General features: G+C 45.6%; 1 protein-coding gene and 2 long non-coding RNA genes across 3 annotated transcripts; 2 read left to right on the forward strand and 1 right to left on the reverse strand.

The window, feature by feature from the left end:
• Window positions 1-8264: 8264 nt before the first annotated feature.
• Window positions 8265-28165, forward strand: LOC123442428 (sodium/hydrogen exchanger 8). The gene is made up of 22 exons (XM_045118471.1): window positions 8265-8665; window positions 8746-8837; window positions 9624-9701; window positions 9803-9960; window positions 10553-10654; window positions 10740-10857; window positions 11629-11681; window positions 11763-11828; window positions 12536-12580; window positions 12735-12790; window positions 21066-21250; window positions 21382-21432; window positions 21507-21614; window positions 22613-22844; window positions 23794-24096; window positions 24600-24697; window positions 24931-25062; window positions 25176-25394; window positions 25504-25710; window positions 26848-27106; window positions 27215-27516; window positions 27616-28165. Exons 1-22 carry the CDS (start codon window positions 8455-8457, stop codon window positions 27970-27972), a joined length of 3432 nt encoding a protein of 1143 aa, XP_044974406.1. The 5' UTR covers window positions 8265-8454; the 3' UTR covers window positions 27973-28165.
• An 8235-nt stretch (window positions 28166-36400) lies between these two features.
• On the forward strand, window positions 36401-37101 carry LOC123439178. The gene is made up of 2 exons (XR_006630042.1): window positions 36401-36543; window positions 36638-37101. It is a non-coding gene; the product is annotated as an uncharacterized LOC123439178 (long non-coding RNA).
• Window positions 37102-39622: 2521 nt separating this feature from the next.
• LOC123439179 lies at window positions 39623-41027 on the reverse strand. The gene is made up of 2 exons (XR_006630043.1): window positions 40444-41027; window positions 39623-39844 (listed from the first exon to the last, which is right to left on the reverse strand). It is a non-coding gene; the product is annotated as an uncharacterized LOC123439179 (long non-coding RNA).
• Window positions 41028-60933: the final 19906 nt, after the last annotated feature.

Raw genomic sequence — 60933 nt, forward strand, 5'->3', positions numbered from 1 at the left:
CATGTATAAAATCAACTTACATGTTATAAGATAACCTCATATAGATCAAAATTAAACCATGCACTCCCCTCATATCGGTGCATATGCCCATAAAATTAAATGATAACTAGGATCATAGCCTATGTTACTTGCACTAAACATAACTTAGTGCATCATCAATTTCATATAGCCTCCTCATATGTGGTTTGACAAAATATATCTGTTATCATAAAGTGAACACATGTTCCCTAAATTCCATGCATTCATACCGGAATCAAATGCATCCCATATATTGCACACATGCTCACAAGCCAGGCTAGTTAACCATTAAATATATCTTCATATTGAAATCTGCGATGGTTAAAGAGCTAGGCATGCACGTGCTATATGAACGAGCGTAGTCAAATTATGAGTGCTATGCAACACATACATTAGCGTGGACAAACTTGAAGGCTTCCTGAGTACGCCGACATCGACGACAACGAGGAGGATTTTGTTTCTACATTTTGTAGTTTTCTTTTATCTCTATATTTTGTAGTACCCATACGTTGCAATGTTATGTAATAGATATATGTTGGAATTCTTAATCAGGGGTTTTCTCTCTAGAGATGTAATTAACAGAATTTTTATATAAATATAAGAGTTCTGGAAATATGTACCTGCAATGTTTGATCTTCATTTTATTTTATGCATTATATGCGCTATATTTATTTACTCTGTATCAATGACGTGGACGCGTGTTCTACACGCTCGCCATTTTCCCGTCATCAAGCAGTGCTTAGGTGAACCGTGCTGGATTAGTTCAGCACCACCACCACCACGCCGCCGTGATGAAGAACTCATCCACCTCTCTGCCCCTCTTGATGGATCAAGAAGGTGGGGATCGTCATCGAGCTGTATGTGTGCTGAACGCGGAGGTGTCGTTTGTTCGGCACTAGATCGGGATGGATCGTGATGGGATCGCGGGACGGATCGTGATGAGATCGCGGGATGGGCTGCGATTCGGATCGCGAAGATGTTTCACTACATCAACCGCGTTGTATATGCTTCCGCTTAGCGATCTACAAGGGTATGTAGATTCACTCTCCCCGTTCGTAGATGATCATCACCATGGATAGGTATTGTTTTCCATGCAACGTTCTCCAACAATAGTATCAGAGCTAGGTTCATGCGTAGATGACATCTTGAGTAGAACACAAAAGAGTTTGTGGGCGTTGATGTTCATTTGCCGTCCTCCTTAGTCTTTTCTTGATTCGGCGGTATTGTTGGATTGAAGCGGCCCGGACCAACTTTACTTGTACGCTTACGAGAGACCGGTTTCATCGACTCACATGCAACTTGTTGCATAAAGATGACTGGCGGGTGTCTGTTTCTTTAACTTTAGTTGAATCGGATTTGACCGAGGCGGTCCTTGGAGAAGGTTAAATAGCAACTTGCATATCGTCGTTGTGGTTTTGCGTAAGTAAGATGCGATCATACTAGATACCCATAACAGCCATGTAAAACATGCAACAACAAATTAGAGGACGTCTAACTTGTTTTTGCAGGGTATGCATGTGATGTGATATGGCCAAAGACATGATATGATATATTGGATGTATGAGATGATCATGTTGTATTGGTTAAATATTGACTTGCACGTCGATGCTACGGCAACCGACAGGAGACATAGGGTTGTCTTTAATTATTTTTACACTTGGATATGCTTTGCTTTATCGCTAGTAGTAGCTTTAGTGGTTACATCATAGTTAGCGCGACAACCTCGATGGCAGCGCAATGATGGAGATCATGGTGTGGCGCCGGTGACGATGGAGATCATGTCGGTGCTTTGATGATGGAGATCAAGAGGCACAAGTTCATGGCCATATCATGTCACTTATGATTTTCATGTGATGTTGATCCTTTTATGCACCTTGTTTTGTTTAGGACGACGGTAGCATTATAAGGTGACCCTCACTAAAATTTCAAGATAAAATTATGTTCTCCCCGACTGTGCACCGTTGCGACAGTTCGTTGTTTCGAGACACCACGTGATGATCGGCTGTGATAGACTCAACGTTCACATACAACGGGTGCAAAACAGTTGCACACGCGGAACACTCGGGTTAAACTTGACGAGCCTAGCATGTACAGACATGGCCTCGGAACACAAGAGACCGAAAGGTCAAGCATGAATCATATAGTTGATATGATCAACATGGAGATGTTCACCATTGAAGCTAAACTCAACTCACGTGATGATCGGACTTCAGTTAGTGAATTTGGATCATGCAACACTCATGACGAGGGATGTCAATTTGAGTGGGAGTTCTTAAGTAATATGATTAATTGAACTCATTATCATGAACATAGTCAAAAGGTCTTTGCAAATTATGTTGTAGCTTGCGTTGTAGCTCTACTGTTTTAGATATGTTTCTAGAGAAGATTGCTATAATATGATATGAAGTTGCTATAAAATGATCATAAAACATCCAAGGATGATAATATAACAGCATGGAACAATAAAAAATTATAGATACGTTGGAGACGTATCAGGTCTTCATCTTCATTCATCACAAACTCATCGACTTCATCAAGAACCACCTCAAAGTTGCATTGTTGAATGCTTGAGCTCCCTTTGTACAATGAGTTGATGTGCGCCTATGCATATTTGGCAATGGTGAATGGACGCAAGTGGGAGAGATTTTTGGGTGGAATGGTAGATTGAAGAATGAACAAAGGGAAATCATTTAGTTGGTTGTCCACTTTCTCTCTTGGAGTCATGTTGTCGCGGTCATGAGGATGAAAGCCTTGATCGATCACCCACCATAGTTGAGTAGAGCTGTGATTCAAATGAGACTTGATACGAAAAACCCAATTAAGAAAGTTAGTCAAATCAAGCTTGGGTGAGGGGCCATTAGGGTTAGTATGAGGTGAGGGAATCGGTCCACCATAGGACTGGGGAGGGGCAACCACGACATTGGTGCCCGATCCATTAACTCCATGAGAGGATTTGGGTAGCTCGGTATTAGCCATTTCCTTGACGAAATTGGCATCCATCTCCACATGGATTGGAGTAACCAAATCCTTGGGATCAGTGGGGAGTTTAAGATTCTCAAGGAATTTATTTACCATGTCCTTGACCTCGTCCACCATGGATGATTTAAGAGAGGAGATGGCCTCATTCAAATCATCACGAGTGACCACTGTCCCGGACGTGACCATAAAGTTCTGTTGGAATTATGCCCTAGAGGCAATAATAAATATGGTTATTATTATAATTCCTGTATCAAGATAATAGTTTATTATCCATGCTATAATTGTATTGAATGAAGACTCATTTACATGTGTGGATACATAGACAAAACACCGTCCCTAGCATGCCTCTAGTTGGCTAGCCAGTTGATCAATGATAGTCAGTGTCTTCTGATTATGAACAAGGTGTTGTTGCTTGATAACTGGATCACGTCATTGGGAGAATCACGTGATGGACTAGACCCAAACTAATAGACGTAGCATGTTGATCGTGTCATTTTGTTGCTACTGTTTTCTGCGTGTCAAGTATTTATTCCTATGACCATGAGATCATATAACTCACTGACACCGGAGGAATGCTTTGTGTGTATCAAACGTCGCAACGTAACTGGGTGACTATAAAGATGCTCTACAGGTATCTCCGAAGGTGTTAGTTGAGTTAGTATGGATCAAAACTGGGATTTGTCACTCCGTGTGACGGAGAGGTATCTCGGGGCCCACTCGGTAATACAACATCACACACAAGCCTTGCAAGCAATGTAACTTAGTGTAAGTTGCGGGATCTTGTATTACGAAACGAGTAAAGAGACTTGCCGATAAACGAGATTGAAATAGGTATGCGGATACTGACGATCGAATCTCGGGCAAGTAACATACCGAAGGACAAAGGGAATGACATACGGGATTATACGAATCCTTGGCACTGAGGTTCAAACGATAAGATCTTCATAGAATATGTAGGATCCAATATGGGCATCCAGGTCCCGCTATTGGATATTGACCGAGGAGTCTCTCGGGTCATGTCTACATAGTTCTCGAACCCGCAGGGTCTGCACACTTAAGGTTCGACGTTGTTTTATGCGTATTTGAGTTATATGGTTGGTTACCGAATGTTGTTTGGAGTCCCGGATGAGATCACGGACGTCACGAGGGTTTCCGGAATGGTCCGGAAACGAAGATTGATATATAGGATGACCTCATTTGATTACCGGAAGGTTTTTGGAGTTACCGGGAATGACGAATGGGTTCCGGGAGTTCACCGTTGCGGGGGGGGGGGGGGGGCAACCCACCCCGGGGAAGCCCATAGGCCTTGGGGGAGACACACCAGCCCTTAGTGGGCTGGTGGGACAGCCCACAAGTGGTCTATGCGCCAAGAGAAGAAAAATCAAGAGGAAAAGAAAAAGAAAAGGAGGAGGTGGGAAGGGAGGAGGACTCCCTCCCACCAAACCTAGTCCAGCTCGGTTTGGGGGGGGGAGAGTCCTCCCCCTTGGCTCGGCCGACCCCCTTGAGGGTCCTTGGACCCCAAGGCAAGGCCCCCTCCCTCCCACCTATATATACGGAGGTTTTAGGGCTGATTTGAGACGACTTTTCCACGGCAGCCCGACCACATACCTCCACGGTTTTTCCTCTAGATCGCGTTTCTGCGGAGCTCGGGCGGAGCCCTGCTGAGACAAGGTCATCACCAACCTCCGGAGCACCGTCACGCTGCCGGAGAACTCTTCTACCTCTCCGTCTCTCTTGCTAGATCAAGAAGGCCGAGATCATCGTCGAGCTGTACGTGTGCTGAACGCGGAGGTGCCGTCCGTTCGGTACTAGATAGTGGGACTGATCGCGGGATTGTTCGCGGGGCGGATCGAGGGACGTGAGGACGTTCCACTACATCAACCGCGTTCTCTAACGCTTCTGCTGTACGGTCTACAAGGGTACGTAGATCACTCATCCCCTCTCGTAGATGGACATCACCATGATAGGTCTTCGTGCGCGTAGGAAAATTTTTGTTTCCCTTGCGACGTTCCCCAACAAGTTCTCCCCTTCGTCATCTACTACGTCAACCATACTCTTTGGACGGTTAAGCCTTTAAAAGATATGTAGCTCCGATAACAATTGAAAGGATCAATATGGTTGACTAGAGGGAGGGGCGAATAGGCAACTACCATTTTTTTGCTTTTCTTAACAAATTAGGTTTAGTAACAAATAGGTTGTCGAGATATGCAACTAGCTGAACAACCTATATGATGCTAGCAACAACAACAACACAATCAAGCAAATAATACAACACAAGTAAAATTTGCACAAAGTAAATGTAATAAATAACCATAAATGGAACCGGTGGAGACGAGCAGTGTTACGGAAGTTCCTTCCCTTTGAGGGGAAGTACGTCTCTCTTGGAGAGGTGTGGAGACACAATGCTCCCCAAGAAGCCACCGAGGCCACCGTATTCTCCTCACGCCCTCACATAATGGGAGATGTTGTGATTCCACTTGTTGTGTCCTTGAAGGCGGGGATCGAACCTTTACAAACAAGGTTAAGCCAATCTCCACAACTTAATTAGAGGCTCCCAACACCACTAGGAAGCTTCACCACAACTAATTGTGGCTTCGAGGTGACCTCTTCCGTCTAGGGTGCTCAAAAACCCAAGAGTAATAAAATCCACACAAGAAAGTATAGGGGAATCAAGTTTCCTTTGGTGTATAGATCTCCTCCTTCAATACCGAGCAAATCAACAAGTTTGAGTGGCTAGGAAGAGAGATCAAACAAGAAAGCTTGAAGGGCATTAATGGTGGAGAGAGAGGCAAGATGTAAAGGGGTAGGTGGAAGAACCACACCCATTTTTACACTGCAGCGGTACAACCGCTGTGTGCATGATACGTCTCCAACGTATCTACTTTTCCAAACACTTTTGCTCTAGTTTTGACTCTAATTTGCATGATTTGAATGGAACTAACCCACACCGATGCTATTTTCAGCAGAACTACCTTGGTGTTATTTTTGCGGAGAAATAAAAGTTCTCGGAATTGGACAAACTTTTTGTGAATTATTTCAGGAATAAATAAGGATTTTTGGAGCGAAGAACTAGCAGATGGGTGTTTGCCTGTGGCCCACAAGGCAACAGGGCGCCCCCCCCGACCGCGTCGTGATGCCTTGTGGAGCTCACGTGGCTCTCTTGACCCTAATTATAGTCCTAAAAAATTCTATTCTCGGAGAAAAAATAGAAGAGAAGATTTCATCGTGTTTTATGCAATGGAGCTGCCGCCACCTCCTGTTCTTCCTCGTATAGGGGGATTCATCATCATCGTCATGATCAACCCTTCTCCATCAACAATTCCATGATGCTCACCATCGGGTGTGAGTAATTCATTAGTAGGTCTACTGGATGGTGATGAGGTTTGGATGAGATTGATCATGTAACCGATTTAAGTTTGATAGGGCTTGATCCCTAGTATCCACTATGTTCTGAGATTGATGTTGCTATGACTTTGCTATGCTTAATGCTTGTCACTAGGACCCGAGTGCCATGATTTCAGATATGAACTTATTATGTTTTCATGAATATAAGAGTGATTTGGATCCTATCTTGCAAGTTGTAGTTACCTATTACGTGTCTTTATCTGCATAGCCCAAGGTGATAATAATTGAGATTCTTTCCAGTGATTGTCGTAGTTTGAGGAGTTCATGTACTTACTATGTGTTAATGCTTTATTTCGGTTCTCTATTAAACAAAGGCCTTAATAGCCCTAAGTTTCCAATAGGCCCCGTTGCCATGGGAGGGTAGGATAATAGATGTCATGCAAGTTCTTACCGCAAGCGCGTATGACTATATACGGAATACATGCCTACATTATATTGATGAATTGGAGCTAGCTTTGTGTCGCTCTAGTGTGTAAGTGTTACATGATTGATGTCATTCATATATTTCCATCGTTGATCCATGTGCCCGCGCTTTACAAATATTGAATCTTGCTAAGTTACTACTATTGTTGCTACTGTCACACGTGCTACTCAATTGCTACTGCCAGAGTTGTTACTAAAATTGCTGCTGTCAATCTTACTGCTACCACTATCATTTGCCGTGCTACTAAATCTTCTCCTGCAGAGAGATATCCCAGGTGTGGTTGAATTGACAACTCAACTGTCAATGCCTCTAAATATTCTTTGGCTCCCCTTGTATTGAATCAATAAATTAGGGTGAAATATATTCGTGAAGACTGTCGGGATCCCCTATACTTGTGGGTTATCACTGCACTGGTACACACGTGTATCCTACAGAAAACCCTAGCTAGCGGTACAATCGATGGTGTGAGCGGTAGTACTAGTTGGAACTAAAAAACGGAACAACCGATCCACCACAGCTCAACCACCGCTTTGAAATAGAGAGGAGTCACCCTTGAGCGAAGGTTGAGGTGGTGGTTGCTCCGGTGCAACCGCTAGGACCAAGCACATCAAGGGTGGATCTAGGTCCCAGGCCGAGGGCGTTAGGCCCAAAGCCTTTGTATACTTTAACGAAAATATTGTAGCAACTGCTACAATATACAAAGGGGGCCCGGGGCGGCCTGTTGGGCTGGATCCGCCCCTGGAGCACCGGAGGTGGCTAAATCTCGAGCGGTACAACCGCTCTGGACACCACTAGTACCGGTCAAAACAACCTGACCGAAACAGCCGACCCTCAACCGCCCAAGAACCACTTCACAACAAATCCTAGTCCGGTGGTAGAGCGATACTGGATCGGTACAACCGCCTGAAGCTACTCGCGATGATTGGCCAGATTCCGAACGGTACAACCACCCGGAGGCAACGGTACAATCGCTCGTGAGAATGTGGTAGCAGCAACCATAGGGTGTCACCCCTGGGGCGGTAGTTGCATCGGACGTACCGGCGCAGCGGTACAACCGCTTGGGAGTAAAAACTACTGAAACACAAAGATTGAGGACCTCTCTCTCTCTCAGAGAGTGAAAGGTAATGCGGTGGGTCAAACAAAATGTAACTAAAAAACTTAGCAAATAATTACTAGATCATAAGGCGAGTTGTCATCGTCACCAAAACACCGAGTCAGGACGAATGGCCTAACAGGGGCGGCACCTTGTCTGTCTCCTTTTCCCCTTTCCGTTTGATTTGAAAGCATATCTCGTTCCGCTTTGGACGAATGGCGGCATACCGGTGCCGGGCGACGACGACGACACGACATGGACTGGCTTGGCTACCTCCAACTCCAAAGAGCAAACAAACTTGACCACGTCCTTATGCCACGCCAGAGGCCAAAGATCCAAATCGCAAACTAAACTAGACGCCGTCGTCAGATTGATTCGCGTCCGATCTCATCTCATCTGATATACTCCTCCTCTGTACTGTACTCGCTACCAAAACGCGCCAGCTGTTCAGCTAAGCCAGCAGCCCACCTCGCCTCATCTGAGCGGTGGCCGTCAGTCGTCCTCCTCGCCTGCGTCCTCGGCGGCGGCGGCGGCGATGGAGACGGAGGAGCCCGGCTCCGGAAGCCCGGACGACGCGGTGCTCTTCTTCGGGGTGGCCCTAGTGCTGGGGATCGGCTCGCGCCACCTCCTCCGCGGCACCCGCGTCCCCTACACCGTCGCCCTGCTCGTCCTCGGCGTCGCCCTCGGCGGCCTCGAGTACGGGACCAAGCTTGGCCTCGGCAAGCTCGGAGCCGGCATCCGCATCTGTAAGCCCCACCCCCACCCTGCTTTCGGAGCCAGCCAGCCGCCAGCCGATTAACGCCCCCACTGCTTTCCGGTGCTGCAGGGGCCGGCATAAATCCCGATCTCCTCCTGGCCGTCTTCCTCCCCGCACTCCTCTTCGAGAGCTCCTTCTCCATGGAAGTGCACCAGATCAAGGTATCTGTCTCCACAGGCCACAGCAGAGCATGAGATTTTAGCTGCATCACTGAATAAGGCTCCCTTGCATCACTGCAGAATATCACTGTACCACTAATCCCCCCCTTTGCCCCAAGATCAGTTTACCACTACCTCTTATTAGGCTCTTACAGGGTCACCGGTTATCCTTACCCTGGTCTGAAATTTATAGCTCTCTGCTCCATCCCTTGCGAATCTGCCATGTTACTGCAATTATTTATCCGCCATTGCCGTCCTGGTTTCTCCGCTCATTTTCACTCTTCAGTTGTTATGGATAAATTTGCCATCCATCCAGTTAGTGCCTTAAGGTTTTCTTTTCTTTACTTGAGAGAGAGAGAGAGAGAGAGTTAGTGCCATAAGCTGATGCTTTAACACGACCCCAGATGCAGATAATCCGTGAACAATCATTATCCATCGATGGAAATTGCGGGCGGCATCCCCACTTGTCCGCTAAAATAGCTATGTCCACATCACATTTGGCCTTTCTAATTTTTTTCTTGCACAATGTAAAATATATGTACTACAACATAAGGAAGCCAATATGTAAAAGTATTTCCACGGTTGCAGGGCACTTTCGGTACTACTCCCTCTATCAAAATATAAGATGTTTTTGACACTATGATAGTGCCAAAAAACGTCTTATATTTTGATACGGAGGTAGTACCATATACCGGTATCTTTCCTGCCAGCTTCCTGCTCTGAATTGTTATATAGCACCACACTTGCACACATGTTTGTTCGGTGTATGCTAAAGTGTTTATTTCGCAGAAATGCATGGCGCAGATGGTGTTACTTGCTGTTCCAGGTGTGGTGATCTCAACATTTTTGTTAGGCACTGCGATAAAGGTATGCACTTGGACTTGGGGCATTCATCTTAATTTTCTCCATTTTCCAAAAATAAATAAATCATTTTAATGTACTGATACTAGCTAGTTAATTTGGCACAGCTTACTTTTCCGTACGACTGGAACTGGAAAACATCATTCTTGTTTGGTGGGCTGCTTAGCGCAACCGATCCTGTTGCTGTCGTTGCTCTTCTAAAAGACCTAGGTGCGAGCAAAAAGCTCAGTACAATAATTGAAGGAGAATCCTTAATGAACGACGGGTATGCTACTTTGACTCACATATTGTTCATCTTTTGACTCTTAGAGTGCATGCTCTTTCCCTTCTTCTGTATTTTATTGGGAGCAGTTCCATTCATGAGAACCAAAATAGCATGAGTGACTTAATAATAGATTATTACAAGTTTTCATGTTAACCTGTCTACAAATTACTGGGAAAAGTTCTTTAGAATGTATGCCTCACACAAAAGTTTGAAGTATTCATTGTATACTACTACAGTTGTATCTGAAACTTGACAAGTGTGTTTTCAATTCATTCTTCATTTTTTTTTTGAAATCGCACCATGTAGGAAGAAGAGACCAGAAGGGGTTGGGGTTGGGCATGGGGTGGGGTGGGGTTTGTGGGGACGAAATCACTCTGAATATTCTTAACAAGAAGCAATGCGAAACTCATGTTTATTTGATCCAGGAAGTAGCCGGCAATGATAATTCTGCCACAGAACTTTGAACCCTAGCCGAAGCACGCACTACTGGGTTATTGTATAGTGGTTGCGCTATGTACGATTATAAGATTATTTTGGACTGTATAAGATTATTTTGGACTGTATTCATACTTAATGACCTTGCATTCTACAGGACTGCTATTGTTGTCTATCAGTTATTCTATCGAATGGTGCTCGGAACAACTTTCAATGCAGGGTCCATAATAAAGTTCTTGTCAGAAGTTTCACTTGGAGCGTATGTGAATAGTTTATACTTTATAAGCCCAAACCAGATGATCAAGATCATGCTACTAGTGCTAATAAGTATCTTCTTTGACCAGTGTTGCTCTGGGCCTTGCGTTTGGAATTGCATCTGTACTATGGCTGGGCTTTATTTTCAATGATACAATCATAGAGATTTCACTTACCCTTGCTGTCAGCTATATTGCTTTCTACACTGTAAGATAATCAGATAACGAACATACCGAAGCTCCTATATTTCTATTTTTTTTTTCCTATAAGGACGTGTTTGCTCAGTGTTTTGAAATGGTCTGTAGTTCCAGTAATAGAATGATTGTCAAGCAACCCTTTTTGCAACACTGGGATGCTGTTTTACTGGTAAAATGAAATCCTTCTAGTCTTCTAGATAAGCACATAGCAAAGTCCTTGTGGGATTTTCAAGTTGCGGAACTGGACAGAGCTTCATAAATTTCCTCAAATATAATTATGGGGTTTAAAAAAAATTCCGGTTTTGAGGGTTCATGTTGGAATCAAAATTATATTACTATTTGTACTTCTGATTCGAATGCAACTAACTTTGAGGATTTTTGGTGAGCTAACTGAATGTATGTCATGAGAAAGAACATTGCCTATTTTAGGAGCAGGATTCTAGATTTTTGATATACCAAGAAATGGCTTGATTGCCATTCTGACCTAGATCAATCAGTTTATTCTCTTTCCAGTTTCTGAACGTGTTTATTTTGTACCATTAAACTGAAGTTAATCCATATGAATTGTCAATTTTGTTTAGGATAATAAATATCAATATTCATTTATTGGAACTTGTCATTGCTTGTGCATGATTTCCCCCCCTCTCTCATGTCTACTGCAAGTCTGCAAAACAAATTTGAATCACAAGTCTGAATATAGACTTACCATTTAAGACATGACACTGTTCAGTCCTCTAGTTTATTGGGGGCTGCTTTCTATTACTAACATTGTTTGTATCAGGCGCAAGATGCATTGGAGGTCTCTGGTGTTTTGGCCGTCATGACCTTGGGGATGTTAGTAAAGCTTGTCTTCACATTCTGATTTGCATATCCTTTGCTATTTTCCCTCCAATATTAACTTTGTCATGTCGGCAGGTTCTATGCTGCTTTTGCAAAAACTGCTTTTAAGGGTGACAGCCAGCAAAGTTTACATCATTTCTGGTATGTTCAAGCAATATGTGTCACCTTCTATTGTCAGCAAAGATCAAATTCTCAGCATATGATCGACCGTTGTAATCTTAGTCAAATTTATTATTTTTTTATCTGTTCCCCATGCATCCCATGAGTTCCATGAAGCTGCTAATGCTGGATTTCTGTGAGCATTGCCTGGAATTCAGTAGATTTACATTTAAACCTTTGCGCTCTTGTAAATGCAGTAAATGTAAGTCAACAAGTTTGTAGTAGTCAGTTATTCATCTACCTGTTAAAATCCAGATTTGAATAAATTTGAATGACATGCAATTTCATCATCAATGCCCTGAAATGACATTCACAGCTTATATCGGAGTCTCTAAACACCAAAATAAATTGCATTACAAAAATGATGCCTTAAAGCATCAACCAATTTATCATTTGGTGCAAGATGCTCGTATCACATCATACAATGTACGTTGTGATCCTTCAGTTCACAGTAAATTAGGCATTACTATGAATTCTCATTTAAGCCATCATATAATGGGCTTATTTATTCTTTTGGAGTGTCTTTGTAATCGTATCTTGTCTGAGGGCCTAAGTGCAAACCTCTTGTAAAAAGATATGCGCTCTTCATGTTGGAGACACACATGATTTCTCCTATTCACGCTAGATTCTCTTACGTTTTTTGTGATGTGTGCACTTCATGTCTGATTACTGTTTCTACTTGTATTCAGGGAAATGGTTGCTTACATTGCAAACACACTTATTTTCATACTGAGGTATAGGCAACTTTGAACTTTCCTCGCAAAAAATAATTTCTGGTACTTCTGTTTTTGCCTGGCTAGACTATACCATGCTTGCTTTTGTTTGGTAAGATTAATGCTTCAGATATGGGTACTGTCACAATGTTTCATACATCTGAACTCCCTTCAGTGGGGTTGTTATTGCAGATGGTGTACTACAAGATAATATTCATTTTGAGAGGCATGGTATGAATCTTGATGTATCTCTATCTACTCTTCATTTTTTTTAAACGGCTATGTAAGCATTTCTACTAGTCTTTTGCAACCTTTGTGTTTGTTTTCTGTTGCCATGTGTGAAGTTGTCTCCATTGATCGTGATATCGCAAAACCTCAAAAAATAACATAGTTCAAAAAGGCGCTAGGAGTTAATTGTGTGTTTTGCCACCACCTTGCGCTTTTCTGACCAAAGCGCACGGTTATGCGCGAATTAAGCGCAATTATGCGCTAGGCGTTTTGCTATTGCCTAGAGCCTAGACACACTTAAGTGGTCGCTTTAGTGCACCTTTTTTAACTATGAAAAATAATAATACAAAACCACATATATTTGGAATGTATCATGTGCACTTTATTGAACTTCCGGACGACAATATAAAGTTGGTGGAGTGTATTGACTCCAGGAAACCTCCATTTATTTGATTTAACGATGCACAAAGCCATAAAGCAGACCTTTCTTACTTGAATAAAACTAGACCTTTGACCTTAGAACACTAACAGGTCAGAGTTTAAATTTTATTTTTAAAAGTTTTTTTTTCGAGAAAACGCAGAGATGTGCGTTTCTTTGTATTGAAAAGAGGGAAAGTCAGTCTCAGAGGAGACGATTACAGCAGGTTACAAGCAGTTTCAGTGAACATCCCAGGATGGGGGCAAGACTACCCTAAGCCCCTTGTCCCCGGCTCTAGCCCAACACCTCATCTCATCTTTGATCCCATCCGAGAGCTCGGAGAACGACGGAGTGGCATGATAAAAAACGCACGCATTCCTATGTTTCCAGATCATCCATGGAACTAGCAGCGTGGTGGACCTCAGCGCCTTGCGGAGTGATGGTGGGGTTGCATCTCTCGCCCTAATCCACCAATCCTGAATGGAGATATCCTGCTCCAGTGTGTGGGCTGGTAAGCGCAGCCAGGAGAGAGCCTCGTGCCAGGCTTGCCGCGCGAAGGGGCAGGCCAGCAGCAGGTGGTGGATGGTCTCTGGCTCTTGGTCGCAAAGCAGGCAGCGGGCGTGATGTGGGAGGCCTCGGCGAGCAAGTCTGTCCGCTGTCCAGCATCGGTCCAGGTTCGCAAGCCAGTGGAAGAACTTAACCTTCGGCGGAGCCCATCCCTTCCAGATTAACTGCCAGGAATGGCAAGTGATGGATCCGTGGAAGGTTGCCTGATAGCAGGATCGCGCCGAGTATTCTCCATTGGCAGTCCATTTCCAGACAAGCTTGTCTGGCTCAGCGGACAAGGTGGTGTGCGTGACGCGCTGCCATGTCGCTAGGTATTGGCCAACCTCTTGCAGCCCCATGACGCCGCGGATGTCACGGGCCCAGGCATTGCCGGCAAGGCCTTCCGCCACCGTCCGCACCCTTCTCCTGTTCTTGGGGATGCATAAGTACAGCAGGGGTGCTATCTCGCGAATCGACTGCCCATGCAGCCAGCGATCTTCCCAGAACAGCGCCGTGTGGCCATCACCTAGCACCATGAAGGTGGAGGCGTGGAAGAGGCCAATCTCCTCAGGGGAGAACTGCAGGTCCAGGCCTTGCCAGGCTCTGTCGGCGTCCGTCCTGGATAACCAGAGCCATCGCAGGCGGAGCGCGAGCCCTGTGCGCTCAAGATCTCGGATGCCCAGCCCTCCAAGCGCGAGTGGCCGGCTGACCGTGCGCCAATTAACGTGGCAGTGCCCTCCTTGTGTAGCCGCGCGGCCAGCCCAAAGGAAGCCCCGCTGAATCTTCTCTAGTTGCTTCAGGGTTTTCTTTGGGGGCGCAAGGGCAAGCATCTGGTGGATTGGAATTGCGCTGAGGACCGATTTGACCAATGCCAACCTCCCAGCTTTGTTCATGAGCCAAGCTTTCCATGTCGGGAGGCGGCCAGCCACAGAATCGACGAGCGACTGCATCTGAGTCGCAGTGGGTCGCCTGGTGGAAAGCGGTATGCCCAGGTAGGTGATGGGCAGGTTTGCCGCCTGGCAGCCCAACTCCTCCAGCAAGGCAGCGCTATCCTCGTCGCCATGCAGGATCGTGGCCGAGCTCTTGCCATAGTTGACCTGCAAGCCCGTCGCGGCCTCAAAAATGCCTAGAATGCCCTTCACCGCGAGCACCTCTTCCATCTCAGCATGGCAAAACAGCATCACGTCATCGGCGTATAAAGAGACGGCCGGAACTGTACGGCGGGGGTGCAGCCGCCGGAGTATGCCGGTCTGGAGCGCCCGATGCATGAGGCGTCCCAGCGCGTCGACAGCGAGGACAAATAGCTGTGGCGATGTGGAGTCCCCTTGGCGCAGCCCGCGGCGGTGCCAAATCGAGGGGCCAGGCACGCCATTGAGCATGACCCGCGTGCTGGACGAGGAAAGGAGGATGGCTATCCACTCCCTAAACCTGTCCCCGAACCCATATTGGCGCAGCATCTCGAAGAGGAACGGCCATGATATGGAGTCAAAAGCCCGCGTGAGATCGAGCTTGAGCATGATGCACGGGGCGCCCAAGTGGTGAAGCATCCGAAGGGACTGCCGAACGAGCATGAAGTTGTCGTGGAGGGAGCGTCCGGCAATGAATGCGTTCTGGTTGCGGCTGACTAGGCTATCCAGCTTGGGGGCGATGCGCAGCGACAGAACCTTCGCGAATAACTTGGCCATAATGTGGATCAGGCAAATAGGCCGGTAGTCACCCAGCTTATGTGCATCTGCGCGCTTTGGCAGCAGGGTCAGGAGGGCTTGGTTGAGTTTACCAAACCCTCTCCCACGAAGCAGGAATAACTGCTCGAAGACATCCAGGATGTCCTGCCTGATAGTGCTCCAACAGGCCCGCAAGAACTCTGCGGTGAACCCGTCTGGCCCTGGTGCCTTGTGCGCCGGCATACGCCGCACCACAGCCCAAATCTCATCAGGGGTGAAGGGCGCATCCAGGCTGCCAAGGTCACTGGCCGTGACGAGCTGCTCGAGATCCAGAGTGTGCTCACGGTCCACGGCGGTGCCCAGCAACCCGTCGAAGTGCGCGAATGCCGCTTGGGCCATCTCCTCATGGTCGCATAGCACATGCCCGTCAACTAGGAGGCTATGCACGCGGTTCTTCTGGATCCTGAACGTACACTACCTGTGAAAGAAGCTCGTGTTGGCGTCGCCCTCGGCCAGGAAGGAGATGCGGGCGCGCTGCCGCGCGATGGTGCGCTCAAGGGAGGCCAGCCCAAGGTACGCCACCTTGAGCTGCTTGCGCAGCCAATCCTCAGCCGGGGAGAGCAGACGGCTCTCCATAGCGTGGTCGAAGCGGGCGATCAGCTCGCGGGATATAGCCAATTTGTCCCGGACGTTGCCCGTGGACCTAGCGCTCCAGCTCGTAAGGGCGCGGGCAGTAGCCTGCAGACGCCGGACCAACCTCTGGAAGGGGTCGGGGTCATGCACGGAGCTCCAGCCCGCGGCGACTGTGTCGTGGAATCCGTCAAGGCGGAGCCAGAAGGCCTCGAAGCGGAAGCGTCTGTGGGCCGTGGGCATGGGGGAGCAATCCAGCAGCAGGGGGCAATGATCGGACACGACGGATGCAAGGCATCGGAGGTGGCACTCCCCGTGGTAATCCTCCCAGTCCGCGGTGCAGAGAACTTGATCGAGGTGCACAAGCGTCGGCGGAGATTGCTCGTTAGACCAGGTGAAGCGGCGCCCATTTAGGTATACTTTCTTCAGGGCAAGGTCGTTGATGGCACGACGGAACCTTCCCATCATACGGCGATTCAGATTACCGGAGCTCTTGTCCGCGTCACGGTATATGAGGTTGAAGTCGCCGCATAGCATCCAAGGACCGGGGCAAGCAGCCCGGATGTCCCGCAGCTCTTGCAGGAACAGGAGCTTATCGGGGTCACATTGGGGGCCATACACCGTGGTCAGCCACCACGGGGCACCACTAGGCGCACACACCTTAACCGTGATCGCATTCTGGGTGAAAAGGGGGTCGGATATAGTGACAACCCTACTCTTCCAAGCGATGAGAATACCGCCGCGAGTGCCGTCGGCGGGGAGATATGTAGAACCATCAAACTCGGACCCAAGGGTGTCTAACACAATCGACGAGCAGACCAACTCCATTTTAGTTTCCTGGAGGCATACAATGGATGCACGGGTGGTACATATAACGAGCGAATAGCACAGCGCCTAGCGCGCGAGTTCAAGCCCCTGACATTCCAAACCGCAATCTGGGGACCTGGATACATCAGCGAGAGGTCGACTACAAGCACCACCAGCCTAGCGCGCGCAGGCCGTGGCATCGCCAGCCTGCAGCGACATGCCTGCAGGGACCGTTCGGTCAACCAGAGCGGCGATGGCATGCAGCACCGGGAGCTTGATCGGCGTGGCAAACATGTCGTCATATGCCTTCATTTCGACGGGGGAAATCGGCTGATTCGCGCCGACAATCCCGAGGGTGCGGAGAATCTGAATCACAGCCCTTCTGTCCGTGGAGAGGAGCGCGGAGGCCGGAGCGACAGAGGCAGCGGATCGCTCCCTCCTGGGGCTAAAGTTGAGAGGGGGCCGCTGGCGCTTCCCAGGAGATGGTAGCATCGCATCAAGTTGCTTGGTGGCAGCAGACAAGAAGGCACCCAACGTCCATGACTGGCCGGTGGCTACGCAGGGTCGACGTCTCTGCAGGGTGATCGGCGGTGAGGCGAAGCGTCCTGGCATGGGAGGCTGCGCCCGGGCGTTGGCAGGGCACGGCCCGTAGTCCGGCTGGCATGCAGGCCTCGGCAGAATGGAAATATGGCCGTGGTCGCGGGGCGAATCCATGCCTGGCCCCTGCTGTGGTCGTGCGTCCATGGACAGCACAGACCCAGCAGCAAGCAAACCATCAGGTGTGGGCGCTTCGCCGGGTGCGTGCACGTCTTCGGGCGTGGCCCTAGCGACCAGGGGATCCTCGGCCGCGAGCCCGGTAGCTGCGGCGTCAGCCACCACCCCAGTGGGCTCGGGCGAATCGGCATCTGAGGGTGCTGATGCGATGACGGTGTCCACAACCGCGGGTCCTACCGGATCAGAGCTGGCTAGTGGGGACGGGGTGGCCTCAGCTAAACTGGAGGGGGGTGGGGGGGGGGGGGGTGACGGAGCGCGTCCCGCCCTCTCCTCAAAAGCGCGCGGGAGGAGCCGCGGAGGTTGGTCAAGGACCGTCTTCGGCGGTGCAGGAGCGGCAAAGGGGGGGTGCGGCTCCTTTTGTCCCGATCGGGGCGCAGGCGGTGCAGCGGCCGACCTCACGCGCTGCTCGGCAGGACCCAGGCGCAGCAGGCAGCGATCCCGACAGGGCCTAGGATCAGCCACTGCAGGCGTGGGTCCGTCCGGATCCGCCTCGGACGTGCGCGACGTCGACGCCCCATCTTTATCCTGGCCCCGGGTAGCGAACTGGAGGCCGCCAACTGTCCCAAAGCGAACGACCGCACCGTCCTCGTCGCATGCATCTGCCACTTTGCGCGATGGGCCCGCCGGCAAAGCCGCTTTGGTCGTCACAACGTGCGTCTGCTGCTTCTCATTTCTGACGCCGTGACGAGGGCGAGCTGGGCCCTGCTGACCAGGCCATGTCAGCATGCCAGCCCGCTTGGGGCACAACCCTTGCCGCAGCACGGCCAGGGAGCCATCGCGCCGGCGCCGTCTGAACGGCCGGAGCGGCCATGAGTGCGCGCAGGCAACGCGAGTGCGTCTACAGCCATGCCATCAGCCCGGCCATTCTGTGCCTCGATCGTGCGACGGCGTTTGCGACCGCGCCGGCGAGCGCGCCCAGGACCAGGGCCAGGACCGTGACCATGCCCCTTGCCGGGGCCATGTCGGCCGTCCGCGCCACCGTCCTCGCCGTCTCCGTCACTGCCCGCGGCGTCCTTGACGACGGCCGGAGCAGCCCTGATCATCTCCGCCTTGGTGAGAGCAATGGACACGGGAAAGGTGAGAGTCCTGATGGCTGGGGCCTCCGATGGGACACGGCCGGGCAGCTGCTCGATGATCTCCAGGGTGGCGGCGCGCCGGATGTCGGCCGGGTCGTGCGCGCGCCCAGTGACGCGGAAGACGGCCATGTCCTCGCGGGAGCGTGTACGCGGGTGTAGACGCTCAATCCAGCAGCTGCCGCCCAACACATGCTCCGCGGTGGAGAGCAGCCAGGCGTGGGCGGGGATGCCGCGGAGCTCCAGCCCGACGCGGTACTCAAGCTCGCCGGCGCCGGCGTGGGCGAGCTTGCACCAGGGCCGGAGGGACAGCACGAAGCGCGACGAGCTGATGAAGTGCTCGCCGCGGAACCGTCTCATGATCGCCAGGGAGGAAAACAGGATCAGAAAGTCCTCCGGGTGATGCTGATGAACCGAGAAGTCTCCCTCTTCCAGCTCCAGGGAAGACAGGATGAGCTCGGTCAACTCGGCCATGGACACAGATGGCCGGGTGCCCGTGACGGTGGCCACCATCGCGCGGCCGAGCACCTGCTCCGCATCGTCCATCTCTTTGGTTTGGGCTAGGAACACGCGGGCGGGGACGTCTTCGAGCGGGCGAGTCCGCGGCAGGGGAACCACAACAGGGAAGGCCGGGGCGGGCAGACGCGTCGTCGGAGGAGAGGCCCTGGCAGGGGCGCCGCGTAGTGGCCTGGGCTGCTGGTCCACGGCGGCGTGCGGGGAGCGCTTAGGCGCGGCCGCGGCCACCGGCCGCCGACCATCGCAGTCGCGGGAGGCATGGCCGGAAGCGAGGCAGCGCCGGCATCGGATGTCGTTCGGACAGTCCCTGACGCAGTGGCGGTGATCCAGGCACCGGAAGCAGAGGCCCGCGAGCTCCTCGGGGGAGGGACTGCGGCGGCGCGCAGGCGAGGGCGTGGCCGGCGCGACACGGCGCGGGCGACGGGGCCGCTCTCTGCGGTGAGCCTGCTGGAAGCCGTCTGCGTCGAGCACTGGGCCGCCCGAAACGCGGTGGACCTCCGAGCGGGGGCCGAGACGCGCCTTGGCGGGGGGACGAGCTGCTGGCGCGAGGCGGCCTGGAGCGAGGGCGGCCGGTGGCGCGACAGCGGCCGGCGGGGTGCGGGCGACGTCGCTGTACGAGCGCGCCGAGGACTCGCTCTCCGAACTCGACCAGCGGTCCCCGTAGGAAACACGCTCGCCGGAGAGGGTCTCGCGGCGGTCGACAGGGTCAGCCCCCACCGGGGCCATGTCGCGGGGGAGGAGGGCTGCAGGGAAGGTCCGGCCGGCAGGGATGGCGTTGGCGGAGCGGCGCGGCAGCTAGGCTAGCGGGGCGCGGAGGCGGAGCGGAGAGCCATCTCACCTTTTTCTATGTACTAGTATAGTTCAGACCCTCCAAATGATGTGTTATTATTTTTAAAAGTAAAAGTAGTCACGTAAGTCCATCAGGTTATGCTTGTACCATTTGGATTTTGTGGATTTCTGGATTTGGAATATTTGTGTGTATTGCCCATCTGGGTGATGTGATGATAGTATTTAATACTAGATTTACTAGTACCTAATATTGGAACTTAATAATTTGATCTTATTACTTTTTGGAACCTGTTCATCCACTTCTATGAAGTTTGGATTTTGTTGTAGAAACTTGTTCAAGTAACAAAGAGCAACAATTATTTATTTTTAATGAGCCTACATACATCAGTTCACATGCGCTCATATCTGACTGTGTTTACATGATTGCATCCAACATGAGTTACTTCACATCATTGCAGTTTACCTCTGATCATTGCAATTGTTTTTGTTAATTTACTATTTTTTTACTTGATGGGTTACAGAGCATTTGTTTTTCCTATTTTTCATCGTGTGGCACTATTCTTCATGGTCCCGAGTAGTCAACAGTCACTGGACTAAATCTGCTTACAACCCAGTACATTAAGCTGCGGGTAGATTTTTACTGCCACAGGGTTCATCGCAGACGTGCTACCTTAATCCTATCCTTTGGAAAATTGTGTAAATTATCATGGAAATTCCAAAGCTATTTGGTGAGATAAATAATAGTACAATTCAATGTCATGTGCAGAAGCAAATAAGATCTTCTGCGAATAGTAGCAACTTCTATTTTCATCGGAGAATTTATTTTCTTTTGTTCTCAGTGTACAGATAAAATTTAGATTTAACATTGGCATGTTTATTTTGTATCAATAGTGACATTTTTTGGAATTGAATATTTCCATTCTTTTTTTTTGGGAGGGTGAGAACACAGTTGCACCTAAGGATTGGGCGCACCTGATATATTCTTCTGTTCTATATTATGAGCTTGGTTCTAATCCATGTTTGCCTCGTGTGTATAATTCTCTTACCTCTTGCTATTTTAGGCACATCATGGGGGTTCCTTCTTCTGCTCTATGCTTTTGTGCAAATATCACGTGCTGTAGTTGTCGGTGTTTTGTATCCATTTTTGCGTCACTTTGGGTATGGTATGGACATCAAAGAAGCCACAGTTCTTGTTTGGTCAGGACTGCGAGGAGCTGTTGCTCTATCACTCTCTCTGTCCGTTAAAGTAAGTTATTTTCTTGCACCAATGTATTCGATCCTCACTCATCTGTTGTTACCATTATGTGCATATTTGTAGACATCTTTTTAAAAAGTAATCGCCATTTTTTGAGATATTAACTGAAATACTTCTTCTAGCGTGCTAGTGATTCAGTTCAACATTATCTGAAACCAGAAGTCGGAACAATGGTACGCTCTTTCCCTTTCCTGAAAACTACATTTTTTTTTATTTGAGCTTTGCTGATCTTATAAATCTTTTGCAGTTTGTGTTCTTCACAGGTGGCATCGTGTTTCTGACATTGATTTTGAATGGTTCTACCACACAATTTTTGTTGCACCTACTTGGTCTGGGAAAATTGTCAGCAACGAAGGTTAGCTTTACAAATTATTATCTATGGTTTCTTCTGATCTTGGGATTAATGATTTTGCTTAACTGTATGTGTGCGTGCTTTACTAACCCTTTGTGTTCTAACTCATAAGATTAATGAGTGAACTGGCCCAAATAAGGTGTTAAGTTATGCAAACATTTTTTTCAATCTATGAGTTCAAGGATAGTGATGAATCAGTTTGTCGTACACGAAATAATGGGGCCGGGAGTATTAGCACACCCGACACATTATTAAGAAGCAACATGATACACAGGTTTATTCACCCCACGAAATAAATTACAATATTTGATCTGCCCCACAGGGGTCAAACCCATGTCGTCACACACTCTTCTCAGGATGTTGGTTATTGACCTGAAAATTACTCTAAATGTCTAGGATGGATCATCCTCTACCTTTTAGGGAAATTCATTTTAAATGTATAGAATAAGAATGGATTACTAAAAGGGATTCTAGATTAGTTCAGTACAGGTAGTTATTTTATTGATCTAAGATAAGATGAAAAAGAGTCCAATTTTTTTTTATTTCCATTCCGTGCTTCATTTAGTGTTCAGACCAAAAATGCATTCATCCCGCACTAAGTCATAAAATTCTCTAAAGAGAAAGCTTCAAAAACAAAGAAAAAAGCGAATCAATTTAGTAGAAAAGTACTCTATCAGATTCGAACCAATGACTTACGTCTTAGCACGAGATGAAATTTGTGAACTTTACATGTTAAATTATGACAAATAAAAATAGTCTCTCTTTTGGTCAAACCCTCTTGACCCCTTGCAGCTTCAAAAGTTGTTAATAGAGCCTTTCATTATTATTATTATTATTAAGCCTCTTCTTTTATCTACTCAAGGGTGCATATGTTTGCTGTGATTGTTACCTGCAATCAGAAACAACAGTAATTTGGTTTCACATGTGATTGATAAATGTGAAGTAGCATAGTTATGTTCTCTTCATGCTCCAGTTTCTTATCTGATTTCCTGCAACTGTAGCTTCGTGTATTGAAGTATACACAATATGAAATGCTGAACAAGGCATTGGAGGCTTTTGGTGATCTCAGGGATGATGAGGAACTTGGGCCTGTTGACTGGGTTAATGTGAAGAAATATATCACGTGTTTGAATAACTTGGAAGATGAACAAGCACATCCCCATGATGTTCCTGACAAGGATGATCACGTGCATACCTTGAATTTGAAGGATACTCGAGTGCGGCTTTTGAATGGTATGAAATATACATGATAATGTGTTGATTAAATTTGATATTTGGTTGAACGATCCATCCGCCTTTGTCTTTGTTAAGGAGTATTAGTATTAGGTCTAGGAGTCCTATTAGGCTATGTTTCCTTTCCTTGTACCCCAAATCTGGGAAGTGGTTTGTTTTTTCATGTCAAAATAAAATAAAATCTGGGAAGTGGGAGGAGAGGAAAAGGTGGTCTGTGTCAGTATCGATTGCCTTGTTTTGGGCAATTTCTGCCTATCATCATCAATCAATGGGCAACATCAAAATCGCATCCAACCAGATGAGCTTTGGATCTGCGGTGAACCACTAGCGTGGTTAGATGTGCAACTTGGGAGTTCCAAGGACCTAGATGGGGAAGTTTAAAGACCTATAGACTGTAGTGTATCTTAGTCTATTAAATATCATGTTATTCGCCAATTCTTGCTGTCAATATATTCTTTCAAATACCTTGCTAGTAGCAAGCACACCAAAATTTACTACACCTGTTGTCGTACACATTTTTTTACTATGCATGATTATAGCTGAACTGTACGCCATCTTTTATTTCTGTCGGTCATACTTTTGGTACATATTTATCTGATCTCTACATGAATTGGATTTTGCACTTTATTGGGGCCATCGCATCACTCTTTTTTGTGAGGAACATCTTTCATTTGTTATGTTAGGAATTTCTTGTCCTATGAGTTCTGTGTATCTTATTAATGTTTTGCATCCTTTTATTTTCTTTGTCGTCTTTGCTCTCGCGTTATTACTTAATATTTCATTTATGGTTCTACCTTCTCTTGAAATAGGTATGATAATATGCAGTCTCATACTACTACCTCCGTTTCACTGTATCCGTCTATGGCCTACCAAAGAAGCACCAAGTCTGAAACAGAGAGAGTAAACATGATTAGTTAAAAAAAGATTATTGACTACATATTTTTATCAGGTGTGCAAGCTGCTTACTGGGGAATGCTTGAAGAGGGACGAATAACTCAATCTACAGCAAATATTTTAATGAGATCAGTTGATGAAGCTATGGATCTTGTCTCTTCCCAATCATTATGTGATTGGAAGGGTTTGCGGTCCAATGTTCATTTCCCAAATTACTATAGGTTCCTTCAGATGAGCAGGTTGCCACGAAGGCTAGTCACATACTTCACAGTAGAAAGATTGGAGCTAGGATGTTACATCTGTGCAGCATTTCTCCGTGCTCACAGAATTGCGAGGAGACAACTACATGATTTTCTTGGTAATATCCTTGGCAGTCTTTAAATGTTGTCATGTCCTAGTTTTATACGATTTGCTTGGCGTATAAAGTGGAGAAAAATGTAGAGAAGAAATGTCTGTCTCAATAGTTGGTGCCTACATGAGAAATGCTATGTGTGAGAGTGTTCAAACATATTCTTGGTGTAGGTGTCCATTGTTGTAGTTCATAAGTGGAAACATCAAGTGGTACATACCTTAAGCTTGGCTTGCTTTCATGTAGAACGAGCCAGTTACTGTATTTAGTGCTCAAACGGGCGATGTCTTGATCGTGTGATATATCCGTCATTGCAAACTTACTTGGTATAGCAAGATCTGAAGGTCCAAATGATTTGAGCTTGTTAAGGCTGAACCTTAATTTATTTTGCAATTACCATGAAAGCCTTTGGGAAGTCACCTTTTCACACTGTTTAGTAGATACTAGGGATTAGAGATCCTAATCCTCTTCACTGGTTTTCATTGTTTTTATAAATTTTGCTTGTTCTTCAGGTGATAGTGAGATTGCAAGAATTGTCATCGATGAAAGTACTGCTGCTGGGGAGGAAGCTAAAAAGTTTCTGGAAGACGTTCGTGTTACATTCCCTCAGGTTGTGGATACAATGTGCTTATATCATTTAACTCATTTTTTTATGGATTCTTAGCCTTATGGGATCTTGCTAAATTCGTTTGGTCAGCAGTTTATCTGCAAAACTTGAGGATGAAAGCACATTGTCTGAACTAAAATGGGACTAGTTCAGTTTCATGCACATTTGGATTATTTTATTCTTTTTTTTGCGGGGGATTGTTATCTAGATTCTGAAGCTGCTTCAACACTGTTTAGGTGCTTCGTGCATTGAAGACTCGACAAGTAACATATGCGGTATTGACACACTTGAGTGAGTATATTCAAGACCTTGGGAAGACTGGGTTGCTCGAGGAAAAGGAAATAGTCCATCTCGATGATGCTTTGCAGGTAGTTGGAAAATATGATTCCATTTCTTGTTGCGAAGTGAAAGTAACTTCATCTCTCTGGCTTCAGTTCAAAATCAGAATATAATAACTCTGGTATGTTGATTCACTTGGCAGAGAGACTTGAAGAAGCTTAAGAGGAATCCGCCACTGGTGAAAATGCCAAGAGTTCACGAACTTCTAAATACCCATCCTTTAGTTGGTGCACTGCCTGCTGCTCTTCGTGATCCATTGTTAAGTAATACAAAGGAAACAATAAAAGGGCATGGAACAGTTCTTTATGCAGAAGGCTCAAGGCCGACTGGTGTATGGCTTGTTTCGAGTGGAATAGTAAAGGTATGTTTCTGCTTCGAGGCCACTTTATTGCATTTTGGTTGAAGTATATACTTTCCCACTCTATCTGGTTCAATAATGAATATATACCTCCCCTGGCCTTTTTTGACAGTGGACAAGTCAGAGACTATGCACGAGGCATTCATTGGATCCAATTTTGTCACATGGAAGCACTTTGGGTCTATATGAGGCATTAATTGGAAAGCCTTATATTTGTGACATTATTACAGAATCAGTGGTGCATTGTTTCTTCATTGAGGCTGAAAAAATAGAGCAATTGCGCCAGTCTGATCCTTCTGTTGAGGATTTTATGTGGCAGGTATCCTCTCCTAATACTTCCTACCAATGTGCTCATTAACATTTTTGACTCCCTACACATTTCCTGCAATGTATAATCCTTTTCTGTTCTGTTGTTTCCTTGATTCTGTGAGTGGGAGTGAAGTCTAGTTCTTATTTCTGTGCTTCTCAATAGGGTTAAAAATCCTGCTGGTTACTGATCGAGAATCCTGTCAACCTGTAATGGAAGGGTGGGTGGGTGGCAACATTTATTCTACCAAGCTTTGCTTGGAGTTGTTTCTGATTTCAACACTAACGTCAAGTATGAAAGATTCATAGAAAATGATAAAAGGCAAATGTGCCCTATTCTATCTTTGGGACCCAGTCTGATGACTCATATTGTCACTGTGTGTAGTGCACTACTCTGAGATCACATCCATACATGAATAGTTAAACAGAGTCTCACATTATACTAACCATTACCAATTGATAATGATGGCCAAAGTCTTTCAAACGGGGCCTTGCAGGATCATTACATTGAGTTTCTGTGGAACATAGATGACTGAGCCTTCAGTGGTATGCCATAGGACATAGTGCACATTATTACAAGTCCAGTAACTCGGCACAAAAAAAAGAGCACGTCATGACATGTTGCCAAACACAAGACATCCCAAAGCCGAGTCCTTGTAACCCATATGCCAAGTGCTATCAAGAGATTGTCTCCACATGCAACAACTATGCAACAATGAGGTGCAGAGGAGCATAGTCTTCAACTAGACACCTCCATCGAGGGACTTGCATCGTCGTCATCTGATTCAACCAAGGAGGTCAAGGATTTTCACCTGGGCTGCAGAATATCGTCGTCGCCGGGACTAGATAGCCAGACCTAGGTTTTCACATTGGATAGCTGGTACAGGAACTGTCGACTGAGCCCCCAACACCACCTTCACTGGATCCAGTCAAACACTGGATAAGCACACCGTGTTTTGATCTGCAACCACCCCTGCTAATTACAGTCACCATGACCTGTCAGATCCACCTCATCTTTGTATCAAACTATCAATACCCGTGCACAATATTGACTTGTAACATTCAAGCAGCAGCCTGAACGTTACAAACTTACAATAACCATCAAGTCTGTATCTGATAGCCCTTAATCATTCATACTCTGAAATTACAGGAAAGTGCTCTCGTTATTGCAAGGATTTTGCTCCCTCAGATATTTGAGAAAATGGCAATGCGTGAGATGAGAGTTCTCATTTCAGAAAGATCTACTACAAACATCTACATTAAGGGGGAAGAAATTGAACTCGGGCATAATTACATAGGCATCTTATTGGAGGGATTTCTGAAGACAGAGAACCGAACTTTGATCACACCTCCAGCTGTGCTGCTGCCGTCAAACACTGATCTGAACTTATTTGGTCTGCAGTCTTCAGGTTCTCTATATTTTCATCAATCAATCAGTGGCTATTTTTTTGAAGCAAAAACAGTGATTTATTTTACTTTAAAAGCAATTGAATGCTGAAGTCCTCTCTTGTTTACAGCCATGAATCAGATAGACTACTGCTATGCCGCACCCAGTTATCAGGTGGAAGCTAGAGCAAGGGCCATCTTATTTGAAATAGGGAGGCCAGATATAGAAGCCGATGTGCAAAGAAGTGCGTCGGTGCTGTCTCCAGCCCTTGGGCCGCCACGAACACAGAGCAAAGAGCATGTGGGTTTGCTCAGGTGGCCTGAGAGTTTCCGGAGATCCAGAGGGCCTGGAAGTACAAGCTTAGCTGAAATCAGAAGCCAACCTGGTAGCTTCTCTGCTAGAGCCTTGCAAGTCAGCATGTATGGCAGCATGGTACGTATGAGTCTTCTCTTTCCTTTTGTCGATATATCATGGTTAGGTCACGGTTTCTGATCAACTCATCAACTGAAAAACTGGTTGCATCATTCGTAGATGGATGGCATGCGCCCTGCTCGGCGACAACCAAGGTTTGATCATGTGGAAGGAAACCAGAAGCACAGCAAGTCGTATCCAAAGGTGCCTTCAAGGGCAGCCGACACGCGGCCTCTGCTCTCGGTGAGGTCGGAGGGCTCCAATGCAATGAACAGAAAGTCTGCTCCTGCTCCAGCTCCAGCTCCAGTTCATGCACTTGCTCCTTTTCCACCCCTAGCAGCAGGCCGGCAACGCAGGGAGATAGCGGAAGATGACAACTCGAGCGACGAGTCTGTGGAGGAAGAAGTTATCATCAGAGTGGACTCTCCCAGCATGCTCTCTTTCAATCAACCTTCCGGCCCACCGCAAGGCAACTGAGGGATGCAGCATGCACCGACATCTTCTTTTTTGTTGCATAATAATTGTTGTGATCAGTGGCAGCATGTTGTTTGTATATTAGTATATGTGTATAATGCACGATATGTGTAAAGTGGCAGCAAAAGATTGTGGCAAAAGGTTAGAAAATGTTTGTGAAATGTTCAGAAGTTTTCAATTTGTTTAGCAAATTAAATAATTGTTCATATTTTTTTTTATTACAAAATTCTAGATTTTTTTTCTTCATGAATATGAAAAATGTGCATCAATTTTAAACAACTTCAAGAATTTCAACATAAGTTCACAAAGTTTTGAAAATGTTCACAAATTGTAAAGTGTTCACAGACTTAAGAGAAATCATTTTTGAATTAATTAAAGAATAAAAATACTCATGGATTTTAAATTGCTCCTACATTCATAAAATGGTCATGGATTTCAAAAATGGTAAAGAATTTTGAAAAGTAAAAAATATTCACAGTAAGGGAAAAGAGTATAAAAGAAAAACAAGGGAAAAGCTGACTAATAAAAGGGAGAAAAAGGAAACCAAATGAAACCGAAATCCAATAGAAAAACTTGTACTTCCTATGTACCTAAATATTCTCCCCAAGTTGAGGCGTCCCATGTACATCTCGAGGGTGCACATTTGCTCGCTAACGCCGAACTAGACGCAAAATAGGATGCACCGCTCCATATGTACAAGGTAACACTTCACTTCTTTAAGTTGTGTCCTGTGCACCCCGCTGGGCTATGATAGGTCCACTCCCGACGGCAGTTGTCGATGCAAAATTTTTGCAAAACATGTATTTTTCTCCGTTCGTGATTTAGTTAGATGACTATGCACACACACACCTCATAGCCCCGAAATGTACGTCTATAGTTTCCATCTAGTTAAGTTACTTGTTGTGATGTCAATATATACTTGGTGTACAAAGAAATCTAGCACACTGTCCCACCCAAAGCACGGAAATGAATGCCATTAGATATCTTAATTTACCACAATATATAAAACCATATGTGTTTTATATCTAGCACGTAATGAAAGATCAGTAAGGGGAATTAAGGTTTAGATTGTGAGCCAACTGTTTCCACTACGACATAAAATGGTATAGCTGGTACATTTGGTTTACACTGTTGGTCCGGATTCGGCTCGCCTGTGGTGATCTTCAACACTGAAAATCAAGACAACAATCAGGGGTGGACTTAGGACACAAATGTCCTAGTGTCCCATGTCCATCACACAAATACAAACATCAAGCAATAATATATATATTAGTAAGAGTTTCAACAATTCAATACACATAGAACAAAATATACCAATGAAAACACTCACAAAATGAAATCAAATGAAGGTTTCACTTGAATAATGGTATTTTTTTTTGTTTGCAAACGACACTTGAAATATTAGTTGACCACTGAAAAATTTGAATGTTGAAGGAATATCTGAGTCTCAAACAGATGAATGAATGATTAATGTAGATAATTAGAAGTTGCATAAAGGAGAGAAATATTTCTGAAAACGGATATATACAAGAAAACGTGATTGCATGGTTATAGAATTACATTTTCTTGGGAGGATGCTTGTCTGCTTGTGTGTCCAGATATCCAAAAATGTTACAATCTCGACCCCACTCAATGGATAATTATTAGAAATGTGGTGGAACTCGAAGCCTGGTAATAGTTTAGGTCATAGGTGCTCGTGTGTTTTCCCAGCTAGTTCACGCCATTGCAGTAGGAGGACTGCTATATACTCCATTCGTTCCAAAATAAGTGTCGTAAATTTAATACTAAATTTGTAGAAATTTAATACTACAGCAGCGATACTTAGTTTGGGACGGAGGGAGTACTATGTTGGAAATAATCTAAACTTCACAAAATCATAGAGGTGCCCTGGGCTTGTAGTTTCTCTGGAACATCTGGTGGTGTCTCTGGAACAACAGGAATGATTTCGTTTTTGAACCAAGAATGCCGAAACACCCCGCAGATACCATATCTTGTGTGCTCTTATTTCTGCTGCAATGGATGATTCTTTGGCCAGGTATAATCACATGTCGTCTTTGAGGAAGTTATTCGCGAAGGAGACCATCTTCGACATCTGGGCTGCGTAACCTGGGAGTTAATAGTCTTTTTCCTGGTTACCTATAGTTTTAAACTTTCAGTTCACTTGTTTTTGTGATGTTTACCGGTTGCCGGATTGTGTCTCTGGGATTGTCAAGTGTGAAATCAATGCCAGAATTTGTGTTGCAGGAATTGAGACAAAGGAGACCACATGCATCCATGCTGCTTTGATCGGTACAATAAGCACAGGTGCTCAACAAGGTAACCAGTTTAACATCCACAGGGGGATACTAGCGTAATGACTCGACGCCGTTCAAGAATACTACAAGCATGTTATATTATCTGCAGGATACTGCATCAAATCTAGGATTTTTGTCCAAAAGGACCCCCTGTCGAGTGGGATTGTCAAAAAAGACCACCTGCGAGTGCAAATGGCTAAAAAGACCCCCACCCCGGGCGGCGGCAGGCGCGCCAGGCGGCACGTGGCACCTGCCGCCACCGCAGGAGGCGGCCGGGTGGCCTGCCGCCACAGCCCCTGGCGGCGGGGGCCTGCCGCCACCGCCCCTGGCGGCCAGCGCGGGATCCCGTTCCCGCCCACTCCTGTCCGTAACGGACAAGGCCGGGTGGGCCCTGCCGCCTCGGGAGCAGGCGGCCAGGTGCCCTTTTTTCCGCGCACCGGCACTGTTGATGATTGATTGCGCTGATTCCGAGGCTCCTTTCCCGCTCGAATTTTTCCCGCGCGGCCGGGCAGAACCGTGGGAATTTTTCCCGCTATCCACCGACGAAACAGTGCGAAATTTACTCCTTTATAAGCGAACCGCGTCGCTGCCTCCTCTCTCACTCTCTTCTCCTGTCGTTGCCTCCCGTGTCACTCTTCTTTCCCACTCTCTTCTCTTTCTCACTCTCTTCTCTTTCTCACTCCGTATGAATGTTTATGTGGCGATTTAGGACGGATTAAAGTGAGATTTTGAAGACGTTGTAGTTGAAGAAAAGATAGATCAAGGTAAGAGCTTTCCATATCTGTTGGTTGTGTTTGCATGCATGATGTATTTATTTTGTTTGATTAGTTACTAAGTATGTGTTTTCTTTTGTCTTAGAGAGCGTATTATCACTTTTGTGGAACTATTTTGAAGACGTTGTAGTTGAAGAAAAGATAGATCAAGGTAAGAGCTTTCCATTTCTGTTGGTCGTGTTTGCATGCATGATGTTTTTATTTTGTTTGATTAGTTTCTAAGTATGTGTTTTATTTTGTCTTAGGGAGCGTATTATCACTTTTGTGGAACTATTTTGTCATGCGATATGAACTACTAAGTTGAAGATCAAGGTATGAGACTTTGTTCATATTTGTGTTCATGTGATAATAGGTCGACTATGTTCATATATTACCGATGATTTGTTCGTGTTTGCATGCAACTGGTATTTAGAAAGGAGCCGAAGAAATGCATATGTAACTAGCATTTTTGTAAAAAAACATGTAATAATATGTTAGCTCCATTAGTATTATTACATGCAAGACGCGTGTGTAATATATTTGTTTATTTGATAATTTGCCAACCCCGTAGAAATATGATTCGTGATATATATATATATATATGCAGTATGTATTTTGCCGCATATATATATATATATGCAGTATGTAATTTGCCAACCAGAGGTATGAATGACATATTGTAATTCATCTTCTATTTATTTTATAGATGTAGTGTGACGATAAATGATACAATATAAATTATTATGCGTAGATGTAATGGATGTTGTTAAATTGTTATATGTAAAAAAGATAAGTAATGGATGTTGTTATTACAATGTAAATCTAAAAATATGATTTTTAATGGACTAACGATGTAAATATGGCTGCTCGTTAGGTACTATGGAAAATTTGTTAGTGTTTTATGGGCACATCTTACGTGAGAGTCCTTCTGGTATGGATGTGTCTAGGTGCGGGATGACTACGGTTGTAGTGAAAGACATGGTTAATGTAGAGTATGCGGCAGTTAGAAGGTGCATCCGATCGGTGTTTGGTTCAGCGATGAATGGAAAAAAAATGACCGTGGAGGCTTTCGTGGTTGAGGGAGGAAATCGTTGGGTTTTGCGACGGGTTACCGGTGAAAGAGCATGGGCGTCGTACATGGGTTTTGCAAGCAATCCCAATAACTCCATGTATGGACAACCCATGGTTTATGTGGAGTTCATTTCTGCCAGTGATGTCGCCGAGTGCAGTAGCGGTGCCGGTGAGGCCGAGTTGGCCGCAACTGTAGCCCCCGACGCCGGCCCATCGGAACCAAGCGGTGGCGAACATATGGCCATAACTGTAGCCCCCGACGCCGGCCCAACGGAACCAACAGGTGGCCATCAAGTGTATGACACGGGATATTGGTCTGCGGTCGTTGACATGAGCGAACATGTCGAGGGATTGCTGGAGGCGCTAGATGATGACGATGATGGTCATTCTTCTGCGTCTTCGGAATCAGATGATGATGAAGTTGTTCCTCCTGAGAATGCGGTCGCTGCAGCAATCAACCCAGAGTTTTTACAGGTTATGAGCATCACCAATGAATTTCACTCTGTTGCTGGCCTAGACGCGGGGAGTCTGGCCGTTGGACAGATTTTCCCAGAGAAGAAATCTGCTAAACAAGCAATACATAGCTATGCAATTGCTATACACAGGCAACATAGAGTGAAGCAGTCTGATAAAAAGGAGTTGAAGCTCATATGCATCCATCGCGAAGCGGGTTGCCACGGAAGAGTTATTGCTCGCCAGAAGCCTGGGGTATGTCAGCCATGGCATGTCACAAAAATAGAGCAACATGGTTGTGAGCAAACCGGCACTCTTTCAGAGCACCGCAACGTGACTGCAGAATATGTGTCACAGGTGATGCAAACCATTGTGCAGCAAAGTCTTAATATTAGTATTAGGGCTTTGCGTGCAACTGCATCTGATCTGATTGGTTTCCCTGTCAGCTATAGCAAGGCTCGTCATGCAAAGGAAAAGATATTTCAGAGGTTGTATGAAACCTATGAGGAGGCGTACTCTTTTGCCCCTAGAATGCTGCATCAGATTTCAGTTGCTAATAGGGGGACTCAAGTTTTCCGGAAAGAACGTCCAAATCCATTGAACCCGGACGAGCAAATCCTGGATCGCTTATTCTGGGCATTCGCCCAGACTATACAAGCATTCAAGCATTGTCGTCCGGTTGTATCAATTGATGGTACATTTCTCACAGGAAAGTACAAGGGCACACTCTTAGTGGCGATGGCAGCTGATGCAAACAATCAACTTCTTCCTATTGCCTATGCACTAGTGGAGAGCGAAAACAAACATAGTTGGCTATGGTTCCTGTGTTGCCTAAAGATGGGTGTCATCAAAGACCGGGAAGGGGTTTGCATCATCTCTGATCGCAACACCGGACTATTAAGCGCGCTTGAGATAATTAAGGCTTCACAAGATCCAGATTGGGGGTGGCCCGATCTGGAGACAAGGTGGTGCATGAGGCATTTGGCAGCTAATTTTTATTCGAAATTCAAAAACAAAGATTGGTTCAAGCTATTCAAGAGGATGTGCATGCAGAAAACTACAGCAAAAATGAGTGCTATCTGGGCAGGTATCAATGATCAGATCGAGCGCGCATCCCTCCAGGCGAGAGAAGACCGGAGGGGTCGTCGAAGAGCAATAAATTTGAGCCAGTGGATTAATGAGAATTGTCCCAATTTGTACAAGTGGGCGCAGTCTCATGACACTGGCGCTAGATACGGTATAATGACAAGCAACATGTCCGAGGTGTACAATGGTGTTCTTAAAGGGGTGAGGGCACTACCTATCACAGCACTAATTGATGAAACTTGGAACCGGACTGTGTCATACTTTGCAGATAGAGTCACCGTTGCCAAGGCGCTAGTTGATTTGAACAAGACCTGGTCTGAGAAGATGCAAAGACATCTTGATGACAAAGCAAAGAAGTCGCAAAGACATGGGTGCAGGCAGGTAGATGCACTTAGGAATAAATGGGAAGTTAGTGTGCGAGCAAAGTTTGTGAATGGTCACCACAGGGGAGCAAAAAAACAAGCTGTGACGCTTGGCGCAACCTCGTGTGAGTGCACTTGCAACAAGCCCAAGCTTCTGGGATATCCTTGTAGTCACGTATTGCGGGCAGCTGCAGATCAACAAATTAGTGTCGAGTCGTACTTATCACCATACTTCAACATGCACAATTTGTACAACACTTGGAACGGTGAGTTTTGGGCATGGGGCATTGATACGAACTACAAGCAATTATGGCCAGAAGGCACCACATGGGTTCCAGATCCCGCATTGATGCGAACCAGCAAGGGACGGCGTCAGTCTAGGCGTCATCGCAATGACATGGACCACAGCCAGTTGGGAGAACCAAGACGATGCCGCGTATGTAGGTGTGCTGGTCACCCGCGTAGGGACTGTCCGTATCGTAACAACAACACTGCGTGATGTAATATTCGGAATATGTATTTTAATTTAATCGTGATGTAATATTCGGAACATGTATTTTAATTTAATCGTGATGTAATATTCGGAACATGTATTTTAATTTAATCGTGATGTAATATTCGGAACATGTATTTTAATTTAATCGTGATGTAATATTCGGAATATTTAATTTTTTTCATCGTGATTGCAGGTTATGGCTGAAATGCCCCAGCTTTTGAATGGTTATCACGACAACCACCACCGTTGCCAGCTTTTCATAAATCCAAATCATGAAAATCCTCCTCAGACCTTCCGGCTTCGAACTGTAAAGACGCCCTGGTCAATAGAGAATCGGTTCCTTGAACACCTTGAGGCTTATGGACTCCTACATTTTGCGAACATCGCAGCTCGTCGAGGTAGTTTTACTGCCGACCCATCCCTTTTGACATCCCTCGTTGATAGATGGAGACCGGAGACCCACACATTTCACTTTCGATGTGGAGAGCTTGCACCTACTCTAAAAGATGTGTCAATGATCACAGCTTTACCAATTAGAGGTGTGCCAGTGGTACATCCACGAGTTTCTCCTAATTGGCCAGCAGATGTCTCTGCCCGTCTGAGGCTCGAAATGCCCATATCAGATCGTTCTGGTCCGCCTCGAGGTGTCCCACACAGCTGGCTTCGTATTAACTTCGAAATTTTATCTACCCATGCTGATCCTGAGACAACGAAGAGACACTTGTTTGCATATTTGTTGTGGCTCTTCGGTGTGATGTTTCCTAATTCTCACGGGGATGTAGTTTTGCCTGGTCTCATCTATTTTGCCGCAAAGATAGTTGACGAACCTTTACCCCAAAATCCACCATATAGCTTTGGTTCTGCTTTGCTTTCTCACACATACCGAGGGTTGTGTGATGCCACTCAAAAAACGGCATTCACATCTAAAGCTCCATTACTTTGTGTCTCCTACGAGTTTCTACAGTTGTGGTCCTGGGAATACTTACCTGTAGGACGACCGCAGATAGTAGAACCCGCAACCCCGTACAACTATGGTGAGGGTGTTGTAACTATGTCCACTCGGTGGATGCTGGGTCGAAAAAAATGGTCTACTAAAATTGCAAAAAATTGTTACCCCATATACCATGATCAGTTTGAGCTTCTTAACGACTCACTAATAACATGGAACCCGTGACTGAGGCGCACATTGATATGGTATTTGGTTCGCAACACATGCCAGTGGAATGCGTGAGAGATAGTGCCTTTTGGATGACTCGCTGCAATTTACTCTATCTATGGTTTGTGGAACCGTATAAAATACAGAATGTGATGTCAATTTAGTAATGTTAATTTATTTATGCAGAACGTACGATGCAACTACGACAGAAGCGTACTATAATTGGTATCGCATGAGCACGCGTACTAGACTGACGAGCGAACCACCTACGATGCCAACACATCCAACGCATATGGAACAGTTGCAGAGACGGATGGACACATCATCAGCTTACTATCGTGACTCCGCGGTAATAATCAACATCTTGCTATTCAGGTCCATCATTTCATGAACAATTTAACCAACGAACAACGATTTTTTTCAGATTGATATTTGCACCCAAGTACAAGCGATGGCGAGTGAAGGAATGCGAGCCGAGGGAAGTGATCCTAAACGCAGGTCGTGGTTTAAAAAAATTAGCGAATTCGTGAGCACAAGGATTACGAGATGCGGTACAGAGAACGACGTTGTCACTGCAGCGTACAACATTCCGGAACCGAGGTCAGCTAGACCGAGTGGGGCGCCGTCGTCGTCCATGCGGTGGGCAGAGGGTCGTAATACTATGCCGACACTTCCACGACATGACTCTTCTCTACCAATACATGGGCAGACATCACAGGTAAATGCTCCAGATGTAGGATCGACACCTGAACAGACTCATTTCGTGGAGCAGGATGCATATACAGCATATGACGCACACATTCAAGGATCTCAGCCATATCTGCCCACACGAGGGATTAGGATGCCCGAGGAGAATCGTTGGGCTGAGACAAGCGAGGGAGCACAAAGCTACAACAGCGGACAGGTATGTACAATTATAATAAGCAATTACATAACTTCTATTTACACATCTTTTTGCTACACATAATTTATTTTAAAAACATTTTTTCGTGGACCAGGAAATTAATGATCCATCATGGGGAGATGAACATACCCAGCGTGGCGTACAGAAAGAAATACTCACAGAAACCCATGATACTCAATGCACGCTCCCAGGAATGATAAATAATTTTTTCGGGCAGGACGTTATTGGTCCATCTTACATCAATTCTGAGTCACAACCATTCACCTACAATTTAGAATCATCATCTCAATATGGATTTCAGACTCCACCACCTATGCATCAGTCGCAGACACAGGAACACGAGGGACAGTACGGTCGTGGTCTTCGTGAACACAGACCCCCTGATCGATTGTCACCCTCCGGTCGTCGGGCAAGGCCAGCTGGTCGTCGTCGCATAGGGTGATTCGTCTATGTATGTGTGCGAACAATTGCATCTCTCTATGTCAGTTTCAAACTTTCAGATGTACGTACAAGACATCTATGTAGTTTCATGAAATAAAAGTTCGCGATATATTTGAAGTTGCTTCCGTAAAATAAGATACATAAAATAAGATTCATAAAATAACATACATAAAATAACATACATAAAATAAGATACATTAAGATGTAGAGTTCATAAAAAAAACTACATAAAGTCGTCGTCATCCTTCGACGATGCAGAGCTCTCGCCCTTTGACGAAGCGCTACTCTTGGCCTTCGATGATGATGCGCTCTTGGCCTTCGTCGATGACGCGCTCTTGGTACTCGGCATGAAGATATCGTCTTCGTCCTCACTATCGTCAATCCACAAGAAGGGATGTTTTACTCCACCTCCACCGCGTATGTGTTGGCCTTTCTTCTTCCATCTTTCATTCAACCGCAGAAGTTCTTTCCGAATCTCCTCATATGTCCTTGCAGGCCACCCCTTCCTAGCTAATGCGTGGGCAACCTCATTCAGTAGCGTGTCACTACTGATGAGTTCGTCCCATGAAACTATTCTATTATCTATCTTGAAATTGCTAGCTAAGCGCAGAAGACACTCGGACATATCACTATGAAAACTACGATCGAAAGGATAATGAGACATTTTCAGCACACTCCTTACCGACCTTGGTCTGGAGGGGGTTTTATAGGTGCAGCAGAGCGAGACGAATAACTAATGGCGGGAAAACGAGGCGGGAAAGCGAGGGCGGGAAAGCAAGGGCGGGAAAGCAAGGGCGGGAACAAACTGGCGGCAAAGCTATACGCGGGATAAAATGGCGGGAAAGCGAGGCGGGAAATAAATGGCGGGATAAAATGAACATACACGTAGCTGAAATTAAGATACCCATTGCGGAAACTAAGATACAATTTGCCGAAATTAAGATACATCTTGTAGAAATAAGATACAACTAAGACAACTTAACATACAATAAAATAAATCTACTGAGTCCAACGTGGATATTTTCCTTTTCCATCACCAGCTTCTTCTGCTGCCTTGGCGGCACGAGCCCTTTCTCTCTTTCTCTCCCTCTCAGCTTCACGGGCCTGTTCCCGCTGTCTGTAAACCTCCTCCAGCCGAAGTTTCTCTTCTTGATTTTTCCTTTTCATCTCATCAAGAATAGCCCTCTGCTCCACACAGTAATCTTCCCACTCTTTCTTCTGCTCTGCTTTCTCCTCTGCTTCAGCCTTCTCACGACGCTCTTCCAAGTCCAAGCTAGCCCATGCACGGCGACCTCTTTCACGAATCTCGGTCACCGCCCAGTCCGGCATTTCCGTGTCAATCCAACGATAGTACATGCAGAGAGGAGGAGGAGACTAAAGGATGGATCAGATTCAAGTAAACAATAAAATCAAATAACAATAATCTGGATGACTTGAGCATATCGGAGGCCTGACGTACGCAGAAATAGATTCGGGTGGATCAGATTCATAATTGGCGCACATGAAAAACTTCATGCCCAACCAATCTGAAAAATCCGTCACCTCCTTCACCTTGCAGACATCTCCGCACCAACATCGAACTGCTTCCACCCCCCGAGGCAAGCTTGCACTCTGCATTTTCCTAGGCCTAATGCTCTGATCCGAACAAGGCAAACTCATACTGACTATGGAGGTGCAGGTGCTTTGAAGTCTGTCTGATGGTGAAGAGAGTTTCACTCCCTGCCTCCTTTTATAGGCTCTGTCGGATGTCTACGCTGGAAAAAAGGGCGCGAAAACGAGAAACTGCAGCGGGAAACTTAGGCGGGAAACTATTGCACTGCTCGTCCGTCGTTATCGCGTGTCACTGCTGCGATAGCAATCAAACATTCACTCTCAAAATATTTGATCGAGAGCTAAAACATACTTTCTCTATAAATAAATATAAGAAACGCTATTGTAAACAATGTCGACCTAGAGATAAAAGCCCCACGAAACCACCGTAACGAATAGTGTCGACCAGGACACAAAGAGTCACTCTAAAATCGCCGCGGTGAACAATGCTGACCCAAAGATGACAGCCCCGTGAAACCACGGAAAAAACCGCCCGCCTTCACCAGCGTGGATATCTTGATTTGGTTCGAGGGATGGGGGATAACCACGGCCCAACAAAATATCCGTAGTATATGCCCTCCATGCACTTAGCCATCCGTGCAACTTGCACAATATTTTTGTTCAAAAGGATTGCACTGTCCGAACCGGAGCAAAGGAGTAAATTTCGCACTGTTTCGTCGGTGGATAGCGGGAAAAATTTCCACAATTCTGCCCGGCCGCGCGGGAAAAATTCGAGCGGGAAAGGAGCCTCGGAATCAGCGCAATCAATCATCGACAGTGCCGGCGTGCGGAAAAAAGGGCACCTGGCCGCCTGCTCCCGAGGCGGCAGGGCCCACCCGGCCTTGTCCGTTACGGACAGGAGTGGGCGGGAACGGGATCCCGCGCTGGCCGCCAGGGGCGGTGGCGGCAGGCCCCCCGGCCGCCTCCTGCGGTGGCGGCAGGTGCCACGTGCCGCCTGGCGCGCCTGCCGCCGCCCGGGGTGGGGGTCTTTTTAGCCATTTGCACTCGCAGGTGGTCTTTTTTGACAATCCCACTCGACAGGGGGTCCTTTTGAACAAAAATCCTCAAATCTACGGTCTCAAAGTAGACCCGAGAAGGGGCGGGGCTAAAACACCCATGCCAACAGTTCCAGCGTTCATTTTACTAGCACCAACTACGTACGAATCTACTCCACAGGAACCTTGGCGAATTAAGCTGCTTCAAATGAAGCAAGCCTTTCCCTGCTACCACGACTTGTCCAAAGCAACAACTTTGATGTTACCCTGCAGGCCTGCACAAACAAAACGCCATAAGAACCGACGGCACAGCTGCGAAGCAAACAGTCGATGCTTGAATAAACATTACATGATAGTATCAATCCTAGTGGAAAGAGTCATGCTTGAATACCATCACACGATACCATCAATCCTAGTGGGTTCATCTTGACCCAGTCCTTGTCAAATATACCTAAGATAGGAGTACTGATCAGCTTGATGTACACAACAGTATGCATTTTTACTATATTTACCAAGACAGAACATGTCTTAAGCGACCGTCGGTGTCATGATCTACATTTTAAATTACTACATCACATCAATTCGGCCATGCCACAGACACATACCCAACTCATCTTCTAAATAATGAGAAAATTCAGTGAAGTAGGGTATATAAACTACCTAGATAATATGAAACTACTACGCAAGAATAAGAGCATTCATAGAGCTCTGCTCTACTGCATACAGAACACAAGCAAAATAAATAATGCATCAATTCAGTGCACAAATCACAAACTTGGCTTACATCATCAAAGAATGTTAAAAGACCCGTAAAAAAAAAGGCTATCAATATATTAAACAATAAAATACATAACTAAGAGATAGAAGTATTTACCAAATACTTCACTCCTGGTTACTGGGGGTGCGGAACAACACGCCAGAACTGTAGATCTCTTGAAAAGCCTCTAGGTGGAACTGCAGAACGCCGGCAAAGGTCTGAATTAACCGGCACATATTAGCTGCCTCACACAGTGAACTTTCTGCTTCAGCATGTGCTGTTGGGTCCAAGAGCGAGAAGTTGCTCACAACATGGTCAAATTCCAAAACACTGGATCCCAATAGTAGAAGCGAACGGTTCAGAACTTGAACTGCATGCTTGGCTTGGGACAAGTTGTTCTTCATCTCTACTTGCCGCTCAGTCCCCGTCATATCTCCAAACTTAGACTCGTACACAAGCAACAGCCCCGTAACGAACGCAGCGGCGGGCACAAGAACTCGATGGGCCCCCTCAATCTCAGCCATCCAGTGCCCAGCACCCATGATCGATCCGGCCTCCCGCCGGCCTTGTACTACCTCATCTATTCCTCTGCGCCATCCCCGACCCAATCTAGGGTTTCATGGCTGGAGAGGAGGGAGAGGACGGATGCAAGAGGGAGAGGAGGGCCGGAGAGGACGAGGGGACGGATGGGAGGGAGAGGAGGGAGGGGGCGGGTGGGAGAGGGAGAGGAGGGCCGGAGATCTTACCGGAGTCGCCGCCGCCGGTTGCAAGCTCGCGATCCCCTGCTGAGCGAGCGAACAGGTACGCGACGGGGGTGTAGGAATTGGGCCAACTTTTTCTAGCCCAAATCCTGTACCATCATTCCAAACAACGAAATCTGGGCTGACAATTTGAAAATAATTTTCCTGCATATCCAAACAGTTCAAAGCAAACAGTCGCAGATATTAAGAAGGGTGCAGGAGGGCGAAACGGTTTCATAGTCCATGAAATCTCACTTAGAGTTTTCCTTTTTAATTGTAATTTTTCTTTTAAAGGCCGTGCTGCAAATTTAGAAGCACATAAATTAGCTAAGTTCTCGCTAGGTTTGGGTCCAGGCCGTCACATATGGCTGGGTCAACCCCATAATCCTCGTTGTATCCCACTGTCTGTGGTTTTTGATGAATAAAGTTGGCCTTACCCCTAAAAAAACAGGACAAGAAAAGGCAAAAGACAACTTTATAAATATAAAGCCACGGATCAAAGTTCACATCATCCAGAGAAAGACTAGGATAAAGTATCAAGCAAACCGCTGTCTCGCAGCACGATTACAGCTCATAGGGATGCAAAGGCACGTGGCCCATAACCTACACACTACAAAGCAAAACTAAGGAACCCGCCACAACAGAACTTCAAGGGGGCATATGAGGACGACGATCATTGGAGTGAAACTCAGAACCCGTGCTCTTGATACGCGCTAGCAGTTGCTCCACAACATCTTTAATTATCTCCATCTTTAACAAGAGGATGCTTCCACTGCTGTAAGAGAGTGAACAGTTTGTAAACACAATCAGTAGACTTGTTGGGGGAAAGAATGTTCAATCGTGAACTTGTTGGAGATCTACAGATAATGCAAGTGCGGTTAACACAATAATAAGTAGGAGAGGGATAAGCGGGTCATACCCTCCGTTAGGCTAGTTGATCGTAGCAGCAGCGACAACGACATCCTTGGAGGCCTACTTGTCCACGAGATAGTCGACTTTGGATGACTGACACATGATGAAGACAATGCGGACATAGACGATGCAGCGGACATGGACGAACGGCGGCGAGCAGTCGCTTCCCAAAACCTACGCCCCTCTCACAGAGAAGCGGGGTTTAGCATCATGAATGACATGGGCGGCACGCATGAAGAGGATGTGGTTTGTTCATGATGGCTAGGGTTGATTGACGCCTCACATATATATGCACGTTCGGGTGAAGAGACGTGGGGTGGACGCACGTCCGAAACGGCAACAACCCACGATCCGACGCTCAGATCGTGGGGTATGAGCTCGGCTCGACTCATTCCTGCAACCGCAACGCGTCATGACGAGACGTGGCGGGCGATGGAGAAGTGCGCGAGGATCACTTCTCTTCTCAAGCTTCAATAACATGTGAAAGAGAATCCTTTATAAATAGGTCCAAGTCCTCCACTAACAAGGTAGGACTACACATTTCACCATCCCTTTATCATGACACCGACATAAGCCCTTAGAGATTTTTCAGAAATTGTTGGACAGGGCTAAAGACCACCCCATATTTCAACAAAACTTCCTTGAAGTTTCATGGAATTTTCTAAAGCGTGAATGTCTCTCCATTACCAAAAACACGAAAAAACATCAATTAGATTTTGACATATCATTAATATGTCAGTCGGAATAAACGGCAAATTATTGCGTATATAATAATATTATAGCATGAAAACTACACGCAAAATTATTGCGTATGCAAAACCCAAATAAATAAATGCATGAACGCTCCCTACTTTGCAAAAAACAGTCAAGAAAGAAAAAGTACGCACATGCATTTATTTGGGTTTTATAAAATAAAAGCCATAACTTTATCTGTCAAGAAAGGAAAAGTACAAAGAGTTTTCTAGCATTCAATATGTTAGATTCAAAAGCAGGCATATCAACTCGAAGTTTTCTTGTGGCATTCAAATGAAAGATGTCCTCAGCAGTGTCATAGAATGTGAAGATCTTAATGGAAGAAGCTTTGATGTACTTTATGCCATCTTTAAGTTTCCCAACTGAACTATCAATATATTTCAAACCTGCATGGACGACTAGATTCAATATGTTTGCACAACAACGGATTTGAAAGAAGCAACCAAACAGAGGCAAAGCACCGGCATGCAACAAATGACTTCTCAAAGAGTTGATTAAACTGTCATTGTATGAAGCTTTATCAAGCATGGCATCATTTTTGTGTCAAGTTTTCATTCACGAAAGCACAAGTAAACTTCATCAGCAATTGTTGCGCCATCATACAGTGGATTTAGTTTCTTAGACCAAATTATCCGCTTGTTTAGTTTCCATGAAGCATCAATATAGTGACAAGTGATGCAAATGCAACTAAATTTTGTGACATCAGATTTCCAATTTTCAGTTGTGAAGCTAATCAGTGGCGGAGGACGAAACTTTTTTGAGGTGGAGCGAACTCTTAAGCCATTTTTTTTGTGCACAACCAACATAAATATTATGAACCATCACTGCACACCAATATTTTCATATAATCTTAAACAAAATGGGCAAATACAATGAAAACGCAAACATATTTTAAGTAAAAAAACAACCTAAAACATATTGATAAGCAAAGATTTACCCAGGCAACGGTAGTGCCCTACCCTTCTTGTGAAAATCTTCCTTAATTTTACAAAGATCAAGACTTTTAAATATCCCTCGCTCAATGTAATACACCATTAACTCAATAAGCCATCCATCGGATATCTTGCTGTGCAACTCGGTGTTGATGATTTTCATTGCTGAAAAAGCCCTTTCAACTGTTTCCGTCGCTACCAGTAGTAGCAATGCCAACTCAATGAGGCGATAAACCATGGGGAACATGATGTGCCTTTCAAGTTCAACATATTTTTAGCTAGGCTTGCATTATCATGACAATCTCTAAAATCTTCATTTCTTCTCATATGCATAATGAATAGCTCAAGGTGATCTTGTATATGTCCACGGTCATAATTAGAGAAATTCGCATGATAAATCTCAGTGAATGGAGCAAGCTTATCGATATTAAATCTAGAAAAGGAGTCTCTCGGGTCAAGACAAGAGAAATTCTGGAGGAGCTCCGAAGATTCCTCATTACAACGATGATCAAGCTCCATGGTGATGGAGACTATAGCAACATTGAAGGTGTCCACATGGAAAAAATGATCAACAGTGACATTGTTTATTCCACCTTTTATTGATTTTCCCCATTTTGTGATGGTGTCATACATACTTGGTATTGGAATTTCATACTTGACTAGTGACTCTTTGTTGTAAGTTGTTAATTTAGTTTTCAAACTTGCCCTTTGATCTTTACAATCTTCATGTGTTATCTTTGACATATTATGGATGCTAGTTGCCCCACCGACATGCTTGTGGAATGTTACATCTCAGCCCAACAAAACATTTGACGATTATTATTAGCGATCAGACAAATCAGATCGATGTATATATACCTAGTTAAAAAATACAAAAAAATAAGGTATGGCGTGTTGGGGAACGTCGCATGGGAAACAAAAAATTTCCTACGCGCACGAAGACCTATCATGGTGATGTCCATCTACGAGAGGGGATGAGTGATCTACGTACCCTTGTAGACCGTACAACAGAAGCATTAGAGAACGCGGTTGATGTAGTGGAACGTCCTCACGTCCCTCGATCCGCCCCGCGAACAATCCCGCGATCAGTCCCACGATCTAGTACCGAACGGACGGCACCTCCGCGTTCAGCACACGTACAGCTCGACGATGATCTCGGCCTTCTTGATCCAGCAAGAGAGACAGAGAGGTAGAAGAGTTCTCCGGCAGCGTGACGACGCTCCGGAGGTTGGTGATGACCTTGTCTCAGCAGGGCTCCGCCCGAGCTCCGCAGAAACGCGATCTAGAGGAAAAACCGTGGAGGTATGTGGTCGGGCTGCCGTGGAAAAGTCGTCTCAAATCAGCCCTAAAACCTCCGTATATATAGGTGGGAGGGAGGGGGCCTTGCCTTGGGGTCCAAGGACCCTCAAGGGGGTCGGCCGAGCCAAGGGGGAGGACTCTCCCCCCCCCAAACCGAGTTGGACTAGGTTTGGTGGGAGGGAGTCCCCCTTCCTTCCCACCTCCTCCTTTTTTTTCTTTCTCTTTTGATTTTGTTCTCCTTGGCGCATAGGGCACTTGTGGGCTGTCCCACCAGCCCACTAAGGGCTGGTGTGTCTCCCCAAAGGCCTATGGGCTTCCCCGGGGTGGGTTGCCCCCCCCCGGTGAACTCCCGGAACCCATTCATCATTCCCGGTACATTCCCGGTAACTCCGAAAACCTTCCGGTAATCAAATGAGGTCATCCTATATATCAATCTCCGTTTCCGGACCATTCCGGAAACCCTCGTGACGTCCGTGATCTCATCCGGGACTCCGAACAACATTCGGTAACCAACCATATAACTCAAATACGCATAAAACAACGTCGAACCTTAAGTGTGCAGACCCTGCGGGTTTGAGAACTATGTAGACATGACCCGAGAGACTCCTCGGTCAATATCCAATAGCGGGACCTGGATGCCCATATTGGATCCTACATATTCTACGAAGATCTTATCGTTTGAACCTCAGTGCCAAGGATTCGTATAATCCCGTATGTCATTCCCTTTGTCCTTCGGTATGTTACTTGCCCGAGATTCGATCGTCAGTATCCGCATACCTATTTCAATCTCGTTTACCGGCAAGTCTCTTTACTCGTTCCGTAATACAAGATCCCGCAACTTACACTAAGTTACATTGCTTGCAAGGCTTATGTGTGATGTTGTATTACCGAGTGGGCCCCGAGATACCTCTCCGTCACACGGAGTGACAAATCCCAGTCTTGATCCATACTAACTCAACTAACACCTTCGGAGATACCTGTAGAGCATCTTTATAGTCACCCAGTTACGTTGCGACGTTTGATACACACAAAGTATTCCTCCGGTGTCAGTGAGTTATATGATCTCATGGTCATAGGAATAAATACTTGACACGCAGAAAACAGTAGCAACAAAATGACACGATCAACATGCTACGTCTATTAGTTTGGGTCTAGTCCATCACGTGATTCTCCCAATGACGTGATCCAGTTATCAAGCAACAACACCTTGTTCATAATCAGAAGACACTGACTATCATTGACCAACTGGCTAGCCAACTAGAGGCATGCTAGGGACGGTGTTTTGTCTATGTATCCACACATGTAAATGAGTCTTCATTCAATACAATTATAGCATGGATAATAAACTATTATCTTGATACAAGAATTATAATAATAACTATATTTATTATTGCCTCTAGGGCATAATTCCAACAGTCTCCCACTTGCACTAGAGTCAATAATCCAGCCCTCACATCACCATGTGAATTACATTGTAATAAATCTAACACCCATACAGTTCTGGTGTCGATCATGTTTTGGCCGTGGAAGAGGTTTAGTCAGCGGGTCTGCTACATTCAGATCCGTGTGCACTTTGCATATATTTACGTCCTCTTCCTCGACGTAGTCGCGGATGAGGTTGAAGCGTCGTTTGATGTGTCTGGTCTTCTTGTGAAACCGTGGTTCCTTTGCTAAGGCAATGGCACCAGTGTTGTCACAGAACAAGGTTATTGGATTCAGTGCGCTTGGCACCACTCCAAGATCCGTCATGAACTGCTTCATCCAGACACCCTCCTTAGCCGCCTCCGAGGCAGCCATGTACTCCGCTTCACATGTAGAATCTGCTACGACGTTTTGCTTGGAACTGCACCAGCTTACTGCACCCCCATTAAGAATAAATACGTATCCGGTTTGCGACTTAGAGTCGTCCGGATCTGTGTCAAAGCTTGCATCGACGTAACCTTTTACGGCGAGCTCTTCGTCACCTCCATACACGAGAAACATCTCCTTAGTCCTTTTCAGGTACTTCAGGATATTCTTGACCGCTGTCCAGTGATCCACTCCTGGATTACTCTGGAACCTACCTGCCATACTTATGGCCAGGCTAACATCCGGTCTAGTGCACAGCATCGCATACATGATAGAACCTATGGCTGAAGCATAGGGGACGGAGCGCATATGCTCTCTATCTTCATCAGTTGCTGGGCACTGAGTCTTACTCAATCTCGTACCTTGTAAAACTGGCAAGAACCCTTTCTTGGACTGTTCCATTTTGAACCTCTTCAAAACTTTATCAAGGTATGTGCTTTGTGAAAGTCCTATCAGGCGTTTTGATCTATCCCTATAGATCTTAATGCCTAGAATGTAAGCAGCTTCTCCTAGGTCCTTCATAGAGAAACTTTTATTCAAGTAACCTTTTATGCTCTCCAAAAGCTCTACGTTGTTTCCAATCAGTAATATGTCATCGACATATAATATTAGAAACGCCACAGAGCTCCCACTCATTTCCTTGTAAATACAAGATTCTCCAACCACTTGTATAAACCCAAATGCTTTGATCACCTCATCAAAGCGTTTGTTCCAACTCCGAGATGCTTGCACCAGTCCATAAATGGATCGCTGGAGCTTGCACACCTTGTCAGCATTTTTAGGATCGACAAAACCTTCGGGTTGCATCATATACAACTCTTCCTTAAGGAAACCGTTAAGGAACGCCGTTTTGACATCCATCTGCCAGATTTCATAATCGAAAAATGCAGCTATTGCTAACATGATTCTGACGGACTTAAGCATCGCTACGGGTGAGAAAGTCTCATCGTAGTCAACTCCTGGAACTTGTGAAAAACCCTTTGCCACAAGTCGAGCTTTATAAACGGTCACATTACCGTCAGCGTCCGTCTTCTTCTTAAAGATCCATTTGTTCTGAATAGCCTTGCGGCCCTCAGGTAGTATCTCCAAAGTCCACACTCTGTTCTCATACATGGATCCTATCTCGGATTTCATGGCTTCCAGCCATTTGTTGGAATCTGGGCCCACCATTGCTTCTTCATAATTCGCAGGTTCATTGTTGTCTAACAACATGATTGATAAGACGGGATTACCGCACCACTCTCGATCAGCGCGTGATCTCGTCGACCTGCGTGGTTCAACAGAAACTTGAACTGGAGTTTCATGATCATCATCATTAACTTCCTCCTCAACCGGCGTCGCAATGACAGAGGTTTTCCCTTGCCCTGCGCCACCATCCAGAGGGATGATAGGTTCGACAACCTCGTCAAGTTCTATCTTCCTCCCACTCAATTCTCTCAAGAGAAACTCCTTCTCGAGAAAAGCTCCGTTTTTAGCAACAAACACTTTGCCCTCGGATTTGAGATAGAAGGTGTACCCAACTGTCTCTTTTGAGTAACCTATGAAGACGCACCTTTCCGCTTTGGGTTCCAGCTTTTCAGGCTGAAGCTTTTTGACATAAGCATCACATCCCCAAACTTTAAGAAACGACAACTTCGGCCTTTTGCCATACCACAGTTCGTATGGTGTCGTCTCAACGGATTTTGATGGTGCCCTATTTAAAGTGAATGCAGCTGTTTCTAATGCATAACCCCAAAATGATAACGGCAAATCAGTAAGAGACATCATAGATCGCACCATCTCTAACAAAGTACGATTACGACGTTCGGACACACCATTACGATGTGGTGTTCCAGGCGGTTTTAACTGCGAAACAATTCCACATTGTCTTAAGTGAGCACCAAACTCGAAACTCAGATATTCACCCCCACGATCAGACCGTAGGAACTTGATCTTCTTGTTACGATGATTTTCCACTTCACTCTGAAATTGCTTGAACTTTTCAAATGTTTCAGACTTGTGCTTCATCAAGTAGACATAACCATATCTACTTAAATCGTCAGTGAAGGTGAGAAAATAACGATATCCGCCGCGTGGCTCTACGCTCATTGGACCACACACATCGGTATGTATGATTTCCAACAAGTCACTTGCACGCTCCATTGTTCCGGAGAACGGAGTCTTAGTCATCTTGCCCATGAGGCATGGTTCGCACGTGTCAAGTGAATCAAAGTCAAGTGACTCCAAAAGTCCATCAGCATGGAGTTTCTTCATGCGCTTTACACCAATATGACCCAAGCGGCAGTGCCACAAAAATATGGCGCTATCATTGTTTACTCTAACTCTTTTGGTCTCAATGTTATGTATATGCGTATCGCTATCAAGATTCAATATGAACAATCCTCTCACATTCGGTGCATGACCATAAAAGATGTTACTCATAGATATAGAACAACCATTATTCTCAGACTTAAAAGAGTAACCGTCTCGCAATAAACAAGATCCAGATATAATGTTCATGCTCAACGCAGGCACTAAATAACAACGATTTAAGTTCATCACTAATCCCGATGGTAGCTGAAGTGACACTGTGCCGACGGCGATTGCATCAACCTTGGAACCATTTCCTACGCGCATCGTCACTTCGTCTTTTGCCAGCCTTCGTCTATTCCGCAGTTCTTGCTTCGAGTTGCAAATGTGAGCAAGAGAACCGGTATCGAATACCCAGGCACTACTACGAGAGCCGGTTAAGTACACATCAATAACATGTATATCAAATATACCTGATTTTTCTTTGCCCGCCTTCTTATCTGCCAGATACTTGGGGCAATTGCGCTTCCAGTGACCCATACCCTTGCAATAGAAGCACTCTGTTTCAGGCTTAGGTCCAGCCTTGGGTTTCTTCGGCGGATTGGCAACAGGCTTGCCGCTCTTCTTCGAATTGCCCTTCTTGCTTTTGCCGTTTCTCTTGAAACTAGTGGTCTTGCTCACCATCAACACTTGATGCTCTTTACGGAGTTCAGACTCTGCGACTTTCAGCATCGCAAACAACTCGCCGGGAGACTTGTTCATCCCTTGCATGTGTAGTTCAACACAAAGACTTTATAGCTTGGCGGCAGTGATTGAAGGATTCTGTCAGTGATAGCTTCTTGCGGGAGTTCAATCCCCAGCTCAGCTAGACGGTTTGAGTACCCAGACATTTTGAGCACATGTTCACTGACAGACGAGTTTTCCTCCATCTTGCAAGCATAGAATTTATCGGAGGTCTCATACCTCTCGATCCGGGCATTCTTCTGAAAGATAAACTCCAACTCCTGGAACATCTCAAATGCTCCATGACGCTCAAAGCGACGTTGAAGTCCCGGTTCTAAGCCATACAAGACTGCACATTGAACTATTGAGTAGTCCTCCTTACGTGCTAGCCAAGCGTTCTTAACATCCTGATCAGCCGTAGCGGGTGGTTCATCTCCTAGCGCAGCATTAAGGACATAATCCTTCTTCCCAGCTTGTAAGATTAGCTTAAGATTACGAGCCCAGTCTACAAAGTTGCTTCCATCATCTTTCAACTTAGCTTTCTCTAGGAACGTATTAAAATTCAGGATGACTGTCGCGTGAGCCATGATCTACAACACAAATATATTCAAAGTGGACTTAGACTATGTTCAAGATAATTAGAGTTCAACTTAATCAAATTATATGCTAAACTCCCACTCAAAAAGTACATCTCTCTAGTCATTTGAGTGGTTCATGATCCACTTACACTATCCCAAGTCCGATCATCACGTGAGTTGAGTATAGTTTCAGTGGTAAGCATCTAATCATATCATATCAACTATATGATTCATGATTCATGATCGACCTTTCGGTCTCATGTGTTTCGAGGCCATGTCTGCACATGCTAGGCTCGTCAAGCTTAACCCGAGTGTTCCGCGTGCGCAACTGTTTTGCACCCGTTGTATGTGAACGTTGAGTCTATCACACCCGATCATCACGTGGTGTCTCGAAACGACGAACTGTAGCAACGGTGCACAGTCGGGGAGAACACAATTTCGTCTTGAAATTTTAGTGAGAGATCACCTCATAATGCTACCGTCGTTCTAAGCAAAATAAGGTGCATAAAAGGATTAACATCACATGCAATTCATAAGTGACATGAGATGGCCATCATCACGTGCTTCTTGATCTCCATCACCAAAGCACCGGCACGATCTTCTTGTCACCGGCGCCACACCATGATCATCCATCAACGTGTTGCCATCGGGGTTGTCGTGCTACTTATGCTATTACTACTAAAGCTACATCCTAGCAAAATAGTAAACGCATCTGCAAGCACAAACGTTAGTATAAAGACAACCCTATGGCTCCTGCCGGTTGTCGTACCATCGACGTGCAAGTCGATATTTCTATTACAACATGATCATCTCATACATCCAATATATCACATCACATCGTTGGCCATATCACATCACAATCATACCCTGCAAAAACAAGTTAGACGTCCTCTAATTTTGTTGTTGCATGTTTTACGTGGTGACCAAGGGTATCTAGTAGGATCGCATCTTACTTACGCAAACACCACAACGGAGATATATGAGTTGCTATTTAACCTCATCCAAGGACCTCCTCAGTCAAATCCGATTCAACTAAAGTTGGAGAAACCGTCACTTGCCAGTCATCTTTGAGCAAAGGGGGTTACTCGTAACGATGAAACCAGTCTCTCGTAAGCGTACGAGTAATGTCGGTCCAAGCCGCTTCAATCCAACAATACCGCGGAATCAAGAAAAGACTAAGGAGTGCAGCAAAACGCACATCACCGCCCACAAAAACTTTTGTGTTCTACTCGAGAAGACATCTACGCATGAACCTAGCTCATGATGCCACTGTTGGGGAACGTCGCATGGGAAACAAAAATTTTCCTACGCGCACGAAGACCTATCATGGTGATGTCCATCTACGAGAGGGGATGAGTGATCTACGTACCCTTGTAGACCGTACAGCAGAAGCATTAGAGAACGCGGTTGATGTAGTGGAACGTCCTCACGTCCCTCGATCCGCTCGGCGAACAATCCCGCGATCAGTCTCACGATCTAGTACCGAACGGACGGCACCTCCGCGTTCAGCACACGTACAACTCGACGATGATCTCGGCCTTCTTGATCCAGCAAGAGAGACGGAGAGGTAGAAGAGTTCTCCGGCAGCGTGACGACGCTCCGGAGGTTGGTGATGACCTTGTCTCAGCAGGGCTCCGCCCGAGCTCCGCAGAAACGCGATCTAGAGGAAAAACCGTGGAGGTATGTGGTCGGGCTGCCGTGGAAAAGTCGTCTCAAATCAGCCCTAAAACCTCCGTATATATAGGTGGGAGGGAGGGGGCCTTGCCTTGGGGTCCAAGGACCCTCAAGGGGGTCGGCCGAGCCAAGGGGGAGGACTCTCCCCCCCCAAACCGACTTGGACTAGGTTTGGTGGGAGGGAGTCCCCCTTCCTTCCCACCTCCTCCTTTTTTTTCTTTCTCTTTTGATTTTCTTCTCCTTGGCGCATAGGGCACTTGTGGGCTGTCCCACCAGCCCACTAAGGGCTGGTGTGTCTCCCCAAAGGCCTATGGGCTTCCCCGGGGTGGGTTGCCCCCCCCCCCCCCCCGGTGAACTCCCGGAACCCATTCGTCATTCCCGGTACATTCCCGGTAACTCCGAAAACCTTCCGGTAATCAAATGAGGTCATCCTATATATCAATCTTCGTTTCCGGACCATTACGGAAACCCTCGTGATGTCCGTGATCTCATCCGGGGTCTCCGAACAACATTCGGTAACCAACCATATAACTCAAATACGCATAAAACAACGTCGAACCTTAAGTGTGCAGACCCTGCGGGTTTGAGAACTATGTAGACATGACCCGAGAGACTCCTCGGTCAATATCCAATAGCGGGACCTGGATGCCCATATTGGATCCTACATATTCTACGAAGATCTTATCGTTTGAACCTCAGTGCCAAGGATTCGTATAATCCCGTATGTCATTCCCTTTGTCCTTCGGTATGTTACTTGCCCGAGATTCGATCGTCAGTATCCGCATACCTATTTCAATCTCGTTTACCGGCAAGTCTCTTTACTCGTTCCGTAATACAAGATCCCGCAACTTACACTAAGTTACATTGCTTGCAAGGCTTATGTGTGATGTTGTATTACCGAGTGGGCCCCGAGATACCTCTCCGTCACACGGAGTGACAAATCCCAGTCTTGATCCATACTAACTCAACTAACACCTTCGGAGATACCTGTAGAGCATCTTTATAGTCACCCAGTTACGTTGCGACGTTTGATACACACAAAGTATTCCTCCGGTGTCAGTGAGTTATATGATCTCATGGTCATAGGAATAAATACTTGACACGCAGAAAACAGTAGCAACAAAATGACACGATCAACATGCTACGTCTATTAGTTTGGGTCTAGTCCATCACGTGATTCTCCCAATGACGTGATCCAGTTATCAAGCAACAACACCTTGTTCATAATCAGAAGACACCGACTATCATTGACCAACTGGCTAGCCAACTAGAGGCATGCTAGGGACGGTGTTTTGTCTATGTATCCACACATGTAAATGAGTCTTCATTCAATACAATTATAGCGTGGATAATAAACTATTATCTTGATACAGGAATTATAATAATAACTATATTTATTATTGCCTCTAGGGCATAATTCCAACATGGCGAGCGCCCCACCTCGCCCCACCGCTTCCTCCGCCTGCTAGCCCTGCTAGGACAAGTGTGAATAACCTCCTTCAGCTCTTTTCTATCTCTTCCAAACATTGCCAAGATATCTCGTTTGATAGGGTAACGACTAGTGTTCTTGTATTGAGGACAAGCTTTATTCATCATAGATCTATAGCCGGGATTTTCTACCATGGAAAATGCATGACAACCTCCAAGAAGGAAAAGGGAAAGCACAACTCTAACATATTCATAATCAAGCTTCCCTTTTTTTTCAAATAATGAGAGGCATCGTCATTCCTTCCAGATTTCAGGAAGTAGTTGTTCACTTCATATGAATCATGTAGATGCACATTTTTAGTATGCCTTAAGAGATGAGAAGTACCATTTTTTAAATGACCTTCCAGAATCTTATGGCACTCTAAATCACTCAGCAATCACCGAAAATGTTTCTCTGGACCATGGTTCAGCCGAACCTACGTTTGACATCATTGATTTCTGGACATCGTTCATGGATCTGTGCATGGTTGATTAAAAAATGCATGATGAAAAATGTTTGCAAGTTAAACAATGCATGTCACGAAGTGTTGGATGTAGTTGGCATGCATGGCGTGGATTCACATGCAGAAGGATATTAAATCGTATGACGTGGAACATAGGTTCGACTGAACATGGTCCTGAATCACGCCTGTCCAGCAATCACCTCATCAATAGAATCCTTTTGAAATCTTGCGACACTTAGATTTGAGTTTCAGACAAGGAGTAACATGTCGCTGTGGCTGTTCAGTTGTAGTTTCATGACTTCCATTAGTTGTTGATTCACTTCTTGCTCGCTGTTTACTTGGTTCAATTGCATCAGAGACGCCTCCACCTTTCGGTCTTGCGTGCTTGCGCCTAGCGTGCTTGCGCCTTGCGCCTCCACCTTTCATCATTGCTTGTAGCCATCCCGAGTCAAATTCGCAGTTGTCTCACCACATGTATGACCACCAGAGCCATGGTCCGTCTCCATGCCCCGTGCGTACCGCACGTCTCTGCTATTACCGCGTCGATCCTCCGCTGTCCCGATCGAGTCTCAAGGGTCGCGAACCCACACCACTCAACCCCCACTGCAGAGTACCACCGATCATCACCGACCGATGACGAGTATCACGTTTCCATCAGACCACCGAGCTTCAGTCCAAACCACGTGTCACTCGCTTTTCCCCGAGTGAAGTCCTTCAGACTCCAGCTCCACCTTCAACATGATTCCATGGTAGATAATCAGTCCACCCCTTGCGCCCCGTCGACTTCAAGCTCACATGTGCACGGTCCTGAATCAACCCCGCGCCATAGTCTTGTCAAAGCCACACAAGCACTAGAGCCTGCGTCGCGTGTTTCCACGCCCAGAAGTCAGTCACCATCAGCATCACGCTCCTATGTCGTCTCGCCGATCCTACCACCGTATTCTATACCAACCGACTCGCGTCGATCCGTCAGACTTTTCAGTCCAACCCAGCCGAACTCGTTCGACTGCACGACACACTCCAGGCTCCCAAATCGTCCTTCCCGAATTTCCATGTGTAACATGATAATTCCATCTTAGCTGGCTTGACTTCCCGCAATGCTTTTAAATATCTCTGTTGCGCCAACAAATCTTTCATCGTTGTCTGTCGTAACCCAAGGTTTTCAGTCGCGTCAAACATCTCCACCTCAAAACCTGATGCCTGATGACGTCATGATTCTTCATACGGCTGACCTTGTGAAAGTTAACATTGGCCTCAACTCCGGATGCTAGCAATTACCTTGTCAACGCCTCTTGCTAATTCCAATGGATATCAACGTGATGGATTTTTCCTTTCCAATACGATCAACTCCTGCCTTGTGTCTGTCATGCCGTATGAGGACTCGGCCCTCCTTTTGTTTCCAAAACAAATCTCACGCCGTCAAGCTGTCCTGCGCGCTTCGCCTAGCTAACTCGTACTTGCACGTCTCAGCACCATATCCTTGCATGCAACACGTCCTCCTGTTGAGCCTTGCCTCATGCTAGCCAACAACCTTGGTCAGGCTAGCCTATTAGGCATTGTTGCTTCGCTTGGATCATGAGACGCGGCCTGCTCGTGCATACCCACCCGGCCTACCATTCTACCTTAGCCTTACGTGCCCCACTGGACCACGCGCTACCGCCAGGGCCTTGGCCGTTGTACCTTCGAGCGTTCCACGTGGAATCAATCTGAGTCGCCGCCGTCCTCCGAGACGCCCTCGAGCACCAATTTGCGATCGTTGTTTCCGTGCAATCTACCGCTTCCTGCTGCTTTTGATTGCTATCTATATTTGCTGACACCTCCAGATCAATTTCCTGCCCGTCGAACCATGCGGACAACATCGATCAACGTCGAGCTTTCCTTCTCCTCTAAATCAACTTCCGCACAGTCTCGAACCTTGCTCTGATACCACTTGTTAGAATAAATCCGAGGCACACCGTCAATCATCCGAGGATCAAGCAATCACACGAGCACGACACCAAAATTTGTTAACGAGGTTCACCGATATGGCTACATCCCCGGGGCATGACTACAGGCGCTCCTCCCCGTGACACCGTCACAATACCGCACCCTGGCCGCCCGGGCGCCGGCACACACCGCCGGCTCCCCCTGCACGCCCGTGTTATTATGTTGGCATATGTTACATCGTGTGTCTAGCGCCGTTATATATGAAAGGCCTAGGATACAAGTGTCCTATTAGGACACGACCCCATATCTTGTCTAAACACAATACTACTCAGAGTCCAATTGTAACCTACCGTGTACACAATATTCGACACAACTCTAACAAACTCCACCTTGGCGAATATTTTCCACCACCTTGAATTCATCTGTGCGTCAAACTTCCATGTACATTGGATTTGAGCCTATCCATGAACACCGCGGCTACTCCAAAGACTCCATGTGACTCCACCTTGCAACTTGTAGTTCATTCTTTTCCTGACCATAGTCAATGTCCCGGAGATGTAGCCATATCGATGAACCTCGTTAACAAATCTCGGTGTCGTGCTCGTGTGATTGCTTGGTCCTCGGATGATCGACGGAGTGCCTCGGATTATTGTAACAGCAGGAGCAGTGATGCGAGCAGCAACACGTACATGAGAAACTGAATGAGTTGGAGCCGCCAGAGTCGAAGTAAGCACAACCGTTAGGCCTTCTTCGCCATCATCTACACCTAATTTTTTTTTCGAAAAGGAGGCATCGCCCCGGCCTCTGCATGCATCCATAATCTACACCTAAATACAACAAAGGTTTACAAATCAGTCTAACATCATGACCTTACAGAGCCTACTAGATCAGTCCTATACATGACTTGCACAACTGATTGCACGGATAAACGCTTAAATCATCAAATACATTTATGCATAGATCATTAACCATGAGAACAGACCATCGACAATGAGAACCATGTACACAAATCAGTCTACCAGTAATGCGATGAGGAGCAGCACGAGCTTACCGAGCTGGACGGTGAATACGATTTATTTGACAATTTAATCTCTAATCACCTATCCTCACTGCTCTAGCGTAGATTACTCATTTCAAACCATCTAACTTCTCGACCGGTCACCCATCCTTTCACTGCTTCAGCCCGAGCACGCTTAACTTCCTGGTTCTATCGCCCCTAGTTGCCAAGTCTGCCCTTGTTGTTCTCCTGACAATAGTAAGCTATCAATCCTAAACAACCTAGGGTTTGATGTCATGTTACATGATTTAATTTTTTGAATTTCAAAAAATTATTAAAATAAACAAAATAAGTGATAACAATAGTGAATTTCAATGAAAACAACCTAAAGATTTTAAATAAAATTATTTTTTCTTATTTTTGTGGAAAAAACTTTTTTTTGCCATAACTTTTTTTACATTTGGAATTTTGAGCATCTGAGAAAACTTCACCGGGCAAGCCCCGGTGAAATCGATGCCCAATTTTCTCTAGTTTTTTTATATATTAAACTTTTTTTACGTCGTATGCAAAAGTTATGGCCGTTTTACATTTTCCCCTGTTTTGAAAAAAACGATCAAAATTCATATCTCAAAATTTGTATACCAACTAGGCACTGAAACCTAACTACATCTCAAAGTATTTTATTTTTTGAAGATTTTAGCATTTTTGTTTATTTTCTACAAAACTAAAAAAGACGGTCCAGGGAGGGTAGAGTTTGAAAATTTCAGAATCCCCCTTTAGCCAAGAGTCCAATCATACCCGTCGACTACATTTGCTAGCACCGTCCTCACCAGAATCACAACTAAGGTTAACCAAGCCAGAGTTAACCCTTTCTAACTTTATTTGCTATGTTGAGCTAAATGACCCTGAAATTGAAAAGAACTATAATGAACTCTGAAAATGTTGAAACTTGGCATGTATCATCATTTCATCCACATAGCTTGTGCTAAAAAGTTGAGAGGGTTACGACAAAAACTGGATGCACTTTGTGTACAAACTGGACCATCTCCTTCGAAGTATCACGGTTTCGGACGAAAACCCATCTACTAGAAAGATATTTTACTTTTTTACTTATTTCAACTTCAGACATTTTATGCATTTTGTGCATTCAATATAAACCATTCAAAACCACATCCTAAATTTCGACCCTTTATAACTTCATTTGCTATTTTTCATGCATTTAATGATTTTTTGACCTAAATGACCTTGAAATTGAAAAGCCCGACAAATGAACTCTGAAAAGGTTGAAACTTGGCATCGTATCATCATTTCTCCCACATAGCATGTGCTAAAAAGTTGAGAGGGCTACATCAAAAACTGGATGCACTTCGTGTACAAAATGAACAATCTCTTTCGAAGTATCAGGGTTTGGAAGGAAAACTCATCTATTGCAAAGGGATTTCATTTTTTTGAACTTATTTGAACTCCATACCTTTTGTGTGTTTAAAATACACCATTTAAAGCCACATCATAAATTTTCAATATTTTCTGACTTCATTTGGTATTTTTCATGCATTTACTTACTTTTTTGAGATAATTGACCCTGAAATTGAAAAGCACTACAAATGAACTCTGAAAAGGTTGAAAGTTGGCATGGTATCATAGTTTCACCCACATGGCATGTGCTAAAAAGTTGAGAGAGTTACGATAAAACTGGATGCACCTCGTGTACAAACTGGATCATCCTTTGAAATATCAAGGTTTCAGACGAAAACCCATCTGCTACAAATGCATTTTATGCAGCATACTATAACATGTTAAAATCTACAGAAAGTACTAACTAAAAATAATAAAAAACAACAATTAAATGACTAAAACAACCATATAAGCAAAACAATATTGTTTTAATTAAAATCCAAATTTAAATTATTCTAAAAATAACCAAATAAATCTTACTGTGATAACAATCTAACAAATGATTAGGAGAAAAAAGAATTAAATTAAAAACTATTTGTAAACTCAAGTTATTCACAATTTGGGTTTGAAGCAAATTTGAACAAATTAAAATTTAAACCATTCAAATTTTAAAACTAATTGCACAAACAGAAACTAGACAAAATTTTGAATCTAATGCAAAAAGAATCACTAAAAAAAAATCCTAAAAGATATAAGAAATTTAAAACAGAAACTACAAACAGAAATAAAATTTAAAAACAGGAAAAAATAAAAATACAAAATCCCTTTAGTCCCGGTTCGTGTCTCGAACCGGACTAAAGGTCTTGAACCGGGACTAAAGGGTAGACCTTTAGTCCCGGTTCGAGACACGAACCGAGACTAAAGGTCCCTTTTGAACCGGGACTAATGACCGACCGACGCCCTTGCCATTCGAACCGGGACTAATGCTAACATTAGTCCCGGTTCGTAATGGAACCGGGACTAATGTGTAAATTGAGTTGGGACGGAAGCCCCTTTTTCTACTAGTGAAACTCGATGGAACTCTGACGTCCAGGGTTCGATCTCCGGGATGTAGGCCCTAAGAATAGGCCCGACAACGTCCCAGATGCATGTCGCCGCCGTCCATGGTGAGAGGTGTCAGGTGTGCGCCGTCGTCATCCAGGGTACTCGTCGCCGCTACGGGAGGAGGAGGGCGGGGGTGCGCGTGATGGGTGGGGAATGGCGGAAGGTGGCGGCTAGGTTATGGCATGAACAATTGTGACTCCATGATAAAAAATAGTTTGAGACATCTATATTGATTTTTTCTCTACAATGCAAGCTACCTTAGTGGACTTCGTTGAAGTATAAAAAATAAAAACTCTAGTGGAGATGCATCTTTCATTTTACTTTAATTTTTCAGTTTTTTACATCAGACCATACTTTTTCTTTCCAAGCACCTGTCTCCTGCAAAGAATCCCGGACTGAAAGATTGTGGTTATGGTATCATGCTAGGTTAGGTGGGTTCGGGAGAATGATAGATAGTTAGTGGGCTACTGGATGTCGGCCTCTATATCCCTGCTAGTTGTATTACTTTTCATATACCCAGGCTGGACTCTAGAACCTGAGCCCGGCTCAAAAATGTTAGATCTGTTGTTCGGCATGAGTGACAAGCCCAGCCTGACCCGGTAATTTTGGGTCGGGCTGCCCATGTCCAGATTTAAGTCTGGACTGCGTCGTCTCGGCATGGTGACAATAGATGGCAGTGCTCTATTGTCTCAAAAAGAAAAAAAGATGACAGTGCTCCATTGGGGCAGAGCAGCGGCGGTGTGAACATGCTGCACTCGACGGATGGTCGCCGTGGTGCGACATGGCGGCGGTGTCACCAAAGCTCGTTGGAGCCGTCGTGTCATAACTCATAACCCAGGTCCCAGGGGCCAGGATGACCGGGGTGGTGACGATGACCCCTTCTCACTTCTCACTTGTGTTGCTTTGCTCAATGCTCACGGTGGCTGCGAAACGAGATGCACGAGGGAGGGAACCAAACACATGAGCGATCCATCATCTGTCGCGGTCTCGCGTCTGTTGGTCCATAACTGGCACTTGTGGAATACCAAGGTTTTTTCCTTTTTTCTTAGAATTCGTGGGACAAGAGGCCAAGTTGGTTCGTTCCATCCACCTCAACCATTAACTCAGCCAACAGTTTACTTAACACCGTGTCTCGTGCCGAGCATACATGAGGTCCAACGGATGCCAACTTTGCCAAGTTTCTTTGTCTCAAGCGTGCGTGATGAGGCTCAACGGTATGGAGCGTGGTGCTGCAATATAAATAGTACGACGGGTACGTACAGTTTGTTTTGCTTTGGGTGTCTCCGTCTGCATCAAATGCAAGTCATCTCCTTTCTTATAGAAATTAAGATACATGTCATCTTACTCCCTAGAATTTTTTATTCCCGTGGTATTTCTATCCTATGAATTAAAGAAGGCCTAGAAACAAATCCACATATTGTTTTTTTTAGAGAAAATCCACATATTGCTACGAAGAAGGTTCCATGTGTTCTAGCTAGTGTTGTGGGAACTATGCTGATTAGGTGT

Source organism: Hordeum vulgare, chromosome 3H, assembly GCF_904849725.1.
Source record: "Hordeum vulgare subsp. vulgare chromosome 3H, MorexV3_pseudomolecules_assembly, whole genome shotgun sequence".
NCBI lineage: Eukaryota > Viridiplantae > Streptophyta > Magnoliopsida > Poales > Poaceae > Hordeum > Hordeum vulgare.

Coding starts and splice junctions, on each gene's coding strand:
- LOC123442428 (XM_045118471.1), top strand. CDS start 8,455: ATGGAGACGGAGGAGCCCGGCTCCGGAAGCCCGGACGACGCGGTGCTC. Junction 8,666..8,745: donor CGGAGCCGGCATCCGCATCT/GTAAGCCCCACC, acceptor CCGGTGCTGCAG/GGGCCGGCATAAATCCCGAT. Junction 21,251..21,381: donor CACTCTCTCTGTCCGTTAAA/GTAAGTTATTTT, acceptor TACTTCTTCTAG/CGTGCTAGTGATTCAGTTCA.